The 72089-nt window shown below is 42.1% G+C and overlaps 2 protein-coding genes across 3 annotated transcripts in view; both read left to right on the top strand.

Moving 5' to 3' along the window:
- Nucleotides 1–7619: 7619 nt before the first annotated feature.
- On the top strand, nt 7620–49810 carry atp10a (ATPase phospholipid transporting 10A). The gene is made up of 21 exons (XM_085348917.1): nt 7620–8214; nt 13515–13719; nt 14898–14983; nt 19954–20060; nt 20137–20268; nt 21539–21669; nt 23667–23919; nt 24019–24236; nt 24310–24504; nt 28229–28790; nt 36696–36799; nt 38797–38923; nt 39012–39196; nt 40759–41107; nt 42887–42963; nt 44012–44137; nt 44229–44429; nt 45548–45628; nt 46132–46236; nt 48042–48229; nt 48405–49810. Exons 1-21 carry the CDS (start codon nt 7787–7789, stop codon nt 49045–49047), a joined length of 4503 nt encoding a protein of 1500 aa, XP_085205043.1. The 5' UTR covers nt 7620–7786; the 3' UTR covers nt 49048–49810.
- A 12404-nt stretch (nt 49811–62214) lies between these two features.
- ube3a (ubiquitin protein ligase E3A) overlaps nt 62215–72089 on the top strand; it is an 11032-nt gene continuing 1157 nt past the window's right edge. Inside the window, exons 1-11 of one of the 2 annotated variants that reach the window (XM_085347556.1) lie at nt 62215–62452; nt 64379–64425; nt 65505–65782; nt 65859–67069; nt 67155–67299; nt 67846–68051; nt 68186–68350; nt 70225–70380; nt 70466–70539; nt 70636–70779; nt 70898–72089. The exon at nt 70898–72089 is cut by the window's right edge and continues 1157 nt beyond it. In XM_085347556.1, coding sequence (XP_085203682.1) covers nt 64424–64425; nt 65505–65782; nt 65859–67069; nt 67155–67299; nt 67846–68051; nt 68186–68350; nt 70225–70380; nt 70466–70539; nt 70636–70779; nt 70898–71018 — 2502 coding nt within the window. In that variant the 5' untranslated portion in view covers nt 62215–62452; nt 64379–64423 and the 3' untranslated portion in view covers nt 71019–72089. The remainder of the gene's footprint in view (nt 62453–64378; nt 64426–65504; nt 65783–65858; nt 67070–67154; nt 67300–67845; nt 68052–68185; nt 68351–70224; nt 70381–70465; nt 70540–70635; nt 70780–70897) is intronic. The other variant, XM_085347557.1, reaches the window with a different exon arrangement.

Here is a 72089-nt window from a genome sequence, read left to right on the forward strand (position 1 = left end):
TTTTTTCAAGTAACAAATAAAGTAAGGGATTAATATTGCAAAAAAGTAATTAGATTACTGTTACTTTCCCGTAAGCACGTTGCGTTACTGAACCGTGATTTTGTTTTTGAGAGTGTCTCATGACAATGATGTATGAGTGTGCGGCGTCTGTGGCAGCGACATACATGTGTGGATCAACAATAATGTGGAGTGCGGTAGAGAGTACGACCGTGCAGCGTTTAAAGCTTGAAAGTACTTACATTACTTTGAGTTTGATTCCATAAAAAGTGGCAAAAACATTAGTGTCCGCTGTACACTCTGCCAGGGAAGAAAACGTCTTTCTACAGCGAAAACAAGGGGACAGGACTTCGTGTCGCTCAATCTTTGATTTTATCTATTTTTTGCTGTGTTTTACTTGCATCTGTTTGAAAGCGTGAGTGTAAACGCGATAAATTATTTTATTTTGTATGCTGGAAAATGCAGAAAATCGGTTTAAATGTTACAGAATTTCTTCAAGTCAGAGAATGTTGCATATAATTTCATCTTTGGTTGATGCAATGTGCATAAAGTTAAAAGATTAAAACTATTTCTAAAAAGAGACTTTTTCATTAAATTCAATTTTATATGATGGATTATGCAGAAAAAATAGAATTGGGCTGAAAGGTCTATTGTTTTATTACATATTTATTACATATTATATAACTAAATAATAAAGTAACTAATTACTTTTGAAAAGAAGTAATCAGTAAAGTAACTTTCTTGGAGAAGTAATTAGTAACTAATTACTATTTTCAAGTAACTTGACCAACACTGGTAGGCACTGTAATTTAATTCAAATGAATTCAAATGCCTCTAACTTGATGCCTTGGTCATGTTCAACCTAAAAAGCTCCGACATGTTTCAGTATATGAGCTTTCATCAGAGAGCTGGGCACATTTCCTGAAAACATCGTTTTTTTTGTTCCACCAACAACAAACTTCAGTAAAATATTCCTCTAGTAGTTTTCTATTAATAGGAATCTTCACACTTGGACATAGTGTAGGAATCAAAAAACATCAGAAAATATTGTGGGATATTGTGGGTCAAAATTACACTTTTTAGTTTTGTATTTTTTTTTTCTCAGTGTATGTTGACAGCTGAAAAATGAAACCCACACTTCAGTGCAAACACATGCAATACTTATAACGTCCAAAATTTCCCCATAGACTCCCATGCTAATGTCCAGTATGCCACAAAAGTTTCAGGCTCTATAAAAAGTTCCCCCTGCAGACATCTGAGGATTGCTGAAGCATCTGGATGCAGAATTAGCTTTGTGGCCACTTTGACTGACAGGTGTGCAGACACGAAACTGGAGCAGGTCGGTGTCACTGAACTGGACCTCTTCACTGTGAGTTTGCAGTTTGTGCCCTTTGGAGCATTTAAAATGCGTTTTCTGGCTGATATTAGGCCATGCAGTGTGGGACAGACCATCCAAAATGCCTATGCTCCAGTTTGGTGAACGATTTCATTATTCAAATAAGATTTAAAGCTCTTTCCCTTATCTTTACATTAAACTATAATAGCCGAACAACAGCAGTACACAGTTATTCCAGCTGACCTTATGTTATTTATGCCCGCAGTGCAAACACTGTGTTTCAGTTCAGAGCAGCATGACTGACTGGAGCATCATGCCCTCTTCTGGCAGGCCGCTCTCTGTCCCTGATGGAGATGATCTATTAACCTTCACGCTGCTCGCACAGTCTTCACTGAGGCTTTCATCTGTTTAATTTTGTACTTTTCTGTAATAAATACAATTTGAAGGATTTCTCTTCATCATTCGCCACATTATTGTGCTCTGTAGTTTTACTTTACTATGTCTGAAAACCAAATATTGTACTTTTCAATTTTACTTCTTTTCTTCTGTTTTCATTCTAGGTTTCTGAGTAAGATTTTAAAGGTAAAGTCTGTCATTTTTGAGATTATTTAACAGAAAAAAAAGTTTTGTACTCATAAACATAACATAAACACAACAAACTGATTAATGAGTAATTTTATCTTCCTACAAACTGATGCCTTCTCATAATTTTAGAATTAATCCATTAATAATACAAAGGACTGGGTGCCAGTTTGCAGAAGCTGCCGTGCTGCTCGCTATGTTGAATACAGTGGCCAAGTTGGACTTTGCCGTTCTCCCTGTGTCTATGTACATGGCTCCAGACTGGCCACATACAAAGTACAACAGAGAGAAGAGAACTCGTAGGCGTGAAGGCAAATTTTAATTAATGTCTGCACCTTCAGACTCAAGATATGAAGGCTCATACCTATGTTTTATCATCTGAGAAAAACACAAAAAATGTGACAAAACAGCATGATCAGCATCTTAAATAAATGCCATCCTTTTCATCCTCACCTCAAGCCTCATCTTCTGAAGGGCTAACACATAAAACTTGCATAAACATGCTTATTTATTCCTGATACAGTTGCAGATCCCCTTATTGTCAACAGATTAGACATGTGACACTCCCATCTGTGGATATCTGACAAGCTAAACCCTCTGATAAACAGTTTGATTACATTCTCACATCGTATGAGAGTTTATCCATGTCAAAGTCCAACAAAGTTAGCTCCACTTCAAACCTAGCCCTTTTTTCCACTAGTACCTACTCAGGTCGGCTCGACTCGACTTAACTTGGTTTTTAGGGTTTTCCAATAAGTGGTAGTACCAGATAGATATCTGGGTTTTCTGTCATTCTCCCTTTCAGACTCTTTTTTTGTGCAGCCCTCCTCCTCCCCACCTCCAGCATCACACAAATCAGTCAGAGCTCCATCCAAGCCTCAGTATTCATCTTCACCACCAGCGGCATCTAAACTCCAGGGGGGTCCTGTCCTCAATCCATTTTGCCGTGATGGTTCATCGGGATCTAATCACTAAATACATTAAGTTCTCCATCTCAGTAAATCATGTCAGTTCTTCCAAATGATCTCTCCTTATTAAACAAGTGGCAAGATTTTGCACACTGTAACTTTAAGTGCATTCATAATACACTGTTTCTAAAATATGCGAACATGATTAGAGTTAAAGATTTTAATGGTAAATGGACAGGTTCTTATATAGCGCTTTTATACTCTGAGCACTCAAAATGATTTACACAACTATTATTTAGACTCAAAGGCCATTTAAATAATGGAAGACAAGGAGATGCTGAATTTATATTTATTAGATATTCATACAAATCTTTTTTTACTCTTTCTGTGCTTCTTTAATGATCTCAAATCCTGTCACATTCATCCTCTGACTGTTTGGATGTGTCCTTCAGAGTGCTGTAGTTATTATGCTGTTTCTTTTTGCTGAATGTAAATGTGCACCCTTTATGAAGTCATTTTTCCAAGTTGTTCCTGCTTCTTTTGCTCGTTTTAGTAGTCGCCACAGTGGATCATCTGCCTCCATCTCACCCTATCCCAGCATCCTCCTCTGTTACACCTACCCTCTGCATGTCCTCCTTCACTACATCCACGAATCCGCTCTGTGGTCTTTTCCTCCTGCCTGGCAGCTCCATCTTCAACTTCCTTTGTTCAATATATCCTAATCCCACGGACAAAAGGAAAACTCCAGGAGCAGTTTTAATAATAAAGAAAAGGTTTCACTGCGCTGTGTGGAAGAGGAAAATACAGAATAACACTCATGTCATGATGGTCCTTTTAAAAACACTGCACACACGTAATCTTATTTTTAAGAGAAAGTTAAGGATGATTTTATTTTCAGCTAAACCTGATTTAGTCTTTTTTTTCTTATTGTTTCCTCTGAGCCATGATTGGTTTTTTGAGGCCACCGTCTCACATCCACCTCACTCTGCTCATTCATCATGTGGAAATTGAATTGTTCTCTGTGCCAAGATGCCACAGCGTACAATCAGCCATTAGTTTTTAGCCCAACAGCTGGATGCTCCTGTAGCAAATTGCTGCAGACTGCCCTGGAACAGGCCTGTGATTTATCACCTCAGGGGAACCTGCTGGCTAAGGGGCCAGTCAGCCTCTGGGGGTACTAATCTTTCAGAGCTGCAGCGTATTGATGTTAATCTTTTCTTTTAGAATAGTTTTACTTAGACTTTTCAGTCCTGCCATCCAAGTGAAAGCTCCAGTTTGCAGGATTTTTTGTTGGGACTTTATTGACTACAAGTGGATGAATATTAAAAGCCAGAGCTTGCATGAAATCACTTTTTTCTGGGATAGTATTTACATGAATTTATGACTATTTGGTTTTTAAAAATATGTAATAATAAAGTACCAGTAAAGAAATCACTGTTATCATCCTGAAACCCTCACTAATAATAAATACCTAACCGTCAGAAAAGCGAGTGGGATTATTTATAACCATTTTTTTAACCAACCTCTTTTCTGTTATTGTCCTACATCAGAAATCTTCATGAGTTCATCAGAGTCTGACTGAAATATTAGTCGGCCACTGTGTGCACTCTGTGATAGGCCAAAACAGAAATGAGCCCCAAAATTTGCAAAAGAGTTTGAAGTTTTGTATTTCTGGTTCTCTCATCTCAAAGGTCAGTGGATCTCATTCATGGATTTTTGGTCAGACTTGTGAAATAAAGTCTGTTGTTAACATAAACTTGCTAATATTTCTTTATCAAATCAAATGTCAGTTACTTCCTGTTGTGGTCAAAATGGCTGCAGCTTGTGGATTTACGGTGCAGGAGAAGCTGTACATGTTGTCATATTTACAAAGTCCTAAATTTAGATTTTGGATTTTCCTTTAAATATAGACAGATCTACTCAAGTCCTGCATTTGTGCAAATTAATGTAATTTTAAGGACGTTGTCTGAAGAGCTTGTAAAAGACATGATGACACAGGTACAGAGCCATTCATACCCACAATCAGACTGAACAATTGCTTTTTCCTCAGCGCTGTGACTGCTATGGACCAGGCCAGAATACACACATACAATAGCTTTGTAATACTTGAAATATCCTTGCAGTACAACGCACTGTTCTGTACACATTATCCACTATTCATTTTCACAGCAGATGCTGTTGCACATGGCACTTTACTCATCCTGCTGAACTGTTGCATAATATTATTGTATCATCATTGCAGTCTGTGTGATTACTGGTGTTATTTTTGCTTTTTTATATATTATTACATGTATTAATATTTAAAAAATCCTACCAATGGCTGCACAAAGATGGATTGTAAAACGGCAGAGAGACACTAATCATGGCAGCACAGGAACAAGCTCTCAGCCCAAGATACATATAGGCTGGGGTCTACCACTCCAGGCAAGACCCCTGGTGCAGGCTGCATATAATAGCAGGATGCAAGATGTTAGCAGGCAGGGCTTACATTGAACGCCATAACCAAGTGACTGGCATCATATACAGGAACACTAGTGCCAAGTATGGCATGGAAGTCCCGAGGTCAAAATGGGATAGGGTTTTTAGGTTAGCCCTCTTGGGTGGTTAATGACCACACTGAGCTGAGATCCTGTGAGACTTCTGGATGACTTCCGGATATAGATGGACAAACTGGTGATGGCTAACAGTAGTTGTGGACAAGCAGAGGCAGATGACTGTAGTAATAGATGTAGTTATACTGAATGATAACAACATTGGGAAGAAGGAACATGAGAAGCTGGAGAAGTACCAAGGGCTGAGAGAAGAACTCGAGAAGAAGTGGAGAGTGAAGGTAACAGTGGTCCCCGTGGTAATCACAGCACTCGGGACAGCGACCCCCAAACTGGGTGAGCAGAACCGTCAGAGATCTCTGTCCAGAAGAGCGCAGTCCCAGGAACAGCAAAGATACTGTCACAGTACTGTGTCTGACACAGTGTTTTATGTTTATGGGTTTATTTATGTTCTTGGATTATTGTAATTCATGTTTTTTGCTTGTGTTTATTCTTAGTTCCTAGGATTTAGGTTTCTGTCATTTTTGCCTTCCCTGTGTTCCTCATCTAGTCACTCTTCTCTCCATGTTCCCCCTGTTTCCCCAGTGAGTAGCGTCTCTATGTCTCTGTGTCAAGTCAGCGTCTTTGTGAATGTTTCTGTTTTAGTTTGATAGTCCTTGTCCTGTGTGCCGTGTATCTAGCATTGGTTCCCGTTGTCACATTATGCCCAATTAGTCCCAGCTGTGTTTCCCTCCTGTTTCCAATTCCCTCGTTACTCCTTTTGTATTTAAGTCCTGTGTGTTCCTTTGCCCTTCGTTGTGTCGTACCACCCTGTGCATTGTAAGTGTCTCTAGTTTCCTTGTTCTGTGCTCCTTGTGTTCTAGTTTCATGTTCCGGTTTTGTTTTTTGGTGAGTTTATTTTATGAAGAACTTGTCCAGCAATAAAGCTGGCACTTTAAGTTTACATTCTGTGTATGAGTCGTGCGTTTGGTTCCTTCATCCTGCTTGCCACACTCATGACAGATACTGCCCAGGACTCTCGAGCTCCCAGGGCTCTGGTAGAGGACCCGAGCAAGGATAAACAAAAACTGTCCAAACATCCATAATATACCTTTGGCAATGACAATAAAGATATATTCAATTTTATTCTCTACAGGTATTTTTCAAACAGGGATTTCATTTTGAAAAATAACTCCATCAATATTAAAAGGCAGAAAATCATCTCAAGCACTGGAAAGAGCATGCTAATGAAACAGGTGGCACTGTATCTGTAACCATGAAGAAATGTTGGCCAATCAGAAGCCCACAAACATCAACGTAGTTTGACATCAAAAAAAGGTGCTGTTGTGCACACCTTTCACATTGTGACACAAAATCATTCACTCTCCACCATTGCACTATAATTATGTTGTTTTGCCTGTTCTCTTTTGCTGGCTTGCCCACACCCCACAGTTTTTAGCCTTCATCCATCCATTCAAACTAATATCCAGTTCAGGGTCGTAGAAAGCCCGTGGATAAGTCACGAGGCTGTTTATTGTCCATAAAAGACAAACGTTGGCTTTATGTTTTACTCCACCTGCATCTGCAGTGTGTCTTGTCCCAGCAGCGGGGTCGCCCATAGTTTGGGAACCACTGCTAGAGTATACAACGATTGCGCGCAAACTGATGTTCGTTTATATTTTTGTGTCAACTATATTTTATACATTTATTCTCTTTGGATGATTAACGGCGTGGTGATGTTGTATTTACTGTATTATACAAACACCGTGTTAAAGAGAAATTCTATAAAAAGGATTATTTAAACACGCATTTAAAAAAAACCATCCCACTCTCACGATAGATTCTCTCCACGTGGAGTTCTTCTTTTAAGCGCCACAGTTTTTTTTAAACAAAGTCAAAAACACCGAGTTTGGATGTGTTGCTGCTTCCTGTGGGCCGGTGCAAACCCAATATTACCGCGTGGCACTTACAGACAAAAAACACCCAGGTTGGCTCGAGGAGGGACCTCCCTCCGGGTCAGATTTCCAGAGGAGTGCGACCCCCTGAACCCTTCACGCACGTCCTGTTTGCGCTCAGCCTGCGCACACGGGCTGATCTGCACACCCCGCAGCTGCGCACATCCAGCGGCTTAAGCCCATCCGCATGGCTCACAGATCCGAGCCGTCCCCCCTTTCCCCTTCCCCCCCACCTCAGCATCCTTTTCCAGCAGCAGGAGAAAAAAAGCGGAGACGCTCAACAAGCAAAAGTTTTCCTCTGACTCTGGAAAAGAGGAGTCGACATGGAGGAAATGGAACTGCTAGTGTGACCCCACGGAGAGACTCCCGACCCCCGTGGAAGAATGATAACTTAGCCACCACTTTGGGACGCGGCTTTTTTTCTCTGTGCGCGTGTGTCAAGTAAACTGTGGGAAAGTTTGAAGCTGGGGGGAGCTGGCTATGGCGCGGCACAGCGAGGAGGACGCCGGGATGGCCAAAGCTCCGCCAGCCGCACGGCAAAGAAAGAAGAAACCCAAAGAGAACAAAACCAGGACTGTCCACGCAAACATCCTGCACGACTGCGCCAAAGGGGACGAAAACCCCAACCGACACTATGCAAACAACAAGATTAAGACGACCAAATACACCGTGCTGTCATTCCTGCCAAAGAACCTCTTCGAACAGTTCCACAGGTTCGCCAATGTTTACTTCGTCTTCATCGCTCTGCTCAACTTTGTTCCGGTTGTCAACGCGTTCCAGCCCGAGCTCGCTCTGGCTCCCGTGGTCTTCATCCTGTCCGTGACCGCCATCAAAGACCTGTGGGAAGACTACAGGAGACACAGGTCCGATAAAGAGATCAACCACATGGACTGTCTGGTCTACAGCAGGTAAGCTGGGCCTCGGCTCGATCCTGCAGCCAGCGGTGTCCAGCTGCTGCGCAGAACTTTGGGGGAATGTGTTTTTATAGCGTCTCTCTGCTAAGCCCCACTCACACACACATTCATTCATGGCGTCCACAGCTCCCTAACTTTGTACTTTCTGCTGTTTAAGAGGAGAAAATGCACATCATTGAACAAGAGCCTGCTGTAAATGTGCTACATTTAACCACACAGGCTAGTGCCAGGCTGCTGCCATTCAAAGGAAACCCAAATATGTAAATATACACAGAACAGAGTGTGAAGCACCAGCTCACAGACACCACAGCACAGGAACACAGTGACACAGTATACAGTAGTTTATTATCTTAATGTTCACACATGGTCCAATATTATAGGGATTTTTAACATTTTGCAGTAACATATACTGTGATTTATCACCCTTTTCAACTGTGTCAGTAACTGTTTTATCCTATAAGATAAAGTTTTCTCACTTCAGTTGTTTGTTTGTTTGTTTGTTTGTTTGTTTGTTTTACAAACTGGTCAAGAGTACCAACACTGTCAGCACAACCAGTTGGCAATTCCACACAGTCCGTTTCTGATAATACAACAATTAACTGTGATAACTGTTGAAAATCACATATTTGTTGCTGTTCACAGACAGAAACTCACATTTAACTATTACAGCTATTGATTCGCACTGTTGTGTTACAGCAGCAGGATAAAGGATAAAACTAGTGCAGTCTACAATAAACAACAAAGTAAAAATAAAAGTGCCGCAGGCTCCCAGTAAGCTCTTATACTGCGAGAAGGTGCAGAAGTGTAAATGTGCAACAGTGATTTAAAAATCAAAACAAAGAAAAGTACAAATAAATTTGGTTAAAAAAGAGAAAAAGATTAGAGCAAATTGTATTAATACAGAATATTACAATACTAGAGTATTCGGATACAGTCAGCTGGCAGCCAGTGGAGTCGAGTCCCCTCGTGTTGTGCTCGTTGACAAAGACTCAGTCAGACTGATGGCAGCGTGCTGTCTGTATTGATAAGTTAGACACTTTACCCATCAGGCAAACCTTTGATACAAAGTATCACATGAAATCCCCCCCCCCCCCCCCCCCCACACACACACACACACACACACACACACGCCCCTCTAGTATCCAGCCAGTAGGTAGGCACTGATTTACAGGTTTAAACAAAGCATTAAGAGATGCAGTGTTTCCTTTGCTGTTGTTTCATATAGCAGGCACAGCGCATGATAATGGATTTCAATATGATAATTTAGGATGTAAACAAGGCAGAATTTAGCACTGCTGCTAATTTACACCTGAGCGGGTCACACACAGGTGTTCCAGAAACACTTCAAAGCACACAGAAACAAAGACGTGGCTATGCAGACCTTTTTTCCTCTTTTAGAAATGGTAAGCTTTTTCAGTATGTATTCTACTTTCTGACGGCACAGTTTATCAAACTGTCCAAAGCATTCCAGGTATGTGACGCTCGACTGCCCAAAAGCTCTCTGCTCCACATGTACGCGCTTTAATTTTGTTTAATGAAGTCACGGAGAGAGGACGAGCAGCCAGACTGTGAACAATTTTAATTACAAATAAAATATCTGCAGATTTAATCGTGTGGAGATTCAGTTTAAGTAGTTAAGCATAAAGAGGAGTTTCTTAACCTGTTAGTCATCTTGACCATAACTGCTGATGATGTGACCAAACCGTCAACAGGTTACAGTAGGTACACAAAAAGCTTTGTGCCCCCCCTCACTAAAAAAAGCAAATTAAGTGCACACAGACGTCCCTTCATGCAAGTCCAGAATATTGTGGTCACCTCGGTTTCAGAGGAGTATGAAACTGTGATAGCTCAGCCTCTTGCCTCTGTGTTGTTTCTGCTTATTATGAGCCAACCTGATGACCTGTTTCTGACCATTTTCCTGACTCCGTGTGTGTGTGTGTGTGTGTGTGTGTGTGTGTGTGTACGCAGACTGTATTTTGCTAATGAAAAGCAGCACTGTGGTCCATGCACAGAGCATAATTCACCGTCATCAAAAGGCTCAGTGTTTAGTGACTCCACAGTTTTAGCTGAGTGCTGAACCTAAGTTGTTGTGTCAGGGCTGGACATGAGTGAACTTTTTTTCTGCGGTGGCAACATTGTGAAAAATGTTTCCTTTCTCAGCTAGAGCCTGACTGGTATGTCACTCGGCTGATACTGGGTTATCTCTGAGATTAGTATCCGCATATACGAGGTTATACGAGATGTTTTGCATAGACCGGATTTTTTTCTTCTTCTTTGTTCATTTAAAGTGTTGTCAACAGCTCCATTGTTCACAACTACAGATCAGTCAGCGTGGAGGTGTATTCTGTGTAATGGCCACCAGGTGGCGAGTCTCCAGTTACAAAAAGACTTCCTGCGATAAATATATCCATGGCTCTCTTTCACCTCTGAAACTTAGCTGATGAGTTTATGGGGTCATGAATATTTTTATTTTTCATTATTAGAGTCAGAAAGGAGGATTATCCACACGGTATCTCAGTAAGATCTTCCCCTCGCTCATCACCTCCAGTTCCCAAATATACGGCGACTGGGAAAACACTCAGCTCGAGGCTTGTTAACGAGATTTAACGTCACAGCGGTCGTGTCCATCTTTTATTTCCAGCCTATGTTTACAACGTACATGTAGTACACGGTGTGGAATCGTCACATTCAGAGTAGAAATGTAAAGAGTGCTGACCTGCATATCTCTAAAAACTTTTTACCTTTGGCACTATAGACTGTATGTGACAGATGGACCAAACAAACAGACTTGACCTGAGTGTTTGCGTGGTCATACACTAACAAATTGTGACTGACAAGGCCTTAGCCAATGAGCATTCACTAAAAAATCAGCTATGAGCATAATTTATAAAATAACAAAAACAAAAAGAAACGGAAGTGTTTGGCTCACATGATGATCAGTCATGAAGCTTTTTTTGTTTTGTTTTGTTTTTTTATGGGCTGTGGTGGCGTAAAGTTTGGGACTGGCTGTGTTATACAATCCCTGAAGATCGGTGCAAATAAATGTAGTTCTGTGGAATGTAAATAGTTTGCACCTAATCTGCTGCACAGGGTGCCAACAGCTGGAAACCATCTGCACTCCGAGTCTCTCAACCAGTTCGACCTCAGCTCTTTAAGGCTGGCATATTCTGCCATAACTGAGTAATGAATAAGCGATCGCTGAAGTGTGGAGATTAATTGAACATTTTAAGCAGCGCCGCAGGACACACCTGTGACTGTCGGCGTACTTTTTATCAGGCGGTGCGCTTCGCGGAAAGCTTTGGGTATGTGTGAATCTGTTAACAGTGTGGATTACAGGAACTGGTTCCCCACAGTAACAAATACAGTCATTCTTTGTTTTTGGCACGGGTGGGGGAACGGCTTCACAACCAGCAAATCCTTTTAGTTCTTATCATTTGTTCCACTCTCCAGGTCAAAGATGGATTCCTCTATAGGAGCACACACGAGTCAGAGTAATTCTGGATTAGAATCAGCTTCAGGTTGATTAGTTGCAGCTTGTCATAGTCTATTTTTTCCCTTTATTAACGGACTGATGCCAATGTCACTGCTTCTAATATCCAAAGTATGCACTCGAGTATTCGTTTCTAGAGTGTGAGACATCTCTTATTTCCTCCTCCTTCATCTTCCTGCTTCTTTTCACTCAATAATAAATTTATTTTCATGTGGTTTTGCAAATATTTATCGTCCTCGTTGTGTTTTTGTTCACTCCAAGATTTATTTGTCAGACGAGGAATGCAGACTAGAGCTAAAAGTAATTTTTTTCTGCTGGCACTGAATGTATTTGACTGTCAAAGTTCACGGAAAGGAATGTTTTCATATTAATGTAGGGAGGGTCGTAATGAATTAGTAACTCCTAGGCTCTGCACTATGGAGTTCAACGTATCCACAATATATTTTCTTTACCTGGTTTCGCTTATCCTAAAATCATCAATCAGGCTCAGAGGTCATAAGAAGGTGGTTATCAGCTCGATAAATCAAACCACGATTTATCACTATAGCTACAAGCATGTTTCGCACGAAAGAGGCGCATCTTGTGACCAATCAGAGACACGGACAGGACCACTTTCATTACGACACAGGAAGCTGTCCCTATGACAACAAATGTTATGTTCAGAAGAAGAAGAAAGAAAGTGTGTACATTATTGTACTTTATTGAGCCCCGTGGGGAGATTGCTCTCTGCATTTAACCCATTCACTCAGTGAAGCAGTGGGCAGCCATTGGGCGCCCGGGGAGCAGTGTGTAGGGACGGTACCTTGCTCAGGGGTACCTCAGGGTAGCTGTTAAGGGGAATCGAACCCCCGACCTTCCGATCATGGGGCAACCACTCTACCTACTGAGCTATCGCTGCCCCCTCAGCTAAATTAGTGCACTTTATGTAAGTGTTTTTCAGACATTTTCAGTCTTACCCTTTCTGCCCGGCAGGGTTAGTCAGCTGACTTGCAAATTTTATATAAGGTCAACAAACACAAGGCCTAAGTTTCCTGTTTTTGAAATATGTTTCTATTTTAAGGCTTCTAACCACAAAATTTTGTTCGGATCGCTTGGAGCCAGAAGGAAAAAAGCAAGGAAGGAAGCCGATCCTCGCAACCTGTGTTTTATCAGTAATGTTTATCAAAGACAGATTAATCAAACTCATTATATTTCATGGGTTATATACAACCCGGTTTGATGCCAAACAAGTAAAACCACTGCATAAAAATTCTTATATATTTAAAAAAAAAAGACTTTTTCATTTCTTTAAATGGAAAGAAGTACTCTCTGAAGATGTTCATCTGAGCCGGGGGTCTCAAACCTGCCTCTTCCATCTTCAGTGGCTCCTCGTGACTTGAAACTATGTGACAGATATAGATATAGGCAGATCTTACTATGAGGCCTCTTCAAGGGGTAAACGTAAAGCTGCATCCCGTCATGCTGCTCTGTTGTTCAGGCTCCGGGACTGTTTATATGTCGGTAATAAGCTTTACTGACGTGAAAAGTTTCAGAGTAATTCATTATTTATAATAGTGGCATCATGTACTTCCTTTGACTGACATATTGAGGAAGAAGTGAAGCTGAATGTGCTTGACCGCGAGGAATGTCGCAGTCGCTTTCACCAGTTTTAGCATCAACAAACAGGCCGTCCTGTTTCTGCGTGGAACGTGTTTGCTGTCCAGATTTATGGAGGACGGGCTGAAGTTTCCATTTTTAGATTGTTGAACTGTGGAAAACAATAGCTCTGCATCTTTCACGGTTCGCCCTCTTATTGTTCCGCCAGAGCAGAGAGACGCTATGTGGAGAAGTACTGGAAGGAGGTGCGGGTGGGAGACTTCATCAGGCTGCGATGCAACGAGATCCTCCCCGCTGACGTGCTGCTGCTGAGCTCCAGCGACCCCGACCGCCTGTGCCACATCGAGACCGCCACCCTGGATGGAGAGACCAACCTGAAGCAGAGGCAGGTGGTCCGCAGCTTCTACGACCTGGTGAGATGGATGCTTCTCACTTCCTCTCTGCTGTGTTTTCTCTTTTTTTGTCAGAAGAAAAAACTTTTAACAGGTTGAAACTTTGAGTTCTCTCCAACTTTTAGTTGTCAGGAGTCTCTTTATGGCAGGCGGGGGAGTTAACGTTGTAAAAAGTCCCCTCGAAATAAGATATAATTAAAATCCATGGCTGTTTGTTTTTTATTTTAATTCTAATTAATATTTGAGAAAGTCTTTCTCTTTGCAAATTGAACTTCATGTCTTGTTCTCTATAAAATCTTAATGAGGCCTGGACTTTGTCACTGGTCATACTAGATTTTATCTAGAGCTACATTTCTTGCACTCATGTACAAATCTGCACTCGTGTATTTGAAAGCTGTCACACACGAGCGCCCTGCCCACCAGCAATAGTTGTGAAATGAAGCAGTATAGACATATTCAGCAATATCAGCCATTTTTAACGTAGTATTTCACATGTGTAACAGTCAAAGCCATCAAGCCTATTTTGGCCCACAGGTGCGCAACAGCTGCGAGCTGAGAAACGTGCTAGGAGAGAATGCAGCGAGCAGGGAGGTTAATGCTGATCTTTTTGCTGAGGTGGGAGAGGTTAAACGAGGCTTCTTCAAACCCGGCAAGAGGTGCACGACCAGCCGGAGCGCAACAGGCCAGCAGTTGTGACGCTGCTGTTTTTGGTGCGCGTGGGAAGCAAAAACCAGGCGCTAATCGCCCGGAGCCTGATTTACAACTAGGAGGACTTGATTTTGGGAAAGTTCCTCAGGTCCAAAAGCAACTGTTTAACAACAAGACAAGCTGATCATTTATTAAATAACTTGTGTGGGTGGTTTCTGAGTTGAAAGTCATTGAGTTTTTTTATGGTGGTTAGAGGAAGGGTAAGTCAGCTCAAACAGTGCAGCCTAATCAATCTAGTTAATATGCAAACTGCCCTATTAAAGACTAATACGTTCCATTAGCTGCAACTTTAGTCAACTAACAGAGGAAATAATAGAATGAGTGCAGGTGGGAGTCTCACTTCCTTCACTTTATCCTATCTCGGATGGGCTGTTTGGGCATTAGTGTTTTGTAATGCTGTGTAACTGTACTTCCTGGGGAAAGGATAAATATTCCACCTGTCACCTGAAGCTGCATTCTTTACCTGAGTATTGTTTGCTTTCTGTTTGCAGGACTGCGAGTTTGACCCTCTAAAGTACAACAGCATCATCGAATGTGAAAAGCCCAACAACGACCTGAACAGATTCAGAGGCTACATGTGAGTCCCGCCTTTTCTACGCAACTGCCGTGAGGCTGCAGCTGCCACACAGCAGCTTCTAATGCTCGAGTGTATTAGTGATATCAAAGTCTTGTTTTCGTTTCCCTGTAAATGAATGCAGTGTTGTTTGGAGTATCGCCTGCTGCTGGCTTCTGACTGGAAATAATGCGAAACTGTGGTTTGTTGAGAAGCCAGCGGTTTCCAACTCGTAATTATGACTCAAACGGTTTTTCCAAGTCGAGATTAAAATTTGCTTTCCCAGGAAAAAGGGCGCAGGGTTTGAACAGTTGAAGGTGTATGTGCTGTCTCGTGACCAGGAGAACCTGCAGATAATGAGCCCTGTGTGTGTTTTCACTCTCTTTTGTCTGTTGCGGAAATGGTGTGTGCACGATGTACAACAAAGAAATAAGAAAGGAAGGACTAAGAAACATTTCCAGAGAATAAAACCTGAAACAACAAAACCCACTCTGGAATCTCACTGAAGGGAAAGTGAATTAAAAACATTCAACATGAAATAAAAAATAAATAAAAATTGCAGAACTATAATAACTCTGGTCCATCTCCACTTTTCCTTAACTGCTACCAGGAAAGGAAAGCACATCACTGTGTGAGATGACAGATTTTCACATTTTAAAACCCTCTGTGTGTCATCTCCACAGTATATTTGTCTCCAGGTCACCCAGTGTAAGGTTTGTGCCACAGATGTTCTAAATTAACAGTATTGGCAAATACAAAATGAATAATTCTATCAATGAATTTTAAAATGTATTATTTTACAAAATAACAATGATTAAGATGCTAAATTGCAGTCATTAGGAAAAAGATTTGTTAATTTCCCTCATAAATAATATAATTGTTGTGACAGGTGGTCTAAATACTTAGCTAACAGGCTAATGTTTCAGGACATAGAGAACCTGAAAGTCACGATGCCGATTAACTTTTTACAAACTAAATGTTTACAAAATGAGCAAGAAGTGAGCAAAGAAAACCTAAAAGTTAAGTAGAGTCAAGAAACTAAACTAAAGCTGAAGTAACACACTGAGAAAAAATGCAAAACACAAGCTAGGATGGGTGAACCAGACGAGTGGACAAAGAGTAGACAGAACAGGAAACGGGAAGTAATCAACGCAGGTGAAGACGGACGAACGGGAAGTAAAGCCCAAAACATAGACACAAGTGACAGCCCGAGTGTTAGAGTAAAACAGACACATCCTAAACACGGAGACGAGATGACGCACAGCAAACATGAGCGAGGAAAAGGCACGAACTCACAAAAATAAACTTCATCGCCAGGATTTGATTTCACAAGTGCAAAAACTCCGAACGATAACAAGTAAGACAAATTGGGCAAACACAAAGCTTCAAATCCTGGAACAACCTAAAAACGAAAAGCACAGATCATTCATATTCATGCACCAAACTCTCAGATCGTGACGGAGTCGGATGAAAGATGCTGCAGAGTTGCATTTGCAGCATCTCTCTGGGACTTTTTGAGCTTTGCTCATATAAGAGACGAGAAGTCAGAATATGTGAGTTTCTGCTGCTTTGATTTTGACGCACGTTTTCCAAGGCGAAGCTCGAGACACCTTTCGACGTTCCTCAGAATGAGTCAGGACCGTTCGCGTCTGCAGTCCTGCAGTAGCGCTTGGATATTTGATGCGTGCAGTTGTGTTCATGCTGCCTGTAGCTATTGGTTACATAATACTTCCTGTGTGGGTCAGACTTGGTCACTTTTCTGTTAATTGCATTATGTTGGACAAAATGGTTTATATTGAACATCTCACACAGCCATTTGAGGTCATAACGCATATCTATTCCCACTCTTTTTACCCGCGGTGGTAAATGCCACGGGGGTCAGGTTTCCGCCGTCTAATTGAAGTACACTTTATGGGACCTCCTAACTGGATTTGTTTCAAATATATGGCACCCCTCGCCCGAGAAGCCTTCTGGATGTGTCTGCTCAGGCTATTTTTGGATCTTTTGTAATATCATAGTGGAAACACTCGTTAAAGGCATCAAATACGTCTTTCCAATAATTTTCCGACTTTCCTGGGGATGAGTAGAAGAATGGGTGCCAATTTATGGTCCTGCACTTAACCTCAGGTAGTGTTGCCTTTACCTGCAGACTCTGACTTTTTCTTTATTTATAGTACTGCAGTAAATTGGCACTGTAGCTTTAGCAGAAATGGAACTACTCTTCACAGCAATGCAGACCTCAGCTACTGCTGATAGCAATATGTGGTGTGAATACAGGGGTACTTCCTCAGTGAAACACCATGTAGTAATAACAACATTATTTTTATTTTATCATTTTTATAGCGGCTCTGAGTTTATAAAGAGCTTTAACAGACAGGCTAATGAAGTTAAACAGAGAGCCAAGCAAAATGGTCATAATGTGATGGTTAAAAATACACACCAGGCAAAAACTTGCCTGAAAGATGATAGGATACATGGGTGATTAGCCAGGTGGACGCTGAGGATCTGAGGCTACGAACTGATTCCTAAGAGCTCGTGTAGCTCATGTAGCTCAGGCCCAGACCCAGATGTGTTTTTTAAAGCTTTAAGTACAAAGCTGTGAAAAGTGCAGGGAGCCAGAGGTGAAACGCAGGGATCGGGCTGACGTGATGCTGTTTGCTAGAACTGTGAGAGAGTGATGTTTGATTTATAGCAGAGAGGAGGGAGCTGCAGAAGTCCAGCCTTGAGAAACGGATGCTCGGGTGATTTTCTTTCAAAAGTATTGGTTTTTGAGAATCTGAGATTCTGTTTTGGAGAAAGTTAGACTGGTCAGCTTCTCTAAAGCTTGAAAGTTTAAATATTTTGATGTCATTTTGACACAAAAGCTTAAATTTTAATTTAAACTGCCTCATTTAAAACTTTGGAAATGTAGTTTTAATTGTTTCTAGCTTCTCCTTTTGCTTCAGTGAAAACATGTCTTGTTTTTGTAGCTTCTTCTAATGCTGTCAGCGTGTGCAATTTTTCAAATTTTGATGGATCGGCTCTGAGATCTTCTCAGCTACAAGTTATAATAGCAAAGGTACATAAATAGCAAAGATATGGCCACTACAGCGCAGGTTCTTTGAGGATTTAGAGAACAACAAATCATGCAGTCTTTCTCCCCAGACGCCGACTGCTGCTTCTCTGGATTTTGGCTCTATGAGTCATAAAGTGTTGTTGGAGTTCGTGGCTCTTTATTCTAATTAGATTCAGTGAGTATTTTGGAGTAACTCCATCTTTTACAAAGGTTGCTCCTTTTAGAGCAGGAGTCGAGTCCCGCTTTAGTTGATCGGCAGCATAAAGCCCAATCTGTTCCTAAATGAGCCGTCCCAATAAAACAAATGCATTATATCTGACCTGTCTTTAATATCAGTGCAGTCTCAACAGCATGTCTTATCACATGCGGTTACAGAAGGTATAAGCAGTTGTGTTATTTGATTCTTTATGACTTAAACAGTTTGTCAAGATCTGGAAATACTTGATATTTTCAGGCATGTGAGGAACACTGAAGTTGTTAAAGATCTTCAGTCATCTCAAAGATCTCAGTCAGTTTCCCTACTTTGTGCTGGACTGGATCCTTTGCTGTGCCAGTTGTGCCCCACTGCTTTATACACATGTTTAACACTTTATGTGTTACTTAACTGAAGCATAAATCATGCTGAGGATGCTGGTTGTGTAAGACGCCAAATCTGGGAGTCCCAGCCCTTCTTTTGGTTTGGATTGTTTAAACCATTTCAGTCTTCCGCTGGATCAGTTTTCCTAAAATATGACTGCGGGGATCATGGGAAATAGGCTGAGTAACCTTGGTTAACCTCGCTAGTTCTCAGGAACATGTTTATCTGAGTTAAAACTGTTATAGTTGTTGTAGTGTACACCTTTGAGAAAGAAAACTGAAATGATATTTTGCACATTTAAAATTAAAGTAAATGAAAACGTGCAAGAAACGTCTTTTAGTTTTCATCTTTCTTTTTTTTAGGGCAGACTTGTCAGCAGTGCCAGCCTGAGGAGGCTTTGGTGCTGTGAGCTGATTGATCATATAAAACCTGTCCTGAGCTTCCCCTGAAAAATGTCCTCCAGTACAAGAAACGCAAGCTAACGGAGTTCAGATGTTTTGTCTTTACACCCCTGCTTTTACCACCATCATGCCTCTCCAGGTGTTGTCAGTGTGGTTTGACAGCTGGATTCACGCCAGCTGTTCTTCCAGCGTGTCCCCTCAGTGAGACGTGTTGTGTGTGAGAGACAGAAGATGAGACGCGTCCTCTGCAGCAGTCGGGCTGACCTGCGCACATGTGATTATGACTTGTGTTCGTCTCTCAGAAGGAGACCAGATGCTGCGGGTATTCAGTTGCCAGGCTACAGTGCAGCGTTGGGCACAGAGCCTCATCTCACCAGAGTTTTATTATATTACAGCCACTGACACGAGTCTAATTTCAGACTTAGAGCACTCTCTGCGTATCACGTGCTGTTATCGGCTTCTCCCACTGTCTGAGCTGCTAGTGACGGCTCTGTTATCAATCTATGACGTGTCAGTCATAAGCCAAGCGCTGGACTTTCCTGTTGGTAAACACGCCGATAGTTGTGACTCTAAAACCGGCAACAACAGAGATGATTAAATGCGGCTCTCCAGCTAAAGCTTGCTGGGCTGTTAAACTAACGTGCTTGTAATCCTTGATTTAGTAATAGGATTAATGCTGACATTAAAAGCTCAGCACCTCCCTCATAATATCACTTTGAGTTTCAAAGTGAGGGGGGGGGGGGGGGGGGGGTGCTGCTTGGTAACTGCTCCAGTATCAGAGGGAATTTGTGCTGACTCCTCTGGAGAGGTGCGGGGATAGGAGTGATTGATTGACCAAGGTGCTCGGCAGTAAAAATCGATGTTGTGTTTGGACCGGTAATTTTGTTTCTCTCAGTATTTCTCACTTGAGTGTAACTGTGATCCTTTGGCTGTCATTCTCACGCCTCCTCTCACCTGACAGAATCCATCGAAGCGGCAGGAGAGACGCGCTTTACAAAGAGAACCTGCTGCTGCGAGGCTGCACCATCCGCAACACGGAGGAGGCCGTGGGAATTGTCATCTATGCAGGTCGGCCCCCGAAATGACACCTCGGCTGCCACGCAGCTGATCCCACCTCTGACTAACCCGCCGTGTAACTCTGCAGGTCACGAGACCAAAGCCATGCTGAACAACAACGGTCCACGTTACAAGCGCAGTAAACTGGAGAGGCAGATGAATGTAGACGTGTTCTGGTGCGTCATCATCCTGCTGGTCATGTGCCTGTTTGCTGCTGTTGGTATGTAAACAGCTGTTTGGAAGTTTAAGGCGACCTATTGTGTTCATTTCCAGCTGCTTGGTATCTCCTCAGGAGTGGTGCAGCTTTGTATCATCCACACCTCAAAATTCTCCTTATTTGTGTATATAAATAAATATTAAAATAAGATATTTTAAAAATGCATACAGGGAAAATGAGAAGAACTGTCAGAATCTTTTGGTTCTAATAACAGAAATCTGCTCTTTCCTTAAAAGATAAATGAATTTGTTTAATCTGGATTTGCTACTTAGCGTCACACCTGGGAAAACATATTTTGTCGTGACTTTGTCGTAGTCGATCTTTAATGAAAACCCTTCGTACGGTAGCCCTGAGAGGTCAAACAAACTGCAACTTAAGAAAACACCAGCAAATTTTTAAAAAATGCTGTAAAATGTCACAAAACACAGCGGAAAAGTTTCTGTGGAGACATTAAAGTGTTTGCATTAGCCATTTACTGTTAGCTTGTCACTTGTGCAGCTGCTCCGTCACGTTTCACCTCCCCAAAAACGTTTCCGTTTTGTTTTGTGAGTTTTTTGTTTTTCTTTGTGTGCTTTTGCTGCGTTATTCTATTTGTGGTTGTTTTTGATCTTTCATGGCCACCGTACCTTCACCTGTGTTAAAGAATATTTCTACAGGCCTCCAAACCTGCAGGCAGAGACTGGACATCTAAATATTTTAGGGATTGCAGACATCCATCTTTTTGTGTTACCCTGAGCTCCGCTCCTGAGAGTCCATATTCACAGAGCTGAAGTACCATAAAAATTATTGCAAACCTCTTGAAACCAGATTAAAGAAAACCAGAGAAACACACCAAAAGAGCGCAGATGAGGAGGAGAAGACTGCAAATCCAAATCCATCTCAGGAATCTGAAACAGTCATTGTTAACAACCTGGAGCCACAGCAGCTCGATCAACAGGCGCTGGAGGCTTTGTAGTTGTAGCCAGAGCTGTGCCTGAGATGACCCCCACTGACATCACACAGAGCCAAGAGTAGAAAGATAGTCTGAAATCTGAAACCTGCTTGCTCTAAACAATACTAGGTTAAGACCTGCGAATGTGTTGCCTTGCAGGGATTTACCTCATTTTAATTCATCTTTGACCGCATTTAATATGAGCATTGATCACAGAAACGTCAGAAAATAAATCTAAATATTAACAAGGAATAACAAAACTCTTACACAGAGCTTCCTCTGCTTCTCTCTCCTGTCCTTCCACTGTTTGCATGAGCTGACCTTGTGCTGTTGCTGTTGCAGGTCACGGGCTGTGGATGTTTCAGTATGGAGATAACAGACCCGTGTTTGACGTTCTTAGCCCAGAGGGGACCAACTTATCGCCCATCATGTCAGCCATTTATCTCTTCCTCACCATGATCATCGTCTTTCAGGTACTAAAAAGAAAGCAGCTTAAAGAAGCAAAGGCACAGATAAAGATATAAAGGCAATATCACGGACTGTGAAATGTTTTATTCTGCTGTACATCGTGGCAGTATTTCAGCCTCCCTCTGCGTGTGACCTCTAGATCTTTTTCTCTGTTTGTTTGGAAAAGCAAAGATGAAAAATGTGTTGCTTCGAGCAGCAAGACAGTCTCTTTAATCTGAGCTCAAAAGGAGAGAAAGTGAGACCCAACAGTTATTGATCTGGTTGTGTTTTTTTTAGGCAAAAAGTTTCAGGGAAAATGTCGGCGTGTCCCGTGTCACAGCAGCAGCAGACGAGCCGCCCCGGTGTCGGCCTTTCAAAATAAACGAGAAATCGCAGAGGGCAGTTCTTTGGTCTCGCTGTGCAAATAGTAACAGTAATGCCAGAAAAATGATACACTCTGAAATAAACACATGACTGTTGAGCAACACGAGGACTGTGTGCAGACGTCGCTGCCTTCCCCAAAGCTATGACTCATTTCTCCGGAACTACTTTCCATAAGCGTTGCCTGGAAATGTTCCACTCTGGATTACACCAACATTTTTTAAACAATCCAGCATATGCCCAGTGTACTTAAAAAATCACTTGTTTAGCATTTTGGAACTAAGAAGCAATAATTCTTTTAATTATGATGTTTTGGTTTGGGGGTTGTTGTTTTTTTGTCAGATATAGCCCCACAGAAATCCCAGATGAACTCTTTCCTCTTATTTCAGGCATCTATCTGTTCCTATTCATCCATTTTTAACTTGTTAACTGTTTTAGATATATCTAGCCACCATGTGTAGCCAGTGTAAGCATTGTAATATGTGCAATATGTAATGAGTTGCAAGAGGAAAGTTATAGAATGATACAAAAATGAGCCACCAAATGACGAAATATAGCACTTATATTTTATTAGATGTTGGTGATGATGATCTTACTGGTTATGGTCATGGAGGGAGTTGTCCTATTGGTTGACTTCCACATTAAGAAGGTGTGACTGGGCCTTCCTGTCCTCTCGTTTCCGTGCTTTTTATTACCGTAGTTACTACTGACCATGTAGTCATAGCACTGCTGAACCCAAACCCTTTCATTCGCTGCTAAATCGTCCCGGTTACGACTGCTTGAGAACCTCTGTGACTTCTCAGTGGACACAGCGAGCCAATGAGAAGAAAGCTCGCCTTCTGTCTGTACTTCACTCATTCCAGTAACCTGTGAACTGGGATGGATTGTGAGACGGATGAGCTATGACGTGTTTGACGTACTGGTTTTATCCCGAACTTGTGAACTGAGCAGTTTGAGCTGTGTGAGGTCACAGACACTAAAAAATAAATATCTGTAAAATATTCGGTTAATGCGACATCTGCTGCCACCCTCATGCTTCCTCCCCAGCCTCTGGCCTCAGGCTTTCCATGTGTGATCATTTAAAATTTGCTTTAAATTAGTATTACCGGTACTAATTAATGTACTTAATATTTGACTGTTCAAGATTTTCTTTTTGGGTTTTCCAATAATTGAATCTCTTTTTTACAAGATTTATTTAATTATTTATATGAATTGATTTTTTTTAGCTGCAGTTGACTTTTTTCTGTCTCTACTGTTCATCCATTTAACTTCATAACTGACTTTTCTTGTTGCATTTAGCTACGTATTGCACCAGCACATCCCTGCAATTTCAGTGTATCCTTTCTTTTCATATTTTCAACCCTTTAACCATTTGAGGTTTATTTGAGTCGATCTATTTGATCTCTTTTACCTGTTTTATTTTTAAGCTTCGCTTTTAACTTACATTGGGTTTTTTTGGGTTGTTTTTTTTTTTGGGGGGGGGGGGGTCCCTCATTAACGCATTTAAACTTTTTTACATCTTTAGCTATTTGTTCTTCTGCATCTTCACTCTTTATTTGATTTGATTTCACGTTCAGACGTTCACACCATCTTTCCATCAGTTTCCAGGATGACAGCCTGCTCTGCCTCTCTCCTCTCCTAGGTCCTGATACCCATCTCCCTTTTTGTGTCAATTGAAATTGTCAAGATCTGCCAAGTGTACTTCATCCATCAAGATATGGATCTGTACGACGAGGAGACAGACTCCCACCTGCAGTGCAGAGCACTTAATATCACAGAGGATCTGGGCCAGATGCAGTATATCTTCTCTGACAAGACAGGCACGCTGACGGAAAATAAGATGGTGTTCCGGCGCTGCACTGTGGCAGGGGTGGAGTATTCCCATGATGCCAACGGTGAGACGACCAGCCAACCCTCTCACACGCTCCCTTAAAGAAACAGTAAGCGGTCATCATCTTCTAAGTCACCACTAACGGTGTGTGTTTGTTTTTCAGCTCGAAGACTTGCCATGTACCAGGAAATGGACTCAGAGGAGGAAGAGTGCATGTCTCACGGTGGCACCCTCCCCAGGCGGGACAGCGTGACCAGTCACCAGAGCGCCCGCGTGGTGCTGCGGTCCCAGAGTACCAAGTCCCACCGCAGGACAGGCAGCAGGGCCGAGGCCAAGAGAGCCAGCATCCTGTCCAAGCACACGGCCTTCAGCAGCCCCATGGTGGGTCCTCATTACTGCTCTACAATCCTCATCCTGCATCCTTTACCCTAACAAACCTCCGTCTGTTCTGCAGGAGAAAGACATCACCCCCGACCCCAAGCTCCTGGACAAAGTCAATGACTGCAGCAGTCAGATGGACTTCATGCGCTTCCACAGCCAGCCTATGTCCCAGCTGCCCTCTGACCTCTCAGACATCATCGATTTTTTCATCGCTCTCACAATCTGCAACACGGTGGTCGTGTCCTCCCCCAACCAGCCAAGACACAAGGTAACACTCACCTGTTCAGGTCAGAAACATCAGTTTGGTCAAACCTCTGTCAGGTCAGAGAGGGATTGTTTGTGGACTGGGCCGCACAATGATGTTACCTCAACTTCATTCCACACCTCCTGATTTCTTCTCTTTTGACTTTCGTGTGTGTGTGTGTGTGTGTGTGTGTGTGTGTGTGTGTGTGTGTGTGTAAGAGAGAGAGACTTGCAGGTGAAGCAAGCCTCCCCTTTAATTCCTCTAATAGGTGCATGTGTGCAGCTGGTAAAGACACTAAGCTCATAATAAAGTGTTGACAGCGTGTCAGTGCCTGACTTGCTGCAGTCATCAGAAAGCATCTTAGCTTTTTATCGGGGCAAGTGTCGGCTCTGGGAAATTATTTATATAAAATCTGTTTTGGTTTTTTTGGACTATGAAGCCTAAAAAAGACAGAAGAGTTACAGGCCCTTGGTGTGCAAAGGGGTCGGTTCAGATTTCATAAGTACAGGAGGTAGATGAGATAGAAAAGTCTAAAGCCTAAATATATTTTCTGTTAAGAACAATTTTTTTTTCTCTTAAGCGACTCTGAGCGTCAGTATCTCAGGATCTATCATAGTGTGAGAAAACTGCACCGATTTAACGTCTGTGACATTGAAGAGCATTGGTACCCTGCATGCTTATTTTTTTCTGAGAATTCACTGGGGAAAACCTAAAGTGCATTGTGGGTAAATGTTTAGGGCTCATGGTGGGATAGTTGCCATTATTCCATCTTCATCGAAATAAGTTTTTGTAGAACAAGTCAGGTTCTTGGCAGGGGCAACAGGAAAGGTTTTATAGGCATGAATTAAAAAGGAAGCATTAGATTGTATATGTTCAAAATGGCAGGATATTATAATAGTCCAAATCCATGATTCGGTTCATTGCTTAAGCAGCTCCCTATGACTTATTAGAATAAACACCAGAGCGCATGACAGTTTCATGTGTCACCACATGCACATTACTGGGCTGTTGTTCAGCCTCTTTTTGCACGCCTTCTGTTTACACCAGCACGACATGTGCACAGCTAACCATCACACCACAGACTCGTCTCTGCAAAGTGACGTGAAGTCTCCTCTGTCAGTGATGTAAGGAGGGTAATCTGCAGTGGCAGCAGATCATCAAACGTTAGAACAGGCCTTTCCCCGCAGCACGCCGTGTAATAAATACTCATAAAGAAAACGGCGGCCGTTACAACTTATGTCTAAAAATGTATCGTTTCATGCATCGGTTGAAACACTCGACTCCAGCTACACGACGCGCAGCTGGAAACACTTCACGCAAGTCGAGCTGCACGAGATTCACAGAATTTACAGAAAATGTTACATTTTTGTGATTTATATCGTTATTGGACGATTCTTATTCTTATATCGGGATATGAGATTTTGGTCATGTCGCACAGCCCTACAAAGTATCATTAAGAATTCATACATAACTGGTTTGGTTCACAGTTGCACTGATGGTTAGTGGACATGTAGTTTGAGGTCACAATCATATAATGCTCCAAATCATTAGTTCCCATGGAGACACTTTACTTTCTTTGATGGTTCCTTGTAATCTATATAACTATTAAATGTACAGACTGGAGGTATTATAAGTAGTATTGGTGGAAAACATTTAATTGAAAAACAATAATAGACAGAGTATAAGAGCATTCTGGATCTCAGAGCCCATCGACCTGCTCAGAAAATTATGGGGTTGCACAATCATTAGTGGTTTAAAGCATGGGTCTGCTGTGTGTTGCTGTCTGTAGAAGTAGATTTATTTTTGACTTCTTTACAGTGAAATAAGTACAGATCCTGTGCTTAAAAAATACTAACGAGCCTGTTTTGAAAATGTAAGAAGTAGAAAGCACAGATATGTATTTAAGCGAGGAGTAAAGTAAAATAAAACGTTGTCAGAATTCTGCCTAGGTTTAGTAAAGTATTTGTACTTTGTTACCTCCCACCTGTGGTTGCAGGTGACCTCGTTATCATACAGCTCACACTCATGAGGTGAACTTCAGGTTTTTCACAAATCCTTTGTGATCCAAAGAAGATTCATATCTTAAAGCTGTGTCTGTATCAGTGGAGAAAAATGCAACTGAAGTCCTTCCAGCACGCTAACAAACGAGCTTTGTGTTTTGTGTTTATGTTTTTTTGATCCATGTGGGAGTAGTTTCCACCTTTTGAGCGAAAGCTGCATGTTACGAGTTTAAAAAAACGTTCCAGATCTGACGCTGAAAGTGTGCGCTTGCACGTAGCTTTCACTACTTTTTCTGTTAGCGTATCCGCGTTTTGTTTCTGGGCCTGGGTGTGGTCCTCCTGTCAGGAGGCGATATCCTCTCCTCGCCTCACGCGGCGTGCACTGGCTCACAATGGATCCCGACTGTCAGAGCACAAATCTGCTCGATGAAACTGTACACGGTGGCACACCGTTTATGTATGTCTGTGTTTCTCTTTGGAGGTCATCTGATAAGATGCACGTCTGCACAGAAGCGCTGACTTTTCTTTCGGTTTTTATCGGTTGTTTTGCTGTCCCGTGTTCCAGAGCAATTGTTCACATTTTTATTATGATGCCCTTGTGCGTAGCTGGGCCACTGAATGATTTATTCTTGTATATGTATGTGAGAACTGTGGTTCCCGCTGCCAGGAGACCTTAAAGTGAGTCGCTTTTTCTTCTGTTGTACTGCGGCACCTTGGGATGAATAATTGGCCGAAGGATTATGGCCAGGAGAAGCTTTTTCATCAGAGATAAAGTCCTCTGTAGTACCAGAGCTTTTCAAACATTTCTAAGGACTAAAACGATGTAGAACATCCATCTTATGAGCTTCTTAACCTTAAGAAATATTCCCCCAAAAGCAGCACCTGAATTCACTCGGAAGTCAACTTCTTATTCATTTCATCCATTTGAGCATCTTTCTTAGTAATGCCATATGCTGCAGTAGTCATAGAGCCAGAGGCCAGTGGCTAAATTCATCGTTATTTACGTTAATATCAAGTATTTTAACCTCAGGATCTCTTTTAACCAAGTACCAGTCTCCCCTGCAGAAAGCTGCAGTTCCTCCAACGTCCATCGGAGGCTCCAGAAATGAGTCAGTCCCTCTGGATTGCCACATTAACATCTCTGACTTTGCAACACAAATGGGTTGAAGCCTTTAGCTGTTCACTCCAACAACAGTGGTTGATGTGACAGTGCCTACATCCATCTTTTATTTACAGTCTGTGATCTACACCGATTCCCACCCAGTGACAGAATCTCGCCTCAGAGCCCGATTTGGATTATTTACGCAGTGCTGCGTAAGTCGTTTTAACTTGCTGGCCTTTTTCTTAAATCCACTTATGCACAAAATCGATTTTTATATTTGACCTTTTTAGGTATTTTGTACTGGCTGATGAGCATAAATGATTTTTTTTTTTGACACAACTATTTAACAATCTATAGAAAGAGCACTTGGCTTTTATCGCTGTTTTTTACTGTGTTGGTTCTTTTTATGGAAGAATCTGTCCCAATGTCTGTTTAAGTGAGAGAAACACTGTTGTGTCACATTCTCTGCGTCAGACTCTTATTGCCCTAAAATGAGCCTGATGGGTTGTCTCGTGTCTTTTATCACTTTCAGTGGTCTGTGTTAGATTTAAGAGCACCTGGAGAAAAAAATGAAGATGGAATCAGGGTCTGTTCTCTCTTGGATTATAAAAACATTATTTTATGCCTACACTTTCTGCTCCTGCAGGTCAGGATGAGGTTCGAGCTAAAGTCTCCAGTGAAGACCATCGAGGACTTCATCAAACGCTTCACCCCCAGCCGACTGACCTCCGGCTCCAACAGCAGCAGCTCCTCCAGTCTCATCACCAACCGATCCTCCAATAAGGGCTGCTCCAGCCTGCTGTCCTCGCCCTCGGCAGAGAGCACGCTCACCAAGCTGCACGAGGAGCAGCCCTCGGGAGGTTTGGAGCAGGCTTTTAGCCCCATCCCGCCATCCTACGATGGAAAAACCTCCTGGAACCTCGACGAAGGAGAGCTGCGCTACGAGGCAGAGTCGCCCGACGAGGCCGCTCTGGTCTACGCTGCCCGGGCCTACAAGTGCTCCCTGGTCGGACGCCTCCCCGACCAGGTGATCGTGGAGCTGCCTCACCTGGGGAAGCTGAGCTTCGAGCTGCTGCACACACTTGGCTTTGACTCCACCAGGAAACGCATGTCTGTGGTGGTTCGACACCCTCTGACTGATCAGATCACCGTCTACACTAAAGGAGCAGACTCTGTCATCATGGATCTCATCAAACCCCCCGACACAGGTAGGAAAACACTTGTTTGGGAAATCTCTGCAGACCGTTGTGACCAGTGAGATTTTTTTTTTTAAAATGTTAATGGGGATAATAAGCAACGGCACTGCTTTGGCTTGTGATCATGATGTGGTTTGGAGTGCTATGTGAAAGATGAAGCATTGTTTAGTGAAATTACAGTTTCATTATAGCATGAGATATCAGACATGGAGATCAGCCTCAAAACACAGCATTTAATCTTTGCAGCTGATTCTGTGGTCCACTGAAACTGCAAACATAACAAATTTCTCCCAAAAGAATTATTGACTGAGGGAACTGATTAACAGATGACTTTCAAAAAGCAGGCATTTCCTCTAAATCAGGGATGTGAAACTCATTTTATGTCATTGATCGACCAAACTGGTGAAAGTGCCAGTCGCAGTTTGACATTTTGCTAAACATTTAACAGTTTTTCTACATAAGAAAGACGTTCTGCAGTAGCAACTGAAAGAAATCTGTCAGGATGACTCTTTGGGCTTTAAATTGTAAGACATAAATGTTTAAAATTACAGTAAAAAGCTCCAGTAGCCCAGACTGAGTTTTTAACTGTTAAATAAATATATTAAAACAAAAAAATATAAATTTCTATCATAGTTGGTGGAAAAACAGGACATTTTCTGTCATTTCATTGTTTCCCTTTTACTTCAGTGTAGTATAAATGAGCATGGGGGAGGTCTTCATCAGTAGAAAAGTTGTCAAAGTCTTAAACATTTGCCCTCCTTCACATTTTTCACACCTGTCCTGCGGGCCGGTTTGGAGTCTTTGCTGGGCTGATTCTGGCCCCAGGCCTAGTTTGTGACACTTCCGCTCTAAAGCTGGCTTTTGACATTTCTTTATACTTTTCTGCTTCGTTATGCAAATCAGTTTCTGTCATTAAAGGTGAAGTGAGGCTTTAGCTCGATTGACTGCAGGTAGGGCTGTTCAATATAATGATATATATCGGATGACGATATAAAAACGTCTATCGTTTTATTTTACGCTATCGTTTGTTTCGTGGTGTCGCAAAATAAACTGTTTACGGCAATATTTTTTTCATCGTTTTGATGGTCACTGTAGTGGCTATATTAATTTCTTAAAGTTCTCTCTTTCTCTTATATTTAATATAACCACACTACAGACAGACAAGCGCCTGTTTTTATCCATTGTCCTTAGCAACAACAACGGTAACAGCATCGCGTGTCCACTTGTTTATGTTCCACCTAAACCTTTCACAATAAAGCTCAAGATCCTGTTCAGACTTTTCAAAATAAACGAAATCACGTGAAAGAGCAGATTATTTACGGATGAGAAGTAAAAAAAGAGCCGCCAGGTGCTAAAAAAATACCTTGGACTCAAACGTTAGAACAGGCTTTTCCCCGCAGCACGCCGTGTAATAAATACTCACAAAGAAAGCGGCGGCCTTACAACCTATGTCTTAAAATGTATCGTTTCATGCATCGGTTAAAACACTCGACTCCAGCTACATGACGCGCAGCTGGAAACACTTCACGCAAGTCGAGCTGCACGAGAGTCACAGAATTTACAGAAAATGTTACATTTTTGTGATTTATATCGTTATCAGACGATAGATGTCTTATATCGGGATATGAGGGGTGGCTGTAGCTCAGGTGGCAGAGCAGGTCAGCCACTAATCAGAAGGTCGGTGGTTTGATCCCAGGCTGCCTCCTGGCTGCATGCCAAATATCCTTGGGCAAGATACTAACCCCGTATTTGCCTACTGGTGGTGGTCAGAGGGCCCGGTGGCGCCAGTGTCCGGCAGCCTCGCCTCTGTCAGTGCGCCCCAGGGCAGCTGTGGCTACAATGTAGCTTGCCATCGCCAGTGTGTGAATGTGTGTGTGAATGGGTGAATGACTGAATATAGTGTGAAGCGCTTTGGGGTCCTTAGGGACTAGGAAAGCGCTATACAAATGCAGGCCATTTACCATGAGATTTTGGTCATATCGTACAGCCCTAACTGCAGGTTGACTCTAGAAGTAGCTGTGTGTAGTCAAGAGACCGCTATAAGGCGAGACTCTGCTGTGATCTAGAAGAAATTAACACCACGAGTTAGGACTGTTTGCTTTTGTTGTGTCTATGTATATGTTGAAAGTGCATGTATGTCATGTGACTACAGTGGTTAAAGTATCCACACTTTACCTGCTTCGCATTTTGTCCAACGTGGACAGACACATGTGGAAACGGGACGACAGTGTTATTTTGTTTTTTCTTATATAGTAACTTTGAATCCCTTTTGGAATAAGGCTGTAACGTGACAGAACAAGTGAACACTGTATACTGTCTGTAATTGTTGTAGAGTCTTTATGCTACAATATGAAACGCATTGAGATGACAGACTTCATGAATTGGTGCTTTATATCTGATCGTCTATTTCAGGTTTGAGTGGTTCATTGTATACAGTCTGTGGAGGTCTGTGGTCTTGGTCTTTATAAACACTCGAGGTTTCACTGATACTTCCCCAAACCCTCATGCTTTCTACTCAGGTGAAAGGATAAGGTCACATGTTATATAAGGACTTTTATTTTTAGAGCTGCTGAACTCAGAGCCTGCCTTGACTAGGGTCTTAAAAAAGAAAACTTCCCTGTGTTTTTTTTTTTTTTCCTTTTTTTCCTTGTTCCATATTCTACAGCTTCTTTTATGTCCTAAAGGCAAAGGTGTAGCAGGGTCTTACTATTCCAGTCACACAAAGACCTACACAGACCTGTACCAGACATCTGTCCAGGGGTGCTTAGCAAAGACTGTTTCAACCCACAGGAACACGTGACACAACACGCAGTGTGGAGGTCTGCAGCCTGGGATTACGTCACCTTTTTTAATGATATTATTGCTTTAGAATAGTTTAGAAAATTCCCATGACAGTGTCAAAGAGTTAACAGGTTAACATCTTTATTCCACATCTTAGAGAAATCTATAAAGAACTGGAAACTGTTTACTGACTCAAATAATAATAATAATAATAATGGATTGGATTTATATAGCGCTTTTCAAGGCACCCAAAGCGCTTTACAATGCCACTATTCATTCACTCTCGCATTCATACACTGGTGGAGGCAAGCTACGGTTGTAGCCACAGCTGCCCTGGGGCAGACTGACAGAAGCGAGGCTGCCATTTCGTGCCATCGGCCCCTCTGGCCAACACCAGTAGGCGGTAGGGTAAAGTGTCTTGCCCAAGGACACAACGACCAGGACAGAGAGCCCAGGGATCGAACCGGCGACCTTCCGGTTACAGATACGCTTCCCAACCCCCTGAGCCAAATTTAACCTTTCTTAAAATTCACCGTAGTTTCTTGGATATTAGTTATTTGTTGGGAAAATATTTTATTGTTATCTCTAGGGCTGTTCGATATAACGATATGTATCGGATGACGATATAAAAACGTCTATCGTTTCATTTTACGCTATCGTTTGTTTCGTGGTGTCGCAAAATAAACTGTTTACGGCAATATTTTTTTATTGTTTTGATGGTGACTGTAGTGGCTATATTAATTTCTTAAAGTTCTCTCTTTCTCTTATATTTAATATAACCACACTACGGACAAGCGCCTGTTTTTATGTGTTGTGGTTAGCAACAACGACGGTAACAGCATCGTGTGTCTGCTTGTTTATTTTCCACATAAACCTTTCACAATAAAGCTCAAGATCCTGTTGAGACTTTTCAAAATAAACTGAATCACATGAAAGAGTATGCAGAGAATTTACGGATGAGAAGTAAAAAAGCCGCCAGGTGCTAAAAAATAAACCTTAGACTCAAACGTTAGAACAGGCTTTTCCCCGCAGCACGCTGTGTAATAAATGCTCACAAATAAAACGGCGGCGGTTAAAACTTATGTCTAAAAATCTATAGTTTCATGCATCGGTTAAAACACTCGACTCCAGGTACATGACGCGCAGCTGGAAACACTTCCCGCAAGTCGAGCTGCCCGAGATTCACAGAATTTTCAGAAAATGTTACATTTTTGTGATTTATATCGTTATTGAGACGATAGAATTCTTATATCGGGATATGAGATTTTGGTCCTATCGCACAGCCCTAGTTATCTCCAGTTATCGCATTTACATACAGAGTTTTCAAACTGTTTGACGTTTGTCTTTCTTTAAACTCTGTTTATCAGTTCCGGTTTTCTTGTTTGATTAACTTTCCTTACCATAATCCAGTCTGAATCCAGATCTCTGCTGGCATCTCCGTAATTGTGATATTTTGGAGCAAAGAAATCCTCTTCCCATTCAAATGTTTTGAATCCAGATAAAAAACTGGATAATGTTAGCAGATCTTTTACGATTCTGTAATTCCATTTACTTTTTGCACAACCGGATTTCAGGATTTGGTCCTATCAGATTGGATTAATCCTGCCAGATTATATTTCAGCAACTGGGCCCTGAGATTTACTAAAGCATTAAAACCTGCAGTTCCTCCAACATCCACCAGAGGCTTCAGAAAGGACCCACATTTTAAAACATCCAACTTTACAGTAGAAATAAACATGTTTTTATTCGGCCACAAAAAAATGTGTCCCTCTTTTATAAAAACAGACAGATACATTCATCTTTATACTGGAGTGAGGTAGTCACTGGGTGTGGCTGCTTTGATTGGCAGACTGCTGGCTGGCTGCTAGGATTCATCTTTGGTGCAACTCTCTGACAGATGATGTGAAAGGCAGAGAAAAACACATACAAAAATGCAATCATTTCATTCCACTTATTATAATTCGCTAATATTTTAGAGTCATAATAGTCCTTGACATTAACTGGTTCACACAGAATTTCCACATCTGGACACAGATGGCATCGACTTCTCACAAAGATGAAAAACAAAATGAAAAATGTTATAATGAGCCCCTAAATACACTGAGTCTACTATGTGTGGGAAGCACGAGTAGTAAGTGAATAAATCGAGTCGTAACTGTGTCAGTAGATGTTGGCATATCGTGGACTGCGTGTGTATCCTGCAACAGTGTTTACCACACTTTATACAAGCTTTCCTATTACGGCACAATTCCTTCACCGCATCATTTGCTCAGAAGTGTAAAAGTGCTCTGAAGTGCTTTTGTTTTCATGGACTGAATCAGCCGGTGCAGCAAACTGTCTTGGATCCCCTTCAGTAAGAGCATGCTGTCACGTTGTGCGAGTAATACATTTCTTTCACGTGCCTGCTTAGTGGCTCCCTCCTGTTCATTAAAGGCATCTCAACACGGCTGCGTAAAAATGGCTCTCCAGCTGAAATGATCCTCCTACGCCGAATGAGGACTTGTTAACTGCAGCAGACAAATGGAGATGAGCCCACCCCCCCAAACCTCGTTTTGGCATGTTTTCTTGCTGACATGTAATCTTATCCTTTGGAGAATTCTGAATTACAGTATGATTAATTGTATTGATTTTCCATCGTGCATCCCGTGCTGAGTCCTGCACACAGTGCTGGGTGCACAAGTTTTTCCGCTTACTTAAAATTCAGTTGCTCACAAAAACAGATCATACAGCCTAGTGCCCCAGTTGAGCAGCTTTAATGACCAGGGTTGCGTGTGTTTTCGTGCACACTTTGGTTCCCCATTGGGCAAAAGCAGCCAATTAGAGCTCAGCAGGCACCGGGCCTTCTCATAACCCAGAATGTCCATAATAGCTCCATTCAGGGGATGAGGGAGTTGTTCAGTGTCATTCTAATAACAGGACACGTGGAGGTGACAGACTATAGACCTTTGGAGATGAAAGTGTGCCTGCAGACTCCTGTTTAGTAGTTGCACTGTGAAACTACATTTATTATTTATTCACACAATAAATAATTCATTTCAGCAATAAAAAAGGGCGTGTCAATCCCTGTCAGTAGGTCCCAGATTTGGATCTGAAAACAGCTGAAATCGAGGAAACTGTAAAGTTAAAATAAACAAATTGGTGTGGTGTCTGCAGTAAAGCAGGTATATTGGACTCTCGTGGTGAAAACGAGGCAGAGTCACTGTCAATTTAATAGTTGGTGTACGTTCCAGCCTTCGCCTGTAGTCGTGCAAGGTTGTGTTTCGTTTTTAGGGTGGCAGTCGTAGAGATAAAGAGCTTGGAGTACAGTCAAAAGGAGTCCGTTGAGGTGATTGTGGGTTCATGTAAGGATGCTGCTCAGAAGCCTCCCTTTTTTCAGGCACTCCCAACTGGAGGAGACACAGAGGTAGATCCGTATCCCATTGGGTAGATTATATCTCATCTGGGCTGGGAATGTCTCAGTGTCTTCCAGGAGGAACTGGAAACTGTTGCTGAGGAGAGAGACATCAAGAAAAGCAGCTTAGTTTTCTGCCAACGTGGCCCACCTTCAGAAAAGCGGACGATAACGGATGTTCAGTCAACTAACTTGCAGACATTTAGATGATCACCTGTCACCTCACTGGTCTACACTCATGCGGTAGCCCAGAAACATCGATTTCTTTATAATATATTATATATAGAACTAATCAAAACTAATCAAGCATCAGGAAGGCCATCAGGCATAAAATCTCTGCCAGTTCAAACATGTGGATCCATCCGCTGTAGAAATGAGGGCGCAGCCAAAAGTACTTTTATCCGATAGCCACACTAGCCGTCTGTTTAGGGGTCATTAAGGTAGCAGCTAGCAACTGTGGCTAATAATTAAATGATGACATTAAATTGGGAGCGAGGCTGCAAACGCTGTGATTCCTGCCCATCTGTAACAGTGTAATAGAAATTGTTAATTTAACAGTTGTTTGTTTCCAAAGTCACAAATAATTTTGCATTAGTAACTTTGATCAGACTACATCAGACAGATTGAAATGCATATATATATTTGCACTACCTTTTAGATTCTGAAAGTATTTGTTTCATAGAGATCTAATAGTTTTGTTAAAGTATATATTTTACAGTATCGATCTATGGCGTTGGTATCTGACAGAAAACAGCCTGTTTGTGTTTACAGTGGTCGGAGATGAGGTGAGCATTAAAATCATGTTGTCAGGCTTGACACAGCCGGGCTTCTTGTTGCAACCATATATGGTGCTATTTAAGGCACTTCAGCTTTGGCTTTACTCTTCAAAAGCAGCTCTGTCTATCTTTTATATACAGTCTGTGACACGAACTGTATATAAAAGACAGGGGAAAAATGCACCTCAGTTTTCTGACTGGAAACCGAAACATGATGTGAATTTCCACCTGTGTCTGGGAGCTTGTCTGCTCCCAGCAGCTGTTCATCAGAAAAGCAGAACTCACGCTGTGTTTTTGCTTTAGTTTTTTTCCTCCACAGCCAAAGAGAAAATAGACTGTTGGTGTAATTATAACTTCTTCATAACACAACTCGCTTTTAGCGGTGAATAAAAGCACTTAGTTTCGATTATTTCCTGACTTTCCGAGCTGGAACTGTTCGATCGCTGCCAGTTTTGTGCTAATTTGTTCCTTTCAGTAAAAATAATTTTGCGTGGCGGTGCATGTGAGGCTGTGCCTGCCAAGCTGTTGTGTTATTAGTGAGATTTCATGGCTGGCAATCAGAGTGTTGGCTGGTGCATCTGTGTCAGGAGACCCATAAGGCCAATCTGTTTGTGCGCCGCTCCCCTGCCAGAAAGATGGCCGAGGTGTTGCCAGAGAGGCGCTCCAGCAAGACGCTTTGAAACATCTTAGATAACTTCGAATGTTCAGTCGTTTTTAAATCATTTGGGCAGAAAATTGAAATAGATTAATTATATTTGCGAACGCCATAACCCAGATGCCGCTTAGTGAGCAATATGATGGCTTTACGTTGAGGTGTAGCATGCATGGTTAATTTAGGTGTGAGGACAGATGGCTTCTTGGATGAAGTCTTTTGTAATTTGGAACTAAAATGCTGAACCACTCATGCAAATTCCCCCAAAGCGAGAAAATCCCATCTCCGTTTATTTCTGTCCTTTTCTGTTTTTTAAGGAAACTCCAAAGGGAAACGTCAGAAAAAGATTGTCTGCAGGACCCAGCACTACCTGAATCTGTACGCTGCAGATGGACTTCGCACGCTGTGCATAGCAAAAAAGGTATGCAAGCACGGATCTGTAAACCTGAACAACTGCCCTCCATCATTAAACTGCTTTAAAAGGGGGACGGAGGTGGTGTGTCTCAGTGGCTTCTTGACAGGATGTGTTTGCAGCCCGGCGCAGATGATCACATGGACCAGCCCTTCCACAAGTGACATTCTTCGTGACTCAGCTGCAATCTGTGCCACTTTCCCAGGCTGTTAATTTATGCTCTCACAAGCTGGGCTCATTATATTCCTGCCTGTGCAGCGCCATCACCAAAGCAAAGCGATAAAACACCTTGTCAAGGTCTCACATTCTGTTATGGAGGATCCTGACACATGACTGTGTGTGTGTGTGTGTGTGTGTGTGTGTGTGTGTGTGTGTGTGTGTGTGTGTGTGTAAGAGAGAGAGACTTGCAGGTGAAGCAAGCCTCCCCTTTAATTCCTCTAATAGGTGCATGTGTGCAGCTGGTAAAGACACTAAGCTCATAATAAAGTGTTGACAGCGTGTCAGTGCCTGACTTGCTGCAGTCATCAGAAAGCATCTTAGCTTTTTATCGGGGCAAGTGTCGGCTCTGGGAAATTATTTATATAAAATCTGTTTTGGTTTTTTTGGACTATGAAGCCTAAAAAAGACAGAAGAGTTACAGGCCCTTGGTGTGCAAAGGGGTCGGTTCAGATTTCATAAGTACAGGAGGTAGATGAGATAGAAAAGTCTAAAGCCTAAATATATTTTCTGTTAAGAACAATTTTTTTTCTCTTAAGCGACTCTGAGCGTCAGTATCTCAGGATCTATCATAGTGTGAGAAAACTGCACCGATTTAACGTCTGTGACATTGAAGAGCATTGGTACCCTGCATGCTTATTTTTTTCTGAGAATTCACTGGGGAAAACCTAAAGTGCATTGTGGGTAAATGTTTAGGGCTCATGGTGGGATAGTTGCCATTATTCCATCTTCATCGAAATAAGTTTTTGTAGAACAAGTCAGGTTCTTGGCAGGGGCAACAGGAAAGGTTTTATAGGCATGAATTAAAAAGGAAGCATTAGATTGTATATGTTCAAAATGGCAGGATATTATAATAGTCCAAATCCATGATTCGGTTCATTGCTTAAGCAGCTCCCTATGACTTATTAGAATAAACACCAGAGCGCATGACAGTTTCATGTGTCACCACATGCACATTACTGGGCTGTTGTTCAGCCTCTTTTTGCACGCCTTCTGTTTACACCAGCACGACATGTGCACAGCTAACCATCACACCACAGACTCGTCTCTGCAAAGTGACGTGAAGTCTCCTCTGTCAGTGATGTAAGGAGGGTAATCTGCAGTGGCAGCAGATCAGCGTTTGGAGTTTTTCCATATCTGGGATTGTGATTTACAAAGTATTAGGGCTGTTCGATATAACGATATGTATCGGATGACGATATAAAAACGTCTATCGTTTCATTTTATGCTATCGTTTGTTTCGTGGTGTCGCAAAATAAGCTGTTTATGGCAATATTTTTCCATCGTTTTGATGGTCACTGTAGTGGCTATATTAATTTCTTAAAGTTCTCTCTTTCTCTTATATTTAATATAACCACTGTGCCGTTACGGGTGCATGTCTGATGCAAGGGCGTGAACACCTTTCTCATATCACCACTCTGAAGACCGATGGGCGTTGTCAACAGGTTTACTGACATTCAAAAGGGTAAAACTAAAAACAAGACAATGATTCCTGCCCATCTGTAACAGTGTAATAGAAATTGTTAATTTAACAGTTGTTTGTTTCCAAAGTCACAAATAATTTTGCATTAGTAACTTTGATCAGACTACATCAGACAGATTGAAATGCATATATATATTTGCACTACCTTTTAGATTCTGAAAGTATTTGTTTCATAGAGATCTAATAGATCCTGACACATGACTGTGTGTGTGTGTGTGTGTGTGTGTGTGTGTGTGTGTGTGTGTGTGTGTGTGTGTGTGTGTGTGTGTGTGTGTGTGTGTGTGAACGTTTTGTGTTTGTGTGTCAGATTCTGAGCAAAGAGGAGTACGCCTGCTGGCTGCAGCGGCACTTGGCGGCTGAGACGGCCATTCAGGGAAGGGAGGAGCTGCTCTTTGAGTCGGCCCTGCAGTTGGAGACGAACCTCCATCTTCTGGGTAGCTCTCAGTTACAGCTGAAACTGTTATTACGAATGTAATTACTCTAATGTTGGAGAGTTTGTCACAGACTTGCCTTCTCCTTCAGGAGCGACGGGCATTGAGGATCGGCTGCAGGACGGCGTGCCTGAAACTATAGCTTCCCTGCGGAAGGCGGGCCTACAGATATGGGTGCTGACGGGGGACAAACAGGAAACTGCTGTGAACATCGCGTACGCGTGCAAGCTGCTGGACCCCGAGGAGGAGCTCCTGACACTGAACGCTGACTCTCAGGTGAGCAGTAGCACCAGCCAGGTTTTAATAAACTCTGGTTTCCTAAACGTGGAGCGCTTTCACACCTGCACGCTGTAATTGGATTCTTGCTCATTTCCCCCTTGGTACCATTTGTTTTGGCACATGTGACTTCCTTGGTCACAAATAAACTCTGCAGCCACCGACTGCAAAGTGTACGCTATAGTCTTGAGCTAATCAAACGGCAGCAGATTCCTGTGTGAACAGTGGTGGTCTAAACAATCAGTGTGCCACCCAAGATTAGAAAGGTGAAAACGGAAAAAGTGGCTGCAATCAGCAACGCCAAATCACAACAACAGTCGCCTCAAGGCGCTTTATATTGTAAGGTAGACCCAACAATCATATGACCCCCTATGACCAATCACTTTGGCGACAGTGGGAAGGAAAAACTCCTTTTTAACAGGAAGAAACCTCCAGCAGAACCAGGCGGCTATGTGCCGCGACCAGTTGGGGTGAGAAGAGGAAACTCCTCTGTCATGTGAGCATCTCAAGCTCCTGCAGTGATGAGTCACTGAAATGCCGGTAAAGACCGACCCCGGTCGTCTTTGCCTAACAACGTTTCAGAGGACGGAGTCTCAAGCCATTTGGATTCTTATTCACAGTCTAAATGTTTTTCTACAAAAGTGATCGGCTGCCTGAAGAGAATAACTGATTGCACAACTTACTGCATTCATTTTGCATTGCTCAAGAACATCGCCTGTGAAATTGCCAGCAAATAATTAGATTTATTATCAGATTTAATTCATTTATCCCAAAAATTGCAAATTGTGTCTTGCAGCATCCAAACACTGAACATAAGATTTAACAAAACAGCATAAATAAAGTATAATTACAGAGAAAAAAAAGAGCTCAATAGGTAACAAGCTGAGTGTACTGTTGTGGAATAAAGTTGGCTCATAAAGCAAACTAAAACTTGCTGAATGCATTAAAATATCTGCTCTAAACCCGACCGACCCGAGGACAGGCAGGAGATCTTTATTTTAGTTGCCAAAGTTTTAGCACAAACTGACAGCAGAATGGGTGAAAAACGCCCCACAGAGCACAGCGCAGAAAAAATGTGCTGGCCACGAATCTCCTGTGGTGACGAGTCGGGTGGAAATGTACGACATGTGTCAAATCAACCTTCGGCTCCGCTGGTGGGATGACAAACAGCTAGTTTTGCGTTGGCATCATAGATTGTGTGTAAAGCGTTAGCACAGCGTTAGCATGCTGCTGTTGTAGAGCTTTGTTGTCAGACTCACAGCTGTGTGTTGTTGTTTTCTAGACCGAGCACAGGTTGATCTTTAGTGTCGCGTTCTTGTCCCTTTCTGGAATAAATCAGAATAAATCCTCATTCCAAAAGATGGAGATCGCTCATGTTTGTGTCTGATCTGACCCACCCTACATCATGTGTTTCTACTACAGACGTTTACTGTGTTTACAGTAAAGCCTTACACAGGATTTAAATTCATATTTGATCTTAAAGTATCCAAGCTCTAGAGCTCCGGAGATTGTTGCAGCTGAATTAACATGCCGTCCTGACGCTGAACTTCTCTGTGACCCAGGAGGCGTGCGCGCTGCTGCTGGAGGAGAGTTTACACTACATCCAGGCCAAATTCCTCTGCAGCCCATCAGGCCCAACCACCAAGAGCTTCAACACGAACTTCTCACCCTTTGACATCTACTCCTCTTCATCTCCGTCCTCCCAGTCCACTCCCTTCTTGGTGCACCGGCTGGGCCTGGTGATAGACGGGCGGACGTTGGCCTACGCCCTGGATAAGAGTTTGGAGGATAAGTTTCTGGCCGTTGCACGGAGCTGCCGTTCCGTGCTGTGCTGCCGGTCCACGCCGCTGCAGAAGAGCATGGTGGTCAAACTGGTGCGGAACAAGCTGAAGGTCATGACTCTGGCCATAGGTAAGGACCGGGTGAGCATATTCAGACACAGATGGGCCTGATTTTAAAATCCCGTCACAAGCTCACTGCTGGACTTAAAGACAACTGACCTCACCCGGAGTAAAAACTAAACATTTGTCCTATCTCACGCTTACACGTGTTTATAGTTGCAGATATAAAAATGAGGCCTGTTAGGCTCTAACGTTGTGTTAAAGCATTCCTTAGCTTTGAACGGCGTAAACTGTGAGCTGTTGTCTTGAACCTTCAGGCTATCCCCAGTATGTAAGATCCCAGCAGCGTCCGGACAGATCAGAACGTGCCTGAGCTCTCGAGCACAGCTGCTAACCTGCTCGCAAATTGTTCCCAAATATTAACGAGCTTGGATGAGGGATTTTTTTCTCAGCGTTGAAAGACATTTTTGGAACACACAGACTCTTCCAGACAAGTGTACAAGTGACTTTCCCCATCTTCATCTTACTCTTTAGCTGTTCTAACAAAGGCATGAATGCCATATTTTAATTGCAGTGTGCACACCTGAACCTGCCAGCCCTGAACATTCACTTTATTTAATTTATTCATTGCATCTTTACCTCATCGTGCAGCCAACTGGCTGCTGCACGGCTCCAGTGAAACTCCTGTATGTTCCTCCTGCCGTGATCTCCGTGTGAGCTGATTTTGAAATTTGCCTGAGATGGAGGTGCACCATTCATCATTCAGCCTCCGCTCTGAGTTATTCTTAGTATTTCTACACTTTCCCTACTGAAGCTGCAGCAGCAAAGAGGCGACGCGAGGACGTCACGGTGACCTGCGTTGGTCTTTTCTCTGTTTTCCATTTATTTGGTCCAGCTGCGCTCAGGAGGAGCAGGTTTTATTTGCCAGCGGGGCGTTTTTTTTTTCAGTCAGTGCTATGTTAGCTTTTGAGCTTTAATATCTTTCAGTACTTCAGTCTTATTATTCAGACGTGTCACACTTCACGAGCTGGTACGGAGCCTTACTCACATTATTTGTAATAATAATAAATCATGGCCTCCTCGGGCCACTCTAGGGTTTTAATGCAAGTATCTGACCAATAATATCGCTGCGCTGGGGTTAATTATACTAACACACTGTCCAGTTCTGGTGAGAAAAATTCAGGAATTTAATTTGGATGTTGCTGATCACTAATAAGCAGATACAATAACATCCAAACATGGTCACGTCTGGCTCCAGAAAAACTGATATGGCAGCAGCCGAAATGCACTCTGGTTATACTTTTCTGAAAAAGTCGTGATGGCACATTAATCACGTTGTTCCATCCCACTCACAAAAAAAAATCCAGCCTTGTGAATTCTCAGTGAAAAAGGAAAAAAGGAAAAAAAATTCCAGCCAACTTCTATTTGAGTTCTTCTCACCACCTACCTTTCATTATCAGTCTGTGCTGCCACTGCGGTGCCATTGTGACAACAAAATCCTCCTCCCCTCCCACTCCACCACCTGTAGTGACAAAAAGAAGGGAAAACAAATTTATCCACACATCCGGAGACACCGCCTGTCGGCTGCCGCAGCAGGAAGGCCTCCGCCTCACGGGAGGCCGAGCTGCAGAGGTGGCGAACGGCACCGCAAGCGCGCGGCTCGTATAACGGCTGAGGAGTCTGTGAAAGCTTCACGTTCCTCTCGCAAACACTGGGCACGCCGGCTTCTCCATCTTGTCATCTTCACGCTCAATAAAGCCCCCCCCCCCCCCCCCCTTCTTATAAACTGATGTACCTCCTCCTTCTAACGGTCTATTTTCTCTCTTTCACTTCCCTACATTAATCACAGGAGATGGGGCCAATGACGTCAGCATGATCCAGGTCGCAGACGTGGGTGTGGGGATCTCAGGACAGGAAGGCATGCAGGTAAGGTGATGAATAGAGTGGCACATGGGGCGGAGAGGAGAGGTGGGTGATTTACGGTGGGCTGTAGGAAAAAAAAAAAAAAAAGCAGCGCAGCCTGAGAGCTCCTGAGAGCGAGAAGAGCTGCAGATAAAAGATTGGGGAATTGGGAAGAGGGGGAGACACTAGCATTCTTTAGGGTTGTTAATGGCTTTTCATTACACTTAAGTGCGGTTTTTAGCCCACATCCATGACCATCCTCTAAATAGGATTGCCTGTGCTGTGCTGAGTCAGCAGGAAGGCCCTGTGTCCTGCAGAGAAGCAGCGCGGCGTGGACGCTCAGCTCCAAGGCCACAGCTGAGAGAGCATCTTCACGAAGAAAACCCTCCTCCCCTCCGCTCATTTACCTGCAGCACCCTGCTCCAGAGCTGTGCTCTTATGATGGAGATTCCCAATTAACTTCCAGGGGAGGCTTTGCTGGCACGCTGCTGTGTAGCACATCTGCTAAAGCCTCAGTATCCCGTCTTTAACCAATCCGCTGCATTAATTACCGTTAATCAAACTGCCACTTAATGAGACAGCGGTCACTCTCGGGGACTCCGCCGCACACCACGTGCTGAGACGCTCTTTACTGCGCCCCGAGCCTGCACGCGCTGCTGCATTATCATTAGCGGACCATTCGTCTATTAGCGACGCGCTCCCTGTGTAGTCGTTAGGAGGGGTTATTGGAGCGCAGCAGAAGCGAGAGGCCTGCTGCTGTTTCTGTTGCTGACAGCCGAGAGGTGCCGTAAAGGGTTAGCGGCGGTGTTTATGATGTAAAAGCAGGGCTCAGTACTGGGAGTGTTTTACACGGTGATGGATGAGACTGACAGCTTCCTGCCGCGCTAACGGTGAATCCAAGGGGAGGCCAACTCATTTACGAGTTATTGCTTTGGAAAGATTATACCCGCTAAAGATTCATTAAGAAGAGGCGAGAACAGTCAACGAGTAACTGCCTAATGTGTGCTCGTCTCGTGTACGTAGGAGAGAGGCGGCAGGAGACTGAACGTTTGGTTCTTGTGGTGTTCTGCAGGCAGTGATGGCAAGCGATTTTGCCCTCCCACGTTTCCGGTATCTCCAGAAGCTCCTGCTGGTACACGGGCACTGGTGCTACTCCCGCCTGGCTAACATGATCCTGTATTTCTTCTACAAGAATGCAGTAAGGCCCCTCCCAGCGCACACAGATCTGAGTCAGAAAGGATGAGGTGTTCTGCTTTTTCTCACTGCTTCCATCCCATTTGTTCCCTCAGATGTTTGTGGCGCTCATCTTCTGGTATCAGTTCTACTGTGGCTTCTCAGGTTCAGCCATGATTGACCAGTGGTATCTCATCTTCTTCAACCTGATGTTCTCTGCTTTCCCACAACTCATTACTGGCACTCTGGACAAAGACGTGTCAGCAGAGACTCTCCAACAACTACCTCAGCTCTACGTGAACGGCCAGAACTCCGAGGTGCGCTCCCTCCTAATGATCTGACAGCACATTTCAAATTTTTACTAAGAATATGGGGAAAAAAGAGAGTTCCACAGCCTGGGAGCAGAGCAGCTGAAAGCTCTGCTTCCCATGGTGGTGCAGTAGGTAGGGAGAAGTGCTAATTCTGGATTTAACAGGGAGACGGTGAAGATAAGCAAATATGGGAGAAATATGAGCGCTGCGTCTACAGCCAGTTAATACTCCCTCTATAGCATTTTAGATCAGCTGAAGGCTTTTTAGAGAGCTTTTACTAAAGTCTGATAAGAAGAAATTACAGTACACCAACCTAGAAGTGAAAAATGCATGAACTAGTTTTTCAGCATCACTCTAAGGCAGGATGTTTGTAGCTCCGTAGTGTAGTAAGTTTACACAAATTGCGGCTGTTTCAGGTGCTGAGTTATCTGTGAGCCAAAAGCTCAGACTGCTCTAAACGCTCAGTTCACACTACTACTGTTGACTCATATGAGAGAGCAAATGTCCCTACTGTAGTTATCTCTGTCATAGAAGCCCCACCTTCTGTTTGTGAGAGGCAGCCAATCAGAACGATGTTAGCTTAAAGGCAAGTTGGCTTGAAATGAGGGGTTCCAGTGAGCCCTAAACTCTTAATCATGCAAAGTTCTCCACGATTTAGTCTAAGAATTAAACTTGGTATTACCATGAGGGTTTTTTCCTCTCCCTGGCATAGGTGAAAGACTTCACTCTTTGCTCCAGAGAAAACCCAGTTTGTCAGTCTTGACTCAAAAGTCAAGAATAAGCTGGAATTCATTTTGCATGCTGCATAGATACCATTCAGTTTAGAAATCCACATTTTTCCTAAATAAAATGAATTTATGTTATAATATGCCATGATTTCTGTCATTAACCTTTGATTTCTAGCATAAATTTTAGCGTAAAGGTTAAAACTGTTGCGCTTCTTCATTGTTTTGATGGGTCATTAATTTTATTTCTGACCCAGAATTAATCAGGACTAGTTAACTGCTTCTGGTATCAAATGTAGGTAATAGAGACATTTTTATATGTGTTTTGAATATTTACATTTTTAACATTTTTCTTCTCTACAGTCACACTGATGCTGAGTGTCTGTGTTTATCCTGCAGGAATATAAGCCATATATGTTCTGGATGAACATGATTGATGCCTTCTACCAAAGTCTCGTCTGCTTCTTCATTCCTTACTTTGTAAGTGTCACGTCTGCCATTCGTCTTCACCAAGTTATTAGAGTTTTACCTTTGTATTGATTTGTTTTTTTTAGTGTTGATTTTAATGTTTTATCCTCTTTACATGGTTGTTAAAATGGATTCGTCAGCAATGAAATTTATTAATTCACAATTTATTTATTAATTTCTTCAAATTTTATTTAAAAAGAATGTTTTCAGTACAAAGCATGAACCTGGAAGTGTTGTAGTGATTGCTAAGCTCACATTTTTATTTATACAAAACTGCAATATATTCAATATATATCAATAAATGCACAAAAAATGCTTAAAAATACAGAAATTCAGTGAGATCCTCCTATCGGTATGTAAGGTGTGGTCTTATGTTGTTTTGGTCGATTATCAGTTCTAGCAAGCACGTGTATTCACGTCGCTTTATGTTGTGTTGGGGAAAAAATTGACTAAAAGAACAAAAATCTGTTTTCTGTATATATTTTTTTAATGAAATGTTCTTCTATGCTACCCAGGCCTACGCTGACTCTGACGTGGACCTGTTTACATGGGGAACTCCCATCACCACCCTCGCCTTATTCACTATTCTGCTGCATTTGGGCACCGAGACCAAAACATGGGTAAGAAATCTGATTATAAAGCCAACAGATGACAGCAGCGATCCCTGATGTTTATTTAAAAATAAAAACAATTTTAAGCTCATAGTCAGTCTGCTTTGGATGGTTACAGCATTGTAATGCTCAAAATCTCTGCGGTGGAACATGAGTGGTGTTTCCAAAACCTCACTGTTGGCCTGTGATTATCATTCAATGGTAACACATTACAGGAACCTTTGTAATAAATTATAAAAATGATAGTTTTATGCAAAAAATTCATAAAATTACATATTTTGTAACCATTTTTTTCATGGATTGGAAAATCAGCATCATAGAAATTTGCCAGACATGAACAATTTATTGATTTATTTTTGAAAACTTCTGTTTCATAACTTGTGAAAACAAAGTTGACATTTAGTTTAATTCCTGGATTCTGTCATATGTAGCTTTAACATACTACTTTAACCCGTTTAATTCTGTTATTTATCACCAAGACCACATTAATCACGTAGTGTACATATTTACGACTTTTATTGTGAAAGGCAAAAGAAGCCTAAAACAAACTGGGTTTCCGGTAGAGTCTGTACAGGAGGTGGATATAGAGCAAAATTGAGTATTTTGGTCTAAGTAACCCAAAATGTGATGTCCACATATATGGACGCCAGGTCCGAGGAGGTTAAGCAGAGATTTGAAGTTGTGCAGAAGATGGAACAAAGACTAGAAAACGTCAGAAACAAACCCCATGTTTTTCCCAGGGTGAGACCAGCCTCGCTCGAAACTGAACCAGGCAGCCAGAGATCAGAGCTTAGACTTGGAGTGCTATAAACTCCAGTTACAACTCATCACAGCGTGCCAACACCTTACACCGCCAGAGAGCTCAGACATGATGCTCATAAACTGTTGAAATTTATGACTTTGCCCTGAGTCCGAGTCTTCTCCATCATCTCTGTGGCTGTAAATTCAGCCTGATGAGGGGTTTTTTTTTTCTTTCTTTTTTTTAAACACGTGGGAAGAGTGTCCTTTTTACTTACTGCCTTCATGGACATGACTGCCCCTCATTTAGAGGCGCTTTCATTAAAAGGAGCACGATGGAAGGTACACTTCCACACACTCGGATGGCAGGCCCTTCATTTCCTCACTGCTCAGGAACATAATGCATGCCTGATTGGTAAACTGGTGTGAAAGTCAATTAAAGGTAGGTAGGTGACAGCAGCCCCCCCTCCTCCCCCAAAATACAGAAGCTGTGAGGCTGTAATTAATTACGTGTGTCAGTACAACACTTCAGTGAGCCATCGTACACGATTCACTGTGTCAGACGTCTCATCAGCCAATCATCTCCAGGATGCAACATGAGGAGTTTTTTCCCCTCGCTGACTAAACTCATTTTAGGGCACGAGAAGACGGTTTCGCATCCACACTTCTGTCTTTCCGCCTGGAGGAAACTTCTTTAATGTCGCCTAAATGTACAGCAAGCTTTAGCTTCCAGTCACGTTTGCCTTCATTTTAATATATATGTTAACAATATTTTGCAGGCAGTAAATCAAATCACTGTGTATCCCTTATAGAGAAATTGAGAGTCTTATATAAAAACAGTGTTATATTAGTATTTCCGTGTCATTGTACATTCAGTACCGGTGTGTGTTCTGCGCTACAAGCGAACTTGGTGAGATCTGATTATTCGCATGTGAAAAATCGAGCTTTGTTTGAAAAAATAACGACAGTAAAATTACATGGTTGGTGTGAACGCCTGCGTTAAGAATAGGTGTGTAACGTCTTATGATTTTAAGTTTCTGTTACTGTTTCTCATCCTCGTGTCCTTCCCCCTGCAGACGTGGATGAACTGGATGTCGATCGCCTTCAGTATCGCCTTATTCTTCACCGTGGCGCTGTGCTACAACGCCTCCTGTCCCGCCTGCTACTCTCCTTCCAACCCCTACTGGACCATGCAGAGGCTGCTGCAGGAGCCCCTCTTCTACCTGCTGTGCTTCATCACGCCCATCGCTGCGCTGCTGCCTCGGTACACCGTGTTCAGTTTGTGGATGAGTGAAAACACGAGCCTGTTTTTCAAATATTTATGATCCGAGTGCTGAATTGCGTCTGTTATTGATACCAGATGCCTTTCATGTTTATCCCAGCCGCCTGGCGATCTTCGGTGGAGCGATGCTGATGTCAGTCTCTGTTTTACTTTTCAGATTTTTCTACAGGGCGTGTCAAGGCACGCTGTTCCCGAGCCCAGTCCAACTTGGAAGGCAGTTGGATAAACTCCCCGCTGACATCCGCAGGAACATCCTTAGCCTGAGTCGGGTCAAGGTGGGGTCGCCGCTCTGCCCCAAGCTTCCTTTCCTGTCCCTCGCTAAGGCCTCGCCTAAAGGTTACTATAAAAAGGATGGGAGGAGCGTCTCTGGCTCAAAACAGGGGCCTCTATTACAAACAGATGAAGCAAAGAGAAGCCCGCTGCAGCCCACAGACAGCGATATGCACCTTTCAGATCTCTATACACCAGCTCCGTCAGAAGTAGACACCCTTCCCTACACCAAAGACAACCCCGCCCTGTCAGGGGAGCTGCAGACTTCTTCTGCCGCAGACTCTGAGCATCTCAATAAGACTATAGAGCCGTCAGATGTCAATCTGTCCAGCTGTGTCACCTCCACACCTCTGCCCGCTCAGGCAGACAGCGTGCAGCTGAGCATGCCCCCCGACGGAGCCTCGCAGTGCGTCAGATACACGAGGAACTCAGAGGAAAGACTCAAATCTGAGCACGCCGTCAGTTCGGCACACAGGACAGAGCCGCCGACAGAACGGCCGCTGCAGGCCGCTTCCTTCAGTCTTAACTAGGAATTCAATTGCACAATAGTTTGTTTGTTTTTTAAAGATCTAATTATATTTTTCAAGCAGATTCTTTTATGAAACATGCAAAGAGGTACTTTATATTTTGGATGTAAATCTAAAGCAGAGATATTTTTGCCTTTTGGGAGATTTATTTTTCTGATACTGGGAAACTTAAAGTTCACACAGAAACATCTCAGTACTCTGTCAGGTCTTCATGAAAAGAAGAGCAGAGAGATTCCACCGTGATATGGTACCCAGTTCGTTCTTTCAGCTTGGCCTGTAAATGCACCAAAACCGGGATCGGAGCCGTTCGTGGCCTCGAATCGGTGCTGACGAGGAAAGAAGTTCCCGTACTTTACTTATACTTAATGGCCACGCAGAAGCATATTTCTGTGAGGACTTCCATGCAGATGATACCAAAGGTTTATATTCAAGTGCAGCAAGTTGTGGTACTGGCTCTGTGCACATTTTCTTCTTCTTGTTGGATCGGGAAACATAGAAGTCCGTTTCTAGCTGTTCTCTTGCACAGTAAATTCTTCTAAATTATAGTTATTAGAGCTGTTGGCTGTAAAGTTATTTGTGCATTATGACCAAGAAATTGCCATTTCAGTCTTTATGCACTAAGAATCCACCAGGAATTATGCTGTGTGTATGTGTGGGTGCGTGTGTGTGTTTGTTTCTACAGGGTTAAGACTTGGTTTGAAATGGTTAGCGTTAGGATTATGTTCAGATTAGGGTTCGGGTTAGACGTTTAGCTGGGCCATGGAATACGCTACATCCTCGCAAAAGCAAAACTCTTATGTGTGTGTGTGTGTGTGTGTGTGTTTATCCAATGACTCATTGGATCTCTTTTAAGAGCCAGTTCCGCATAAATGTAGATTTGCTAACTGTTGCCAAGAGTTGAGGTCAATCCGGTTTCCATGACTCTGTCAAATATAAAGCTGAAGTCGGAGGTGTTATTTTCTAAAAAAAATAAATAAATAATAATAATAATAATTTTTAAAACCTGCTTTCCAGCATCTCTAAAGCTCATTAATTAACATTTCATAACATCTCCTTTCTTTCATTTTTGTAATCACCATATCATAAAGATAATGTATGTATCATTGCTAGCGGTTAGCTGCTTCTGTCTTCACCTTCATGTACTGAACCCGTCACTTGTCAGCCTCCATCCGAGTGAAAACCCTCCTCTGTGTGTCTGCGCAGATGTTTTGCAGATGTCTTCTCATCTGCATCCTTTACAGTTTTACTAGGAAGCACTTTAAAAGCCCCATTTTGCTTTTAGCTTTTCAGTTTTTAAACACCACGTTTACAGTTGGATATTTTTACCTTAAGCTGTTTCCCTCTGCTCTTCGACTTTATACACAGCTAAGCTAACGCTATCATAAGAAGCAGGATTTTTGCTACCGTAAGCTTTTTTTTTTTTGTCTTGTTTTTTTTTTTAGTCTGACTTTAATCATGTTTGATCTTTGGCCCTGTGCGAGTAACATAGTAGCATTTAACTAAATGCGATCTTAAAACTGGAATTATTCTGACAAAGATTTATATCTTCATAAGCAACAACCAGTACTCAGAACAGGAGGTCTTGGCCTGTGCAAGTGTCCTGACTCCAACACAAACATGAGAGAGAAGGATTAAATTTCTTTTGTTTGTGAGAAACAGCCAGTTGGAAAGAGTTTCAGAGTAGAAACTGGGCGATCGATGCCCAGAATAAGAAAAAAGGGGCATTATTTTTGAACTTTTACTCATGAAAAGCTAGGCTAACGCTAATGAGTGAAATAGTAAATACATAAAGCTGAGCATAACAGAGGCACCGCTTAGTCTGTGCAAGTCCCCTTTTTCCATTCATGTCATGTGTTTAGTTTATCTGAAGCCCATCTGAGGTTTTTTTTTTTTTTTTTCCTAAAGCTGTAAACCAAATCCTCGGGGCTCAGTCTGTCCCAGATCTTAAAGAGACTGCTTTAAGTTTGCACTTTGAAAGCTTTCAGTCGCTGAGTGTCGTCGGTGCTGCAAGGAGAGCGGGAGCTTTGCACCCCTCTTACCTTTGCAGACACTTTGATGCGTTCCTCCAGTTTATGGTTGAGCATTTAAAGCAGCAGCACCTTTTTAACATTTTCTGAAGGGCGTGTCTCATTCCAGGATGTTTTTGTAAAGAGTTCAACTTTTGCCAAAGGTCATCTATATATTCTACGTGCCTTAACACTGGATAAGAAATGAGAAATGTGCTCGTGATGCTGATTCTGTTTGTTTAATGATGATGGAGCATATATTCGGAGGCTGCAGGCTCTGTGGTTTCTCTCCACCTGTCCTTTTGCACATGGTGCTTGTTCCATTGGCATGCTGTTGTCTGCAGTCTGTTCGCTTTGTTTCAGAGGTTCTGTCATTTGGGGTGTTGCACTTTGTGTGCCAGGCTGAAGCTTAAGTGTTTCTGCGATCCTACACACACACTGTCACACAGCGTATCTGAGCATATTCAATATTTTTCTCCTTATGTTTCTTTTGGTTGCTGCATCGGCCGAATGTGAGCTTCACTGTTTGAATGGTTTCGCTCTCAATGCTGATCAGCCACAGCATTAAAACGTTTTTTAAAAACCACAATTATTTTGAAGCACAGTAGTTTTCGAAAAGTCAATGAGACATTGAGTCTTCATGTTAAAATAGCTGCCAGGTTAATGGGATGTGAGATGGGTTATTGTTGTTGACCGAGACCAGAAAAACAGCAAGTCGCTCCACTTTCACTAAATTAATTTAGGAAGACATCGAAGCGTTCAAGGTGTTAAACTCTGCCACTGCCAGCTGGTGAAGCCGTGTTTCTACCAATCAGATCTGTTTTTTATGTTGTGGCTGATCAGTGTATTGAAAGGTATTGATCAGAGATTTTGGGATAAACACTGAAAAGCTGCAGCCGGTCACCAACGTAGAAGAACTGTTTTAGGTTTTTATTAATATTCCACATTTTTATCAGTTCTTTGGCCTTTGTGCAACTGGAAAGTTTCTGTACATGGCTACTTTTGAACAAAATAAAAATGCTAAAGAATTTATTTATGCTTTCCTGGTCTTATTAATATACTAGGGCTGCCACGATTAGTCGACTAGTCACGATTATGTCGACTATTAAAATCGTCGACGACTAATTTAATAGTCGACGCATCGTTTGAAGCTTTGTAAGATCACAAAGGACGCAGGAATGAGTAGTAGGATTTAAGAGTGTAATAACGGACTGAAACAGAAGATGGCAGCACTGCATGTACAAGGATGCCAGCTGCCGTTAAACCCCGAAGAAGAAGAAGCTGTGTCCCAGAATTCATAGCGCAGCCCAGCGCAGCTGTCAACAATGGCGGCAGCTAGTTAGTTTTAACTTTACTCTTATTATTCTTTCTGGGTCACAAAATAAACGTTTAACATATTTTCAGGCGAGAATGTAGCTGTGTAAACCTCAAATATCTGCTCAGTTTATCAAGACGCCACATATTTTCAAAAGCGCTCCGACGTTTTCGGAGATGTCTGTTACCCACTAGCTCGTTAGCTAGGCGGGGGCAAGGCTAACTAGCGCCGTGAGAACACCGGACTCCCGGCAAATCATTTTCAAACCCACCGCCGTCTTTCGCTACTCAGGTTAAACATATATATATAAGTCACTTAGATAAATTAAAAATGTTATTGTTTGGCTTTCTTTAGTATTTTATTTGTTCCTGAGTAAATCGGTTTGGCTGAGATTAAAGTTATAGTTTTTTGCACAGCTAAAACTGTCAAGCAGACAGCTGATTATCAGAAGTGTGAGACTCTGGAGAATATACTCTGGTGTCCTGTTATATTTTAGAAAGCAAGGAGTTTATTAAACTTCACCGAAACAATCTGCAAATTTCATTAAAAATTAATAAACTACCATCTTGTCTTTATTTTTAGTTAGCACAAACACTTCAAGCTGTAAGCTAATGATAGTTATATAAGACCAGATGCTGCCGGTGCAATAAGCAGTACGCTGTACGTCCAATGGATGATGATCTGATTAGTCGACTAATCGCAAAAATAATCGGTGACTAGTCGACTATCAAAATAATCGTTTGTGGCAGCCCTATAATATACATTGACTTATATTATGTATAGCAGGCTTGCCCACTATAAACGTGAAACCAGTGAGCCATTGATCATACCATAGATAATTCTCCTTTCTGACTTGCATAATTGCCATAATTTACTAAATTAAGTTTAAATTTTATTCAACAAAAGCTGAAACTTTTGACTGAGGTCATAAGGACATCAGGAAAGTGTTTACTGGGGTCCCAGACTGAGGGAGATGTGCACTATTTTCCCCTTACACTTCAATTCAATTTCAAGTTTTGTATAACCTGAGTCGCCCCCTGCTGGCCGTTAGAAAGAATGCAGGTACTCCCACATTAGCATCGCCAGCTTTTTATTCTACCTTTGTAGTTTTGGTAGGAAAATCCTGATTCAAAGTAGAGTCTTAACAGTCATCCTCAGAAACATGACTGTTGGGGGTTTTGTGTGTTTTTTGTTTGTTTGTTTTAAAGCTCATCTTCCGTTTCCTTCTCTGGATCCATGTGCTGTACAGTGTCCTCAAATTAATGACCGTCGCAGCACTTTCTCCTCGGACACTGAGATAGTGATGACTCCTTCCCTCATCAGCTGTTTTTTTGTTTGTTTGTTTGTTTTTCTGCCTACGCATGAAGGTGTGACTTTGAGCAAAGCTTTTGTTTTTTGGGTTGGATTGCTGATAAGTAACATGGGTGTCCGTGGATCAGAAGGTACAGCGGGTCCTCCACTCTGTGTTTCGTTCCCCAGCTCGTATCCTTGGGCAAAATACTGAACCCCGAGTTTCCCCTGATTCATCCACGAGTGTGTGAATGTTAGGTTAAACGTGTTTAAGGTGAATGGGTGAATAAGATTTGTAGTAAGAAAGTGCTTTAAGTGTTCAAATAGAGTAGAAAAGCACAGAAGTACCAATCCATGTACAGTAAAACTGACTTTTGTCAGTTTTATGATGATAATTAATGTAAAAGATTGATATTATCATTAAACAGCTCCACTTGGATTTGAAGACTTACTCTAATTACTTTTTAAATCACCTGCACAACGATGCTCATTCGCAAGTTAATAGAGTTTGATTAGATTTTTTATCATAAAGGAGCTCCATTGATTGTGGCCATTAAAGAGGCCCAGGCCCTCTGCGTGACCCGTAGTTTTAACGAGCTTAAATCAGACTATTTTCAATTTCCCTAGCTGCCTCGTATATATAACGTGGTCCTCAGCAGTCAGAGACCTGGATCGTGGGAGTGATGATGCTTTAAGAGCCTCTCCTTTTCCACTCCTTTCTTCCATAGATGTTTTGTTCATTTGCATCAGTGAGGATATGCAATGCATCATTTCTGGTCGCAAATAATAAATGAAGGATTTTTAAAAAAAAAAATTTTTATTGTGAGCCAGGGCCATCTGTCTTCCAGTTGGTGGAGGCATTGCGAGGCTCCGTTCTGCTCTGTCACGTAGGAGTGGCTCAGAAAAAGCATTATTGCACTTTTTCAGTCTAACTTCCCACTGACACAGGAAGCCTGCCAAACGAAACAGCAGGGACACCAATAAACACCACACAGAGATAGACAAACACCTACGAGTAGTTCAGGGTCTTTGGTTCACCTGAGAGTAAACTGTGTGAGGAAACACTACAAGAAAAACATGACTAAGAAACCTATTTATGGGTTAATTCTTACACTTTTAATAGTAGTTTTTAGAAAAGTCCTTTGGATGATTTTTCCATTCATGCTTAAATTTTTCAGACCTTTATTTGGGTCCGGGTCATAGAAGCATATGTTTAAGAGGGTTTCCAGGGTTTCCTCTCACTCGGACAACCAGAAGCATCTTACATCAGAGGCCCCACGGTGGCATCAGGGTCAGATGCTGAACCTCTCCACCTGGCTCACATCAGCGTGGAGTAGCTGATCTACTCGGGGCCCCTCCCGGATGACAGGACTCCTCACTTGTCCCTTAGTGAGGGGTGCTTGTGTTTGAGATGCTTTAATTCTTCTAGTCATTACTCAGAACTCGTGGCCACAGTGACTCCCCGTGAATTGTGTAATAGAGTAGTAATAGGCAGTAGAGTCTCTCCAGGCAATCCCGTCTTGGTTGAGGAGGCAGGCTAAGAATGATGCAGTATCATAATTGATATCCATCTATTTATTTTTTTTACGCTTATCCAATTTGGGGACTAGAGCCTACCCCGGCTGCCATAGGGTGAGAGGCAGGGTACATCCTGGTCATGTCGCCAATCGTTCTCAAGACTAAAACAGAGACGGACAGCCATCATACTCACATTCACACCTACGGCCAATTTAGAATCACTGATTAACCTAACCCCACTGACTGCACGTCTTGAAGTGTGGGAGGAAGTCTGAACGCCACACAGAGAAGGCCCCGGCCAGGTGCTAGAATCAAACCCAGGACCTTCTTGCTGTGAGGCAACAGTGCTACAGTTTGAAAATGTTCACCTATAGCTAGGAAAACCCCCACTGACTTAAAAATGTGCCAGACAGTAGACGCTAATGTTTCTTGGTAATTTAATTTTACAAAATAGGACAAATTGAGGAAAATGGACTATGAAGAAGTATTATGAATACATGTATTGGAAATGCTTTTTGTTTTACACATAAAGTTGAAAAAGTATTTCAGAAAGTGACCAGATGCTTAGTTGGTATAAAGACCAAACTCGTCACTCCGACTGATTGGGGGCATCTCTAAAACAGAGGATCTTTGTGCCATGGAGTGTGAAGCAGAAACCTTTATGTAAGCATATTTTGTTGTTTTTGCCTCATGAGCAGTTCAGCAGCCCGTTTGCCTGAGCGTGTTGTGATAATGTCGACATTTGCTGAAGTGTTGAAAATCCCCTGCGCTGATGAGCCCGTGTTATGATCCAGCTCCGAGGATGTCTCTAAGGTACATGTATCCCGATCGCGCGAGACATCACCTCCGTCGTGATCGCCTCGGTGACCCCTGTCTCTGCCTGCTGTCTGGCACATTTCCAGGAATTGCTTAATACCCGTGATATAAAACGATCCTCTCCATCCTACGTCCTGCCCTGCATGCAGTCTGCAGCATCTTCTCTGGAACTCTGGACCACCCTGCAGTCTCACTCCCAGTCTGCATCGCAGAGGCTAAAAACACAAACACTTTTTTTTTAGTTTGAACTTCATTGCCGTGTTTCTGCTTTTGTTCTTTCAGCGATTATGCGATAACTGGGAAGGTTAATGAGCAGTTAAAAACTCCTTCTGACACACAGTAGAGAGTAGAGAGAATAATAATCTGTTAAATATTCTGTAACAAGTAAAAGTCTTAGATTCTAAATTTTACTTAAATCTCAGTAACTTTTTTTTTCTAAATCAATCAGTTGCTCATTTCCTGTGGGTGTATTAATTAAATGATCTGGACACAGTTTCAGCCTTACTGCCAGTTTTTGTCAGTGGTCATTTAAAAATCCCCAAAACAAACAACCAAAAAACCCCAAATCCCTGCAGCCCACAGAGCATTTTCCCACAGATGACTACTATTAATACTGCAGAATTCTTGCAAACAAAGTATTTTTCCCTTGTCTTACTGAGTTATATTCAGCTGATGTCTCATGTTTTATTTTTGTGTCATGATAATAAAGACCGAACAGACCAAGGAACCTGCAGGATGGTGCAGCTGATCACAGAGTAACAGGCCACTTGAAGATCTGAAGGCTAGCAATACAATAGAAGGTGTGCAGTGATGTTATAGGTGCCTAGGGGCTCTCCTCTTACTTTGATGGGCCGAGTGGGGTGGAGATTGACAGTGGTGTGGCGGTCGTTAAGTTGGGGTTGGTGAATCCTGCCAACTCTGTCCCCCCCCCCCCCCCATCCTTTCTCTTCCCTTGGTCTGCCTCCCTGTGCCATGATGTGTGCTTCAAAATGATATTCAGGTAGTTTGTATGACCCCCACGTGCTTGCATACGTGCTCCTAAACTTTACTTAGTTTTTATGAGGCAACGAGTTTGCATAACTTTAAGTTCTGGGAACTAGTGAAGCTAATGCGTAAGTTCAATAAGGGAAAATCTGTAATCACTCATCTGCTTTTCTGTTTACATGTCTCCTGCTTTCCCACGCTCTCGATACTCTGACTAAAAAGTATTCCTTTAATTTTTTTAACAGTGTATAAACCTATTTTATTCACATAAGAGATAAGAACCTTTTTTATAAAAGGAAAGTAATATTCAGAGCTCAGCTTTTTCAGTTTAGCGTAGCCTCTCACTGAGGGTTTGAATCTATGTGTTGTGGGACAGTATTATCGCCTCTTTCATAAAGGATGCTCCAGTGTCTGCTAAAGCAGGAAATAAAGAAGGCTGTAAAGCGTCTTTCCTGAATATCTTGAGAGTTCAAACAGCTCTGATTATGGCTACTTCTGGGTCGCTGAACCGTCCAAAACAAAACTCACTATTTGACCACACCCATCATTTCCTGGTTATGGGACCTGCCACTGCAGTCAAAGTACTTCTCCATACTGCATACTCCTCAGCTTTTGCATAATACAACAGTTTCTTTAGACGGAGAGAGTTCATTCAAATCCAAACATAGTTTCAAAGAGAGAGACAGAAATCATGAGGGGCCATAACAAGAAGTTTCCTGCACACATGCGACCTGTTTGAAAGTAGGTCTGGTTGGGTATTTTAAAGCAGTTCTTCTGATTTAGCTTAAAGACATAAAGTCCCAAAACTTTAAAGCTTCGGCATTAAGATTTTGATTTTTGGAAGAGCAGAAATAAACATGTCTACAGCAAACACATTTCCCCCATTATAACTAACCCATATCCATACTGGAGTTAGGGGTGTGGTCACCTTGATTGACAGGTATACTGGTGCCTCATCTCCACTGCTTTGACTCATTGAAGAGGACCTCTACCTCTTTTTTTAAATGTAGTTATCTGAGTAATAATACGGCTTTGCTGTGTGCCATCGGCTAACACTCATCTAAAGAGCTCCAGTTTTGGTGATTGAAATGAAGTATAACCTGGAAACGCACTGGTGTCTATGAGGTGCTTTGTGTGCTCACAGTGACTCCCAGTGTTCATGCGGGTTACTGCGGCCATGATGTACAGTCCTAGAAAAGACCCTGGTGCAAAGAAAGACACAAGCATGGAACGATCTGCTGTTTTAAGTGTCCTTGACGGCATGTTTATTTGGAGTGTAATTGCTCAGAGCTCATTTTAGCACAGATGTAATTTGAAATGTAGCTTGAAGGCTGATGAATGTAAGAATGTAATTCTGTTACGTCTCTCCTGCCGAGCTAATATTGGCTGTATTCTGACCTCCACTTTTAGGAGATGAAGGCCTCTTGCTGTGCAGTGTGACACAGGGGATTGATAGGCACACAAACCAAATGTCACACAAAGAAAACTGTATATCAGGTTTGAACACTGACAGAATAACAAACATCTCCTCTGCACCATGAGAGCAATGCACATGGATTAGATAATGCATAATTTACAAGGCGGTTTTGACTGTACCTGCTCTGCGTGTCAGCTTTGATTTATGGTGGCTGAATATGATTTAGAGGTTATGAACGAGATGGCAGTGTGTGCTGGCCCACATCAGCTCTGAGAGTATTCAGACTCGTGCTATATATTCTGTTCCGTCTCTTCAGTCGAGCAAAATCATTCCCATGATTATACTCGAGTGAGGGATTTTCAACATAGAATTTCTAAAAACACCGGTTTTCTTTAGAAAGCATAAATTATTTCTTTTTGTGCACCATAACAGAATTATTTCTCCTCCAAAAACTACCCAAAAAGCAAACCACTGCCATGTAATTATATTATTTAACTTTTTAATGCTCAAAGCTTTCAAAATCAAATAAAAACTTACTCACAGTATAAAAACTTCAGCGAGGTTTTGTGAGTCACACAGTAAAGAACAAGCCTGTCAGAGGTGGGAAAAGAAAAGATTTCAAAGACTGAAAAGAAACCAATGAAAGATGTGTCTGAAGAATCAACAGCCAGGTCACTAACAAGTGATTTAGCCAAGTCTGGAATTGAAGTCTCAAAGAAGACAATCACAAGGAATGGACTGCAAGGTTGCAGACCAAAAAAACCTACAGAATAGACACCTTAAAGTCAGCCCAATGTATGCTGAGGACAAGCTGGAGAAAAGATTATACATACTGGAAGCACACTAATGCATGATCTTCATGTTAAATAATTTAAATAAGTATTGTTGCTGAGTTGAGTGTAAACCAACAGATCTTCGTGCTGTAATATTTTGGGCAACTGGACACAACATGGCCAGGCTCTAAACAATCCTGCTATACTATATATTGTTATATCAAGTGTTCTCTATGTAGAGTTCTTCTGGTACATAATGAAGAAAGTCAAGTCAAGTCAAGTTGGCTTTATTGTCACTTCAACCATATACAGTTTAACAGTACACAGTGAGGCGAAACAACGTTCCTCCAGGAACCAAGGTGCTACATGCAACATAAATTTACAACATAAATTAACAGAAAACACTAAACTAGCTAACTAAGAGGCCTAGTTAGCTGGCTAGCAGAGACAAGACAGACTGACCTAACATAAATTACAACATAAATTAACAAAAAAAAAAAAAAAAACTAACTATCTAAGGAAGACTTTTTTTTTTGTTATCAGACAGCAGACAACAAAGTGCACGTGCAAATGTGCAAACAAGAGCAGCAAGTGACAGAATGATAGAAAAACACAACGTAACATAATAATAAGGTTTTGTGATGATGAGTTGAGGTAGTGGAGGAACAGTAAACATTCCTTAGTGTAGCAGCAAAAATTAGGAAGTACAGAAGTTAGTGCAAAAAGTCCAGTAATAATATTGTGCAAAAGAGCATTTACAGGTTGGTGTGTACGATGGTTTGGTGGTGTAGGTCAGTGTGTTTGCGCTTGTGTTGATTAGTCAGTCCAGTCTCAATATTTTCAGGTAGTTGAGTTAACCTGAGTGATAGTGTGTGTGTGTGTGTGTGTGCGTGCGTGCGTGCGTGCGTGCGTGTGTGTGTGTGTGTGTGTGTGCGTGCGTGTTTATCAGTCAGTCCCTTTTTGCTGAGGAGACGGGTGGCTTGTGGAAAAAAGCTGCTGCACAGTCTGGATGTGTGTGCCCGAATGCTTCGGTACCTTTTTCCAGATGGCAGGAGTGTGAAGAGTGTGTGAAAGGGGTGTGTCCGATCAGCCACAATGCTGGTGGCTTTGCGAATGCAGCGTGTGGTGTAGATGTCCTCAATAGAGGGGAGAGAGACCCCGATGATCTTCTCTGCTGTTCCCACTATCCGCTGTAGGGTCTTGCGGTCCGATATGGCACAGTTCCCAAACCAGACAGTGATGCAGCCGCTCAGGATGCTCTCGATAGTTCCTCTATAGAAGGTGGTCAGGATCGGTGGTGGAAGCCGGGCCTTTCTCAGTCTTCTCAGAAAGAAGAGACGCTGTTGGGCTTTCTTGTGCAGGGAGCTGGTGTTGAGGGACCAGCCGAGGTCCTTCTCCAGGTGGACGCCCAGGAATTTGGTGCTGTCGACGATCTCCACAGAGGAGCCGTTGATGCTCAGCGGTGAGTGGTCGCCTCGTGTCCTCCTAAAGTCAACAACCATCTCTTTTGTCTTGTCAACATTCAGAGACAGGTTGTTGTCTTTACACCAGTCCGTTAGTCTCTGCACTTCCTCCCTGTACGCCGACTCGTCGTTCTTGCTAATGAGACCCACCACGGTCGTGTCATCAGCGAAATTAATGATGTGATTTGAACTGTGTGTTGCTACACAGTCATGAGTCAGCAGTGTGAACAGCAGAGGACTGAGCACACAGCCTTGTGGGGCCCCAGTGCTCAATGTGGTGGTGCTGGAGGTGCAGTTCCCGATCCGTACTGACTGAGGCCTTCCGGTCAGAAAGTCCAGGATCCAGTTGCAGAGGGAGGTGTTCAGGCCCAACAGGCTCAGCTTTCCGATCAGTTGTTGGGGGATGATTGTGTTGAATGCTGAGCTGAAATCTATGTACAGCATTCGGATGTGTGAGTCCTTCTTGTCCAAGTGTGTCAGGGCAAGATGGAGTGCAGTGGAGATGGCGTCGTCCGTTGAGCGGTTATGGCGGTATGCAAATTGCAGTGGGTCCAGTGAGGGGGGCAGCAGGGTCTTGATGTGTCTCATGACGAGCCGCTCGAAGCACTTCGTGATGGTGGGTGTAAGTGCAACAGGACGGTAGTCGTTGAGACAGGACACAGAAGACTTCTTGGGCACGGGGACGATGGTGGTGGCCTTGAAGCACGTGGGAACGACGGCACTGCTCAGAGAGATGTTGAAGATGTCGGTGAGAACATCTGCCAGCTGATCAGCACATTCTCTGAGCACTCTGCCTGGGATGTTGTCTGGTCCAGCAGTTTTACGTGGGTTGACTCTGCGTAGAGTTTTCCTCACCTCAGCTGTAGTGAGACACAGGACCTTGCACAGAAAGGCGAAATATCATCATATTAAGCAGCCTTAAGTAAATATCATGGAAACTGTAGTTAATCACCAATTTTAACTGTCATATTTGAATTCAACCCATTCAAATCCATGAGAAATGTCATATTTTACCTCACAAGCAGACAACTTCTGATTATTTACCAGAATTTTCTGACTAAAGTGACCCATTGTGGAGGACCAGTCCACACCTAATTTTCCTTTTTTTTCCCCAGTAAATTTTAAATCTTGACATCTTTTCCTATATATGGTGATCTTCCTTGAATGTTCTTCATCAAACAGACACTGATATCAGATACGTGAATGTTAAGGAAGAAGAAAAAGAAGGGGAGAGAACATTGTATTATTATTATTAGTAGTAGTAGTAGTAGTAGTGGTAATATCATCATTATTATTAAAAGTAGTAGTAGTATCATCACTATTATATTATTATTATTATTATTATTATTATTATTATTATTGTGTTTTTATGATTATCCTTAATGACTGAGGAATATTCTTTACATATTAAATTATTGAATTAGTGAATCTTTTACCCACAGGAAACTTGTTTCTGCTGTTTTCACTCTGCTTGCTGATCCTGGATGATGTGGCTGTAGCTGCAGCCAGTTAAATTAAAGAGTTTAGCAGCACGGTGAACAGTAGGGGGCAGCATTGCGCCTGCGCTGTGTGGAGGAAACCAGGCGGAGAAGAAGAGCGTATATGGCGCCGTTGTTTACAGGCTGTTAGAGGAAATAAATTCGCTGTGACTCAACAAACTAAAATCATTTGGAGCTCTGCGTGTTGTCAGCTTCTATCGGCCTTATTAACAAGCATTAATATCCCTGTAAAGTGTATTATTTTGTGACGTGGGTGTGACCGCGGTCCGAGTGACTGAAGAGATTTTTTTTTGCACTGTCACTGACAGACAGGACTTCAAATCACAGGTCGGTGCTGAGACAGGACACGACACGACACTCGATTCACCGCTCACTGCACGTTTTTTACTCTGAAACGAAGCGATTTAGAGTCTGTTAAACTGAAACGCTGACAGCTGTTTGAAAGCAGAGTCACAGCCTAATTACCAGTAACGCTGATAATTTAGAAAATATTATTTATATTTTTATGTTGTGCAATGTTATTTATATATTTATAAGTTGTATACTTCCTGTCATACAGCAACCAAAACATTAGACATTACAGAGCTTAAATATATTAAATTAATTGAGTAAAATAGACAAGTTTATAAGTAGATCAATAGTGTATGTATGTATATATATTTAGATATAGATATATTTAGATATAGATGTATGTATGTATATACGTGTGTGTATGTGTATGTATGTATATGTGTATATACACACATATATGTATATACACAAATATATACACACACACACACACACACACACACACACACACACACACACACACACACATATATATATATATGTATATATATATATATGTGTGTATATATTTGTATACACACATAAATCTATATATACATGTGTATATATAGATATGTGTGTATACAAATATATCTATATGTGTATAGCAACATCCACACTTACATGAAGGTGAATGAAAAAGCTGCAGGAAGAAGAAATTTCATCAACCAGCCACTTGTACAAAAAAATAGTTTCTGTTATATTTGAATGTTTTTAGTTCAAGGCACCTTGTCCTTGATGGACAGGCTGACAGATGATACAAGCAGGCATCTCTGTGGACTGTGATGTTTGCAGATGACATTGTGATCCATGGTAAGCGTAGGGAGCAGGTGGAGGTATGCTCACGAGAGAAGAGGGAAAAAAGCCAGCTGAAATAAGAATATGTATGTGAATGAGAGGGAGACAGGTGGAAAGGAGTAGAGATTTAGAAGGTAGATGAGTTTTAATAACTGGGGTCAACCACCCAAGGTTTCAGAGGTGATTTGTGGCAAAAGAATAGAAGCAGAAGTGAAAAAGAAGGTTTAGTGACACCTGCTGTCGTGTATAGCTGTGGTGACTTTTTAAAGGTCCAACCGAAGGAAGAAGAAGAAGAGTATACATTATATTTATATTCATATACAAAGGAAAGAATCTTATACTCTTAGAAGTATGGTCATGTGAAAAAGAAAGTTTTCACGGGGCTCTGTTGGCCTGTTTCCATATGAATTAAGAGGAGCAGTAGAAGCCAAGAGTTGCTAATCAAATGCACTGATTAATTGATGATCAGTAAACGTGAGCACCATGTTTGGCAGTTTGCTGCTCTGACGCATTTAGGCGTGTGTTAACACAATGCCACAATTTTCCCAGCGAGTTCATACCATGGTCAGATCATGCCATGCTCAGAAAAACTGCAAAACTCTGACATCGAGTGGTGAGATTTTACACACTGCACCTTTAATATAGAATAATAGAATAGAATACTTTCAAAATCATTTACATCACCAGGGTTGCAGCTGTAAGACTGAACATTGATGGCTGGGCTAAATGGATGGGCGCTAATGATAATGATGATGATGATGAAGCCTTTATTTGAGCTTGATAAACCTGCTAACTTGTGCATTATCAATTGCCTTAGATCTGTAGATCTTGCCTTAGATTGTGGTGCTTCAAAAGAGAAAAACTTTATTTATATAAAAGATTTTATTCCAGCTAGAAACACAACAGTGGAGTAGAGTAGAGGCTCCAGCACATTATATTGATAATGACAAATTAAAACAAATAAAACCATGAGTTAAAACCATAAAAGGAGCAGAAATAATAATAAATAACTATGGTATTTATTTATTTTTTGTTGTTGCTTTAAGTTGTTAAGACTTTAAGCTTTTATTTAAAGGCTTTTACCTGCAAATAAGATCTTACAGTGCTTTTAAACTCTACTTTCAGAGCATTGTTCACCGGGCCTGCAGAGGGGAATCTGAATCCAGCCGAATGTAAGACCGACTATAATCTGGACCTCAGCTGGCACAAGCTAAGCTAATATGATTCATTAGACTGATGTTTTTGGTCACAGTTGCACTCCCTCTTTACTGTTCATAGATGATAATATTTTAGCCTCTCACAGCAAGAACATGTATAAATTGACTGTTAAATACATAAACTGGATCTAAAAGATGAACATGGTTTGCAGATCTGAAAAGTATAAACAACACTTAGTGCCTTAAACCTGACATCTTTTTAATGTCTAGTAGGAGGCAGTGACTTCTATGAGAAAATGAGCTCACTGCTCACTGAACCGAGCTCAGTAAACACTTTCCTGAAAAGTTTTTGGGTTCAGTCACTAGTTTAAGTCATCTTGAATAAAACATGATGCTCTTTTTCTAAATTATTGTCCCATTAGATTGAAAAAGCAGAGCAAAGCAGGGTATGATTTACTATGCCATGGATAAGTCATTTGCCTGTGAGCCACCAGTGTCCCTCATTTTTAGATCCATCATATGGAAGGCACTCAGCCTATGGCTTCGCAACAGGATGTGTGACCCCATGTTGTCTGTGTCCATCTTTTATATACAGCTTGTGGTTAATATAGTTTGTACAGGAAAAAAAGTTAATTTTTATTTTTCTAACCCTAGAAAGTGATGATAATATCAATTACTTTTCAAAGTCTTCTCCAGTAAATGAGATAGGAATTGATCAGAAAACGAATCTGTTCTCATTTCTGTTCCTCGACATCACAGACATAAAAGTGCTGCAGTTTATTCAGACTATGAAAGAGCAAATCATACTGATGCTTCAGAGCAATCAGTCTAAACAATAAGAAACAGAGCTAAAATGAGTTTTCTGCTCTGAATACTTGACGTGGTTATCTCCTGTACTTTATGAACTCTCAAAAGTGTTGGAAAAAAATCACTAATACCTGCCAAAGTTTCACCCACTCCTATTTACTTGAAGGGCCTGTAACTCAGTTTATACAGAACCAAAGTTCATTGTTTGTGTTTTAGTTGTTGTTGTTTTTTAACCCTAGAAGGTTTTGTTACCATCAGTCTGACTTCTGTCTGAATGTCCTACGCAGGAACAGAGCGACTGCAAAGCTTCTAATTGAGCGCTACTTTCGGCAGTTAACTGAAGGCTGTGGAAATGGCAACTGCACGAATGAGTTTTGCGCATCATGTTGTGATTTTCAACCTTTGGATAACAATTCAGCAGCTGCCAAAGCGCTCGAGCTGTTTAAGATTAATGCCAAACTCTGTGATTATCACCCCTCCATCACGGCCAGTGCTGACGGAAGAACTCAGGAGGGCAGTGAGATGAGCGATAAAGACCCTGGTTTCACCAAGGAGGACTTCTCAGGTACTGTATGGCTAGCTCTGGACTCTTGCAGATGCTAACTTTGAACCAGTCCCTAAATTAGTTTGTTCTGTTGCAGAGGTTCATCACCTCACAGAGAACACAGTCTGTACGATCTTGGGTTTCTGTGAAGAAGAAGGGGATTATTCTGCTCTCGTCCGAGTCATCGGCAGGGTCTTCTCCAATGCAGAAGCCCTGATGAAGAGTTTCAGGAAAGATGAATCCAATTCTACCGACAACCTTGAGTCTTGTAAACCGGCAGATATGAAGAAAGATGAGAAACAGAGTGAGAGAAGCTCAGAGAAGACAGGTGCTTCTTCTGCAGCCTCTTTGCCAGGTGAGGCTTTGAATGAAGTGTTTGATGCCTGTGAGGTTACAGTGGACATTGGCGCTGTGAGGAGAGTCTGCGACAGACTTCTGTCTATCGACCAGCTGCAGGTGGCCCTGGTGAATGCTCTCATTTACCTCACTCCAAATGTTGAACTTGACCTGGAATATCTTGACGTATACGAAACAAACCCAGATTACCTGAACATCTTCATTATCGTCATGGAGAATAGTAACCTTCACAGCCCAGAGTACCTCGAAGTGGCGTTACCACAGTTCTGCAAAGCAATGAGCAAACTTCCAGTGACCGCGCTTGCCAGGCTGACGAAGCTCTGGTCAAAGTACGATCTCCCGCACATCCGCCGTATGATGGAGACCTTCCAGCAGCTCATTACGTTTACAGTTGTTAGCAACGAATACGACGGCGAAAATCTGGTAAACGACGACGAGACTGTGGTGGCTGCGACGCAGTGTTTACAGGTCGTCTTCTTTGCAAGCATTATGGGAGGTGACGTGGACGTAGAGCACAACGAGGAGGACGAGGAAGACTCTGACTCAGACGAGCTGACGCTGCACGAGCTGCTTGGCGAGGAAAGGCTCTATAAGAAAGGCCCCCGCATAAATCCCCTGGAGAAAGAACTGGGCGTCCGACCGATGGACAGCATAAAGCCTCTCATCCCCTTCGAGGATTTTATTAACGAATCGCTTAACGATGTCATCGAGATGGACAAGGACTTCACTTTCTTCAAGGTCAATGCAGAAACAAAGTTTTCTTTCCAGACTTGCCCTTTCATCCTCAGTGTCATCACCAAGAACCAAGGGCTGTACTACGACAACAGGATCCGAATGTACAGCGAGCGACGCCTCACGGCTCTTTTCAGCATGGTCCAGGGGCAGCAGCCCAACCCCTACCTCAAGCTCAAAGTGCGCAGAGACCACATCATCGACGACGCTCTCGTCAGAGTGAGTTGCGCTGCCTTAGGGTAATTGGAGGATGTCGAAATCAGTGTTGTTCAGTTTGAAAAGTGAAACCTCCTCTGTGTTGCAGCTGGAGATGATCTCCATGGAGAACCCGTCCGACTTGAAGAAACAGCTCTATGTTGAGTTTGAGGGTGAGCAAGGCGTAGATGAGGGAGGCGTTTCAAAGGAGTTCTTTCAGTTGGTTCTTGAAGAAATCTTCAATCCTGACATAGGTGAGAATTTTAAGCACAAGTGGACTGTGGACATTATGTAAATGTTGTTTTGTATCCGAACAAAAGAACACATTTATTTGACAGGCGAACAGGGGGATTGAGATGAGTGTCATGTTTTATTAATTATGCAGCAAGCTGAAGTCAGGATACGATCATCTTAGCATGAGAACTAGAAACTTAATAAAATAATGCCGTGCAGTTCAAAAGTCTTGAATCCAAGGAGCTAGATCGTTTAAAGTGGTCTTTAAAGAGCAACACTTCTCCGGGCTTTCTAAAGATCTTTCAAAGGTTTCTTTGGACATCTCCAGTCTAATCCCTGTACAACTTTCAGAGGATTTTTCTTCAAGCCCAGGCACAGTAACCCCACCCACCTGCTGTTCAGACCTTCAGTTTACAAGGGGCAGCCAATCAAAAGAAAACTGACCTATAAAACATTTAAGTATTTAAGATTAATAAGGATTACTCTGAACTGTCATTTACGCAGAGCTGCTTCATGCATTTAATTTTTCCATGTCCATTTTCCTGTGTGCCTGATGTTCCGAACAGGAATGTTCACCTACGAGAACGACACCAAACTTTTCTGGTTTAATTCATCTTCTCTGGAGACTGAAGCGCAGTACACTCTTATTGGAATCGTCCTCGGTCTCGCGATTTACAACAACTGCATCCTGGACGTCCACTTTCCAATGGTTGTCTACAGGAAGCTCATGGGAAAGAAAGGGACCTACTTGGACCTGTCAGACTCACATCCAGTATAGTAACTTCCTCTAAAGCTCATTCACAGTGAATCACTACAATTCACAGTAGTTTTAAAATGTTATACATCCCTGTAATCAAATCAGTGGCACCTGTGCAAAGAAAGTCTTGTCTTTTTTTTGTGCTCCAGGTTCTCTATCAAAGTCTGAAGGGAGTACTTGAATATATGGGAAATGTGGAAGAAGACATGATGATGACCTTCCAGATATCACACACTGACCTCTTTGGAAACCCAGTAATACACGACTTAAAGGAGCAAGGAGACCAGATTCCCGTTACTAAGGAGAACCGACAGGTGAGGTGTGAGCTGGACCGTGTTACAGCTACAGCTCCTTAATTCACCTTATATGTCCTTTTTTGGTTTACTAATAAATCCCCATGCTACTGTGTTGTTTGGTCTGTGATTTTAGTCTGTTGTTAGGGGGTTGCTAGTCAACGTGGTGGGGATGTCCTCTATCATGAATAATGAGAGAGTTTTGTGTATATAATTATGATTTCATTGGTGTATTATTGGCCACGGATGAGTCATTTGGTCCATTGGTAGGTGATTGCTAGGCAATATGATGACATCATAATATACGATAGTCATAATATATGGCCTAAGATGTATCTGTGTCCCAAATATGGGTGTTAAACTCTGGATCGTGTAGGAGAACTTTTAGTGCAAACAAATAGATTTTGTGTTTTGAGTGGTATACCGTAATCCACTGGATTAAAAATATATGACTTCTGAGTTCATTTAAAATGGAAAATATTGCACCTTACACCCCAAAAAGTTATGAACGTCTGTGTCGAACTTTTCACTACCGCTTGGCGAGTAGGTGAATTTTCAGACAAACCAGTATTTTATGGACAAACCTGCCAGCGATCAAAGCAATCACAAGGATTTCAGCAACTCCAGTAACCACTTGCCAGCCAGTCAAGGAATACACACTTTTCCCTGGTGACCAGGGTTAGCAGGAGGTCAGTGACCAGCCTCACAGCCATTGTGCATTGCTTCATTAGATATTCTATTAACATTTATGTAATAAGTAAAGTTATTATAGAAGAAAATCAGCTGATTCTGAGTAGGGCTGTTCGATATAACGATATATATCAGACGACGATATAAAAACATTGTTTCATTTTACGCTATCGTTTGTTTCGTGGTGTCGCAAAATAAACCGTTTACGGCAATATTTTTTGTAGTGGCTATATTAATTTTTTAAAGTTCTCTCTTTCTCTTATATTTTATATAACCACACTACAGACGGACAAGCGCCTGTTTTTATGCGTTGTGGTTAGCAACAAGACGGTAACAGCATCGCGTGTCCGCTTGTTTATGTTCCACATAAACCTTTCACAATAAAGCTCAAGATCCTGTTCAGACTTTTCAAAAAAACTGAATCACGTGAAAGAGCAGATTGTTTACGGATGAGAAGTAAAAAAGAGCCGTCAGGTGCTAAAAAATAAACCTTAGACTCAAACGTTAGAACAGGCTTTTCCCCGCAGCACGCCGTGTAATAAATACTCACAAAGAAAACGGCGGCCTTTACAACTTATGTCTAAAAATGTATCGTTTCATACATCGGTTAAAACACTCGACTCCAGCTACATGACGCGCAGCTGGAAACACTTCCCTCAAGTCGAGCTGCACGAGATTCACAGAATTTACAGAAAATGACACATTTTTGTGATTTATATCGTTATCGGACGATAGAATTCTTATATCGGGATATGAGATTTTGGTCATATCGCACAGCCCTAATTCTGAGGCAGTCAGAGGGGAGGCACTGGTTTATTATCTTGTTCTGATTTTTGGTCTCTTCTTTTAATTTATCTCCGGTTCCTTTAAAACCATGCATCATTTTTATTTAAGCTTACCTAAAAATTAGACATTTCTGTGGCTATATAATATGTTAAGATGGAAGTCTGATTCTAGACCAAATGTGTCGCTACACAAATAAGGAAGCCCTAACTGACACTTCTGCTGTTCCTCTTTTGACTGAAATGTATATTTCACAAGTACAGAAACAGGAACACACGATGAAGACGAAGTAGTATGTTATGCAATACGGCCGGCATTCTTTGACAGAGCAATCTGTAGAGTCTGCTCTCTAAAAATACAGATTATAAAAAGTTAATGATGAAAAACTGCTTCAGATATATTTAACTTCCTTCCTTTTTTAGGAGTTTGTGGATCTGTATGCTGATTACATCCTGAACAAGAGTGTGGAGAGACAATTCAAAGCCTTCAAAAAAGGCTTCCTAATGGTCACAAATGAGTCCCCGCTGAAATATTTGTTTAGACCAGAAGAAGTAGAGCTGCTTATCTGTGGAAGCAGGGTGAGAGAGCGCATCCCCATTTATATTTTTTATATCTTAATTGTGTTCGGTGCTGCATTGATGACAGTCTCCGATCATTACACAGAAACTGGACTTTGAAGCGCTCGAAAAGACGACGGAATATGACGGCGGCTACAGCAAAGACAGTCAGGTTATCAAGTGAGTCTGATAAAGTCTAAACATGTTTGGAAGTACTTGAACTTTATGCACATTTTCTCATCAGTTTAATGTTTTTATTCAATTATCCACGTGCAGAGATTTCTGGGAAGTCGTCCACTCATTTGGGGAAGACCAAAAAAAATTATTTCTTCAGTTCACGACGGGCTCAGACAGGGCGCCTGTTGGCGGGCTCGGCAAATTAAAAATGATCATTGCGAAGAACGGCTCTGACACAGACAGGTGCTGCTCTGGCCAGATTTAAGAAACGCTCAGCATATCTTAAAAAAACGATCCGTAACTCAAAGCTCTCTGTGGATGCTGATTTCAGATTTCCCCACTTCTGCCATTTTTCTTGCAGGCTACCAACCTCCCACACCTGCTTTAATGCACTGCTGCTCCCTGAGTACTCCTCCAAGGAAAAGCTGAGAGAGAGACTTCTCAAGGCCATCACTTATGCCAAAGGGTTTGGGATGCTGTGACGAAGCCGCAAAGTTATCAGAGCCAAAAAAGGGAGTATTAAGAAAGTGGATAGGGAAATGCAGTGGAGAAAAATACTGTAATAACCCTGTGCCTAACCAAACTACTGCAGTCCACTGCTGGCCTTTCACACTTCATATGCATTAGATTTCCCAACAGACTGTATTTAAAAGATGGACGCCATTTCCTGGTGAAGTGAAGCTCAAGTGCCTTAAACTTGCATTCTTTCTGATGACCAGCAGGGGGAGACTCCACTGGTGGAATGAGATGTCATTATCTCAAAAGGTGGAACAATGGAAAAATATATGTAAAAAGTTCACAGATCAGTGCAGAGAAAGAAAATATAACCGAAACGCAGCGAATATGAAATAAGTAAAAAGTCAATTGTTGTAATTAAGAGCTAAATATAATTTAATAAGGCTAAATGAAATACAATGTAAGCTTTTTTTTATCAAGTGTGATGAAAAGAACAAGCACAACAGCTGTCAGAGGTCGTCAGTGTAGTGAACAAGGAATAGGGTGGCTGAACGTCCACAGGAAACATCTGTAAACCTCCCGTCACCGGTGACGTCTGTGCACGCGATGAGTTAACGGTCTGAGTCAGTATTTTCAAGTAACCCCTGTTAAAGCTAAGAAGGAGGCTGTGCTTTACTGTGACTGACGAGATATTGGCCTCCGAGGCCTCCCATTTTCCTGTTTCCCATCCTTTGCACAACCTTTACTATGAATAATTATAAATTCGGTACACATCATTTCAACACTTCAGCCAGAGTAATATAGTGCGTGCACAGCTGTGCTCATCTGTCATTGTTGCTTGAGCTCTTTTTACTCCAAAGAAAACAGGGCTCCCTCACCAGTTTAAGAGTTTAAACCAGTGCTCCTTAAAACCTAAAAAATATAAATCTGTACAAATCAGTACTAGAACATCTTTAGACATAAAACTAGCTAGCTAACTAAAGAAAGAAACTGGATTTTGAAACCTAAATGTCAGGAGATGTAACAGTTATGGTGTGACACTCAGTTTGAGGCTTCACAGCGGGAGCTCATGAACCAGTCGATGTCATTAGCGTGGT

The sequence above is a fragment of the Diplotaxodon limnothrissa genome, linkage group LG23 (genome assembly GCF_057381915.1).
Source record: "Diplotaxodon limnothrissa isolate DT_005_m linkage group LG23, D_limnothrissa_male_GT1.1, whole genome shotgun sequence".
In the NCBI taxonomy this organism is placed as follows: domain Eukaryota; kingdom Metazoa; phylum Chordata; class Actinopteri; order Cichliformes; family Cichlidae; genus Diplotaxodon; species Diplotaxodon limnothrissa.

Bases quoted from the DNA above. Each gene is read 5' to 3' on its own strand.
- atp10a (XM_085348917.1), top strand. From the start codon at position 7,787: ATGGCGCGGCACAGCGAGGAGGACGCCGGGATGGCCAAAGCTCCGCCA. The intron at 42,964-44,011 runs GTAAGGTGATGA...GGTGTTCTGCAG, and splicing joins CAGGACAGGAAGGCATGCAG to GCAGTGATGGCAAGCGATTT. The intron at 44,430-45,547 runs GTGCGCTCCCTC...TTTATCCTGCAG, and splicing joins TGAACGGCCAGAACTCCGAG to GAATATAAGCCATATATGTT.